Genomic DNA, 72089 nt, shown 5'->3' on the forward strand with positions numbered 1-72089 from the left:
TGATACTTGCAGAGACAATCGTGCACTATTTCTGAGACCCCTAATTTTCCTAATCCTGAGGGAGGGCTTGCAGTACTGCTCTCTGCCTCTAGACCCGATGAAATCCAGCGCAGCATCATATAGAGCAACACATGGGCCCGACCCTCAGAGAACCTCATTCTGTCTGTGGGCTGGAACTGAAATACCCAGTACTGTCCAATGCGCCCACTTCGTGTCCTTAAGTACTTTATGTTGTCTGGGTTCGGTGCCACACAAGACGCAGGCATGGACTTTGGAGTGGAACACTCATTGGACTTTACAAAGTGCAAACCGGCTGTGTGTGTGCACTGCACCGGGCAAGCTTGGAGGGCTTCCTAGAGACAACGGCCAGGGCTCGCAGGCGGGGCAGTTGTGCCCCAGATGCCTGAGTACGGGAGGCGGGGCCATCCTGCGTGACAGCCACTACCTCTTCATCCATTGGCCGTGGACCCACAGTAGATGGCTGGGCGTGGCTGGGTGCCTTGGCGCCATGAAGCCGGCAGAGCGGGCCAAAGTCCTGCGCATGCGCAGAATGCCGTGACCAACCGCGAGGCTCCCGGAAGTTCTCAGAGCCGGAAGCTGCCTGCGGCTCGGCTTCTCTAGCTGCTGCTGGGGGTGTGCAGCTCAAGGCTTTCGACCTTGCGTACCCGGCGCAGCTGAGCCTGCTGAGGACCAGGGCAGCATGGCGAGTGAGGCGGGCTCCCGGGAGGAAGGGGCTTCCGCCGAACCCTGGATAAAGGTAGGTGTGGGAAAGGGCCCTGGGGAGGGAGGGGCCGGTAGGCCTCTTGGGGAGCAGCCGCCAGAGGCCAGTAATGGCGTGGGGTGTGCGACCCTGGCAGAGTTGGGTGGGACGCCCGAGGAGGCCTCCGGGACCGGGGTTGAAGCTGTGCAGGAAAGCGAGGCCTTGGCAGAGAGGGAGGCGGCGGCGACCGGGCAGGAGGTGGCGCCAGTTTTGTTTGAGGCAGTGGAGGTGGTGGAGGTCGCTGTGGAGGAGGAAAGAGGAGAAACCGGAAGAGGCTTGTGAGGAAGGAAAAGTCGACGACCAGGAGGATAAAGAGCAGGAAGACGTGGTGCTGTGCTTGTGGATGTAATGGCGGTGGCGGAGGTCGTTGAGTGGCAGGAGGAGCAGGAAGAGAAGGGGAAATCCGAAGAGGGACAAGGGGAGAGAGAAGTCGAGGAGCAGGAGGATGTGGTGCTTGTGTTGGTGGATGTTATTCAGGAGGTGGAGGGAGTTGAGTAGGACGAGGAGAAGGAGGAGCAGGAGCAGTGGAAGGGGGAGTGGGCGCAGCACGTGATGGACGGTGAGAGGGTGGTGTAGGAGCCTGACAGGGAAGAGGAGGAGGAGGAATTTGAGGAATAAGTTCAGGAAGAAGACCTGGGGGAGGAAACTCTGATGCAACTTGTAGAGCCTGAGGAGAAGCTTGAATAGAAGACCCCGACACAGACTCTGTGGAGCCCCATGTTGTCCTTATCCCCTCTGTAGTCACTGGAGGCCCTTCAGTTAGAGTTGGAGCCCGTGAACAACCAAGCCAGGAGGGCCTTTGCTCGTTTGAGGCAGAACCTGGTGCAGAGACGCAGGACTCATCTCGGTCACCGAAGGGCCATCATCCAGGGCATCCCTGGCTTCTGGGCCAAAGCCGTATCCTTTTGAATCTCGCTTTGTACTGACCAGTAGGAGCATGGGCAAGGGTAATAGCAATCGATCCACGGGACAGCTCAACATGAGAATATACAGGCTTTTCTGGCCGGTTGCTCAGTTGTTTAGAGAATGGAACTGATAGCACCAAGGACCAGTGTTCCATTCCTGTACTGGAAAACATCTACTTGGGGGTTGTGGGGGAAGGTACAGACTGAGGGAAGACGGAGCTGCAGCCACACTCGTGCAAATACAAATACTTATGGCACAGAGACACTAACTGGGGCGGAGAATTAGAAGTCATTCTGGATCAGTGTCGTGAATAGCACAAAGGAGTTCTCATGTAGAAAAGGTGTTTGAAGGACAGGCTTTGCTGACAATAATGCTGTAGGAAAGTGTATGAATTCCCACCCTAGTCAGTAAGAGCTGATAAAGTGCATACTTAGATACAAGCAGATTCACTTTTGCCCCTAGTACATCAGGGACACATAGAGCTCAGCATCCCTCAGAAAGGAGCCCCTCCCTGTGTCAACGTGGACAGTCTCCCATTTAAGGCCATGCAAGGCACCCATTGCCTTGAGTGTGTCTCATGAAAGGCAGGGAGGGCACGGTGCATAAGGTGTGGGAGACACAATGTGTGAGGTGTGGGAGACCCCTGCGCAACACACTCTCCTAGCTGTTTATACATGCTCAGTTGCTTCTAGCGCCTACTTCCGTAGCATGGAAAGGCTCCTTGACCTGAGGCAGATTGTGAACCACCCCGAGATGTTGGCCATGATCAGCGATGAAGATGAAGACTTGCTTAGCTACATGATCGACTTGGAGGTCAGAACTAGTGAGACTGAGGCTGGAAGGTTGAGCGGGGAAGGATAAGAGAAGCAATACTTTCAGGCAAACAGAAAAGGGTAGGTGACCTGAAGAGAAATTTTAACCTTCTCCACTTTGTCATGACAGGTGGAGGAAATCAGGCATCCCATTCACTGCTGCAAGATCATGTTGTTCTTTCGGAACAACCCGTACTTCCGGAATAAAGTGATTATTAAGGAATATCTCATTAATGTCACCGGTAGGAGGTGGATCCCAGGATGGGTAGTGAAGGTGTTGGGTTTATCATCGTCAGCATGCTCCAACCCCTTCCTGTATACTTTTCTTCCCTGCAGGATACAGGGCATCTCATTCCACTCCAGTTCAGTGGTATCAGGATTATGAACATGAGGCTTATAGCCGCAGGCACCACAACAGCAGTGTTAACTTCTTCAACTGGTTTTCTGACCACAACTTTGCAGGATCTAACAGGATCGCTGAGGTAGGGCCTCACTGCGAAAATTCAGAAATGACCAGGGAGGGTTCCCAGCCTTCTTGGGAATGGTGTCTGAACCCTGAGCGGTCCTGTCCTGGTTCCCCTAACAGATCATCTGTAAAGACCTATGGCTCAATCCCCTGCGGTACCACATGAGGATGCAGGTGCCTGGACAGGGAACCGAGAGGGCAGGTGAGCAGCTCAGGAAGTAGGGGCTGAAATGCATGTTTTTAGGTACCTGGACACTCATTTCACAAGTGTAGAAATTGAAAGACAGGGAATGACACAAACCAGGTCACCCAGGGCATCAAGATGAAACAGGAACGTTGGAGAAACTGCACTGCAAAACAAGTTATAGCTGGGGAAGCTTAAGCCCACTGCACTATAGTCAGTGTCCGGAGTCGTTTGGACAGAAGCAAAGCTCAATCCTTTACTTCTCTGAACTTAATTCCATGACAGCCAACCCCACCCTCAGTCATTTCTCCACCCCCTTAAATTTTGGCTCATCAAATGTTCCTCCTTTCACCCTTTCCACAAAAGGCTATGAATATTTGTACAGTCTCTCATTCCTTTCTCTCATCAATTTTCCATTTTGGTAATCAGTGTCTTTTAATTTTCTTGTTTATCTCCTTAGCTTATTCTACCCATACAGAGAACACTGGCAGTGGGGCAGATGTTACGGAGAGCAATTTCTAACACATGGTAAGGGGAAATTGAAGAGGTCACAAACGGAGAAGGGCTAGTTTTTCCTGGGCAGGACCTTGCATAATTAAAGCAATTTTTAACATTTTTCAGAGAAAATGAGTTTTTATGTGTGTTTGTGTGTTTTAGAGTATTCCAAGTTTTTGAGTTGAATATCTCGGAGCATCAGACTTTACCTAAAAAAGCAGAACTTCTAAAAAGTGACTTCAGATACAGTGTTCTCATGCTCAGGATTGAAAGAAAAGCCGGTCAGGTGATGAAAAATGCAGACAGCAAGACACTTGGATAAAATCGGATTGGTGTGAAGGAGAAATAAACACCATCAAACATATGTGTCTCTGTGTGTGTGCTTGTGTACCGGATTGGGGTGAGATTCTACATAGGTCAAATCCATGTGGGATTTTTAATTCTTTGTCCTGGAACTGTCAGTCTGTGGAGGATCTGGGCTTATAAAGTTGTAGAGAGCAGATACACCAAGGTTTGGGATTCCGTCTGAGGACTTTTTTTATTCCTTCCCCACAGAGCAGGGGGTTGTGGAGAAAGAAGAAAGGAAAGAGAAACAGTTTAGTTTGACACTTCTTGTTTTTCCCAGGAATGTGAGGGTAGTTCAAGGAAAGGACCTAGTGATTACAGAAGTAAGATAATCAGGGTGAAATTTTCTTGCACAGGGCTCCTCCAAATATCCTCTCTTGTGCGTTAAGAGAATTCAAGGTGGAAATATTAAAGTTCGTTTCTCTTCTGAACCAAATGTCATCCTTAGGTAGATGAATGCACAGTGCTTTGCTGGGACAATCAACCTGTCAGGGCCAGGCTTCCCAGCAACATTTTAAGAAATGGGAATATATGGTATATGAAGGGACTGTGGGAAAGGACACAAAGGGATGAGGGAAGGCAGTGAAGGTGTGGCTTTGTTTCTGGCAAAGGTGACTAAGTGAAAAGATAAACTTTTGGGAAAAAGCGGGTCTCCTTGTAGTTGTATGTGAGTCCCGTTGTTTTTCCAGGTGACTGAGTTTGGGCAAAAAATATAAACAGAGCAGGGAGGTGGAGTGGTTAAATATACAACTGCTAGACTTTCACCCATGTGCTGTCTGTTCCTAGATGATCCTAGATGTAGACATTATTCTTAATATTCCTATTTTCAGATGGTCTAAGCTTTTACCCAAGACCCTGTGTATTAGGTGAAGATACCAAAATGTAAATAGGTAAGCCATTATGAGTACATTCCTTTCTTGGTATACTCCAGTGAGAATGTTGTCTTAGTAAATGATACCCCACACCGTATTAGGAACCCAGAAACCTTTCATTTTCTGTGGTGTTTTCAGCATGTTGTGCATAAGGTTAACATAAAAGGAAAGAATGGGACAGGCTTTCTAAGCAACTTGGTCCATCTTGATCGAAACAGCAGGAACCTTTTCCGGTGCCATGTGCTGCTACCTATCTTCCATTGTGCTTGTAAAAGAGAGCAGTTCCAGAAGCCCTGCATGAGAGCAGGTCAGCAGATTTCTGTGTGCCCTTTTCTGACTATTTAGCTGCAAGTTTAGGGGTCTTACTTAGCGTTTAATGAATGGAGAAAAGGTTAGGAAAGGGTTCTCCAAATACTTATCTCCCGCTAGGCCTTGGTTGCCAGTTTTAACTGTAGCTGCTCTTGGAGTGAAATGTGAGGAGAACTTCCATGGAGGGTCTAGCAAAACCGTAGCTGTCTACTGTTGACTAAACTGCTATTGCCTAGTGGCTTGGTCATGTCCACCCAAGAGAATGCAGCTTCCTGAGTTTCGTCCTTGACTCATAGGTGTAATTCAGTCATATTACTGCTTTCACATGGTCCCGCTGTTTTGGGGTTACCAAAAGAAGTGTGAAATTGTACATTTTCCCTAATGCTTCCTTCCATGGAGTATCAGTGCATGTGGGCCTCATAATCACATGATTAATTTGTGAGCATTCTGACTTGATATCTCTGAACCACATTTGTTTTTCCTGATGTCAGTGTCTTGGTATTCTCTGTTTAAAATTCAAATTGAGTGTCTACATTTCCCCAGGTTTCTTTCTCATTCTGTGTGTGAGTGTGTGTCTCTTCCTCTGACTCTGCCTATACTTTTATCATCTGATATCATTTATCCTTGCTGATGTAAACTGAACACTCACATCTCTACAGTGGTTTCAATATTTTCATCTCTTTGCTTTGCTGTCTGCCACTGTTACCGTTTGTTCATTCATTCATATATAGTTTGTGTCTGAGTCTGTCTCCAAGTGAATTTGGCTGTTTTCTCCATTTCTCTGATTCTGCCTATACTTTTATCATCTGATATCATTTATCCTTGCTGATGTAAACTGAACACTCACATCTCTACAGTGGTTTCAATATTTTCATCTCTTTGCTTTGCTGTCTGCCACTGTTACCGTTTGGTCATTCATTCATATATAGTTTGTGTCTGAGTCTGTCTCCATGTGAATTTGGCTGTTTTCTCCATTTCTGCATCAAATCCGTCTATCTCCTTTAACTGAGATTATCTGTGAGTTATTTTTGTGAGTCACGGAAATGCTTTACTTATAGGCATAACTAACCTTGTTACATATTTAGAAACAGGGATAGCTTGTGCACTCACTGAAGTTAACGAGGAGCATAAATCCCACTTGGATCACATAAGAGAGGCTTTCGGAAAAGTCAGTAACAACTACGCCTCCTAGTTCTGCCCCCTTTACCCCTCGCCCCCAGAAGAGAATGAACGCTTTGAAGGGAATGTGTCAGGTCGTTTTCAAGGGCGGGGGTTCATCTTGGGTTTACTTGTCAGGTTTACTTGTAAGTGTTCTGTAAACACAGTGCAGTGGTGAATGGAGTTGATGGTCACAGCCCCTCCAGTTTTTAACTGGATTATTCCTTTAATAAACTTAATCTATGCACAATTTCTTCATGATTTGTTTGTTCTAAGCTATTTATGTATGGGTTTGTCATTGCATGAGAAGGTGTCAAAAAATCTCTTTTCTCGTTGACCTCCTGCAGAGAAGTGAGAGGGGGACATAAACTAAACAGGGCATTCTGAAAGGGCAGGTAACAGTGTGAGCCTATTCTACCTACAGGGTCTGGGTGTTGAAGAAATGTGAGGGCTTCAGGAAGAGATAATTTGGTCTAAAGGCTTCTAAGCCAAAGAACATTCTATCTGAACTTTCATGTCTTCTCAAGAATTCTGGGAGTTCGGGCAATTATTCTTCGAAATGTGGTTTTTTTTTGTTGTTGTTTTTGTGTGTGTGTTTGTTTTCCTGCCCTTTTCTCTTTAGCCTCTCTTCTGGGACTGTCATTCTGGGCTTCGACTGTTCCTCAAAACTCACTGGGGCTTGACCTCCATTGTAACAGTGCTAAGAGAGTGGGAAGTACTATTATAATATTTGCAAGATAGGGTCTTTGAGGAGGGATTGGATTGTGAGTACTATGCCCTTGTCCGTGAAGTAATGAGTTATCATGGGTGTGGTTCTGACAACTTTAGAAGGAAAGCAAGTGAGCAGGTTAGCTCTCTTGCTCACCCATTCTCTCCCTGTGACAGCCTGCATTGCTGTGGAGTCACCACCAAGAAGAGGCCTTCACCGGATATGTTTCCTGGACCTTGGACTTCCCAGCCTCCAGAACTGTAAGAAACATGTTTTGTTTCTTTATAAATCACTCAGTTTCAGGTTTTCTATTATCGGCAACAGAAGTGGATTAATACAATTGGCTTGCTTTATGGGGATCACACAGTCTCCTAGGCTGTGTTTATTTTTTTCTTTCTTCTCTCTTTCTGCTCGTCATACAGGATCATTTCAAGTGAACTAACTAAGTTTTCTGATTTTTTCTTCTGCATGCTCAAACCTTCATTTGAAACCTCTAGTGAAGGTGTCAATTCACATGTTATGGTTTTCGAGCTGTTGATTTCTATCTCCTTATTGAGAATCTCTATTTGGTTAGACATTGTTCCCTTGGTTTCTTTTATTTCTTTGTGCATCATTCACTTTACCTCTTGGACATATGTATGACAGTTGTTTTGGGTGATTTAAAGACTGTCTAATAAGTTCATTGGCTGGGAGTCCCCACCCACCATTTTTAAAATTATCATCATCATCATCATCATCATCATCATCATCATCATCATCATCATCATCACTATTTTCCCGTGAATGGGAAGTGCTTTCATGTTTCTTTGCATGCTTTGAAAAGTTTTCCCGTTTGTTAGGTTTTTGTTTTGTTTTGTTTTTGAAACCTGGAATTTATGATTATTGCAATGTAGTAATTTTGGAGAACACGTTATTCTCCCTCACCATGGTTTATTTCTGATCATTATAGTCGATTTTTTAAACTTACTTTTCAAAACTGTTTTGAGTAGACCATACTTGTCGTGTGCAATCACTGATGTCTCTGTTCCATTAAGCAGTAATTTGGGAGACATTTTTTTATGTGCCCAGAACAAAATGTAAGACAGGACAAATAAAAAAAGCTGTCTTGTTCTTTTCAGATTGGCTCAGAATTTTGGTACACCGTCAAAACTATACGAGCAGTTTACATCTGCTCAAGTCTTCTCTTGTGGATTACCTGAAGCCTAAAGATGAGCCTGAGAGAAAAGCTTGCTGTATTAGTCTGTTTTTGTTGCTTATAAAAAAATACCTGAACTGGGTGATTTATAAAGAAAATGAAATTTATTGCGAAAGTTTCTGAGGCTGGGAAGTCCAAAGTCCATCTGGTGGTGGCAACAGTGACCCAGGGGTCTCACGCTGCAAGATGGTGGAAGCTGAGAGAGAGAGAGAGCAGAGAGACAGACTCTCCTCTTCTTTTAAAGTCCTCAGAACCACGTCACTCACCACCATTTTTAAACCATTCACTACTGCATGGCGCTATAATCCAATCACCCCTTCAGGGATCCACCCAGAGCGGCCAGTCCCTGAGGTTTGGGGCGGATTGTCCACAAGGCGGGAAAGACCAGGTCCCCCCTTACCACCCGAGCCTAGGACTGAGGGGAGCCTGTGACTGACAGGCTTGGCTCCTCCCTACTCTCCGCCCCTTTATGTCCTTCTGATCGCTCATTGGAGGGAGCGTTTGGGTCACAACTCTGATAGGTGGTTTGGTGGTACCGGTGGCTGCGTGGCCGTTTCAACCAGAGAGGATCCCAGCGGGCGCCAGTCAGGGTGGGCAGCGGGGCAGGAGAAAGCCAGGGAGACTGACAGGAACTCGGGAAGTCTTTGCCGTGCAGTAAGAAACCCTTGTAAACCTTTAGCCCGAGACCTTCAAATTTCATCCTGGGAAACCCCAGATCCCCTGATCCCCAAGAGACCTCGAATCCGCTAACCTGGACCGACCTCAAACCCCCTCGGCCTGAGACCCCGACGCACCTCAGCTTCAGACACCTCAAATCTACCGTTCACCCACAGGAACGCCAAATCCTCTAATGCTTAGAGCCCAAACACCCTAAGCCTGAGGAATCACAATTCCCCTCAGCCTGGGAAACGCTAAATACCGCAGCCACAGAGAGACTGAATTTCCCCGAGCTCAGAGATCCTACTCAGCCTGGAAACGTCCTTCTGCTTCAAAGACCCCCAAATAACGTCAGTGTCAGAGAGCCTAATGCCCCCTAATGAGAGACCCCAAATCTCCTTAGCCTGAGAGACCCCGAGTTTCCTCAGCCTCAAAAATGCAAAATCCTCTCATCCTCAGGGACCCCAAACTCCCTTTACCTGATGAATCCCAAAGCCTCTCGACCTGAGTATCCCAAATCTCTTCAGCACGAAAGACCCAAAATCTTGTCCTGAAAAACCCCAAATACTATCAGCCTGAGATACCCCAAATCCCCTCAACCCCAAAACCCCCAGAACCTCAGCCTGAGAGACCCCAAATCTCATTGGCCTTGGAGACCCGCAATCTCCTCAGCCTGTGGGATTGCTGCTCCTTCGAGATCCAGACTGCTTTACTCCCACAGTTTTCCAGAATCTCCAGTTGAAGATCCCAGAAGCTTCCTATGAGAAATGTTCATTTCCTCTCAGTGGAGCTGGTGAGTCTGACCAGAGTCCCATCAGTCAGGGGGCCTCAAAGTCTCCATGGGCCTCCCCCAGCCCTCACATCTCAGGACTCCCCTCGAAGATACCTGAGCCTTGACCCTCAGGCACCTTTGCCACCCTTCCTCAGAAGCGTCAAGATGCAGGGGAACTGAAACAGTACAGCTTATGTTAGGTGGTCTGTCATGGCCAGCAGAGACCCTCCCCCTATCCCATCGATAGCCCTCAGACCTCCCCAACATCCTCCAGTTCTTGCAAGGTCTCCACATCTTCCTGGTCTGGACAACATGGCCAAGTGGAGAAGACAGAGCCTGGCTGTGCATAATGGTCTGGGCTGTGGCCTCCTCTCAGCACCATCTCTTTCCACAGGAATGTTGGCCTTGTAGCTGGGAGACTCAAGGGTTCTTCCCAACCTTGGAGTTGGAGCAGGTAGTTGCCAGCCTGTCCCAGCACCGAGAGCCCCAACAGGTCCCGGGAGGAGACCCCTGAGGGAGATGAAGGGAGTACAGGGCAGAAGCCCAAGGTGAGAGGTGGGGGAAGTCAAGCTGGGCTCCAAGCAGGATCTGTAAGAAGGATGGAGAGGGGAACCGAGTGACAGGAGCTGGTGTCTGGGGGGCCACAGACCCATGGCCTGCAACTCTGTGTGACCCTGGCTGTGAATGTGCGTGGAGTGGGGACAATTTGTCCCGTCTGGGACATGGGAGAGAAGAGGACACTGGAATCAAACTCTCTGTGTTGGGGAGAGCTAGAAAAATGCTGTGTCCTCTCAAACAGGACACAATCTGGGGAGGGCGGGAACAAATGTCTTTATCCATGTTTCACAGAGACCACCCCAAGGCCCCAGGCTGTGTTCTGCTTGTTATGATTACAAGGTAGAAGAAAAGGCCCCACTCGGTGTTGTGATGTATACAGTAAATCACTGATGAACTATGTTATTTTCTCTAGGCTAAAGATGCGTTCAAAGGCATTTCGATATACTTCTCCAAGGAAGAAGGGGCAGAGATGGGAGAATCGAAGAAAATTTGCTATAGGAATGTGAAAAGGAACTATAATGAACTGATTAACATAGGTTACTCCAAGTGCTGGCTGCAGACCAGCCTGGGAAATAGAAAACAGGTCTTCTGTCCCTGTATTATTATGGCTCTCTCTTAGGTGGCTGCATCTGCCCACAGTTCCCTTCTGTATGGAGACAAATCTGGAGGGGAAATTTTGTTCTTTTTATTTGTCAGGGTATGGCTGAGTGTCGGCACTAGTCATGCAGAGCTCACATCTTGACCTTGTTCAAGACTCTCCCAGCCCATGCTGAGCCACACTGGCTTTGTGGTGCTTTCCATTGCCACCACCCTTTGTTCCTCCTCCCACCTCTTCCCTTTTAGGACAAAGATTTGGCTTCTTTCTAGAGCCCCTCGAACAGCTTTCATGTGTCACTGGAGGCAGGCCAAACTCCATGTGGATGACACTGAGGATTCCGATGAAGAATGGATACCTAGGCAGAAAGGTGAGGGGCCAGGAGGAATTAGAAGTGACCTCCTGAAACCAGCCTGGGTTGATGTCTCGGCTTTATCTTAGGAGTTAACAAAGGAGAACATGTTCTCTCAAAAACAAATGTTCAACAAACAAGCAAGATGCGAAAGAGTATATACAGTAAGAGGCTGTTCATATAAAGGTTTTAAACGTGTAAAATGATTACATATTTTATTTACAGATACAGTAATAAGTGCTAAAAGTATAAAAACCTGAATGTGAGTAAGAAATACCAAACTCTTAGAAGTTATCATCACAAGAGAAGGAGGAAGGGCTGGCAGGTGGCTTCACTATGTCATAGTTACCTTTTTTGTTTGTTTTATTTTTACTTTTGAATTTTGAAATAAAAAGTAGAAATAAAAACATCTCAAGCAGCTGTGGCAGAATGTTGAAATGGGACTGCATGGTGGTGGATTTATGTTTTCCAGCATTATTCTCTGTACTTTTCTATACGTTTAAAGTTTACCATTCTTTAAAGTCATAAAGAAAGACTGGTTTTGCTAAACATTGTTAATTAATTAGTGGGCAATTTAACTAAACCTTAATTGAACTGTAAATCCACCAAAGAGCTTTCTAACCCTAATCTCATAATAGTGCAGTCATTGGATCAAGTGTCTTAGAAGAAGAAATGACTAACCCCACGGTTTGTCACACATCATTATCTGGATTCAGTTAAATCCCCATCTTAGTCAATTTATTGTTTCTTATTGTGGTAAGAAATCACATAACATAAACTCACCCTCCTAACAGCTTTTGAGTGTTTCATATTATTAGCTATATACACACTGATGTGCAAGAAACTGCTAGAACTTTTTCATCTTGCATGACTATAAAACTATACCCATTGAACAACAACACCCCATTTCCTCCTGCCCCAGCTCTTGGCAACAATTCTACTTTGTTTCTATGAATTTGATTACTTTAGATACCTCAAATAATGAACCATGCCATATTTGGCTTATTGTGACTAGCTTATTTAACTTAGTAAAATGTCTTCAGGATTTATCCATGTGGCAGCATATGGCAGGGTTTCTTTATTTTTTAAGGCTAAATAATATTCCATTGTATTTCTATACCACATTTTCCTTATCCATTCATTTTTTAATGGATATTTAGGTTTCTTCCACCTCTTGGGGGGAATCTCTCTCTTCCTCTTCTTATAAAAAGCACTAATCCCATCATGAGGACCCCACCCTCATGAACTCATCTAGCCCTAGTTACTTCCTGAAAGCTCCATCTCCAAATATTATCACACCAGGAAGTAGGGTTTCAAAATATGAATTTTGGAGGAAAAAAACCCAGTCATAGCACCCACTCTTTTAACTGAGTTTTTTTCTTGCTGAGTTGTAGGAATTCTTTATATATTCTAGATATTAACCCCTCATCAGATATATGGTTTGTAAATATTTTCTTCCAGTCTGTAGGTTGCCTTTTCACTCCTTGATTGTTTCCTTTGGTGCTCAGAAGTTTTTAAGTTTTACATACTTCTCTTTGTCTATTTTTGCTTTTGTCACTTATGCTTTGGTGTCATTTCCAAGAAATCGTGGCCAAACTCAATTTCTTGAAGCTTTCCCCCATGTCTCCTTCTTGAAGTTTTATACTTTTGGGTGTCACATGAAGGCCTTTAATCTATTTTGATGTAATTTTTGTATGTAGTGTAACATAGGGTCAATCTTCATTCTTTTGCATATGGTGATCGAGTTTTCCCAATACCATCTCTTGAAGAGACTGTCCTTTCCTCCATTGTGTGGTTTTGTTCAGCGTTTTTTCATGAAAATCAAGCCAATATATATATATATTTTTTTAAATAAATGTAATAGAAACCTTGTCAACACAAGATGAAGCAGAGATGAGGTTTTGTTTTGTTTTGTTTGTTTTTTGGTGGGTGACCAGTTACTTCAGTTGGTTAGAGTGTGGTGTTAACACCAAGATCCAGAGCTCTATTTTTAAAAAACATTTTAAGAAAATTAGCAGTGCCTCCAATAGAAGCAAAGGTCTTCATGGTACTTCAGAAACCATTTTCAAATCACCCTTGGATAATACTTGGAATTGTCACTCTCTAGTTCAGAATTCTCTGTCCCTAATGAGAATCTTCTGAGCTTGGAAATATTTACCCATCAAAACACTGATTTCTCATCACCTTTTGGTCAATCCTCCTTGGGTGGTCTTCAGAGTGGAACAGAGTAAACACCAGAAGGTGAATACCTGAAAAATCCTATTGACACAACAATCTTCCTCATGTAAGATCCAAACACAGGTAAGAGAAGGAGAATGTGCACAGTATCGTAGGACTGCTGCCTCCCTTTTCTGATCTCTTTAGCACAATGTCGGACATCATCCTTTTAAGAGTTAATAAGAAGAGCAATGATAATCACTACTGCTTGTTTTATTTTTGCAATATTTCAGACTTTATTTTAAGCATTGTACGTGAATAAACTCACTCAAACCTTACAACAACCCTATGAAGTTGGTACTATAAGCATAACCATTTTGTGGATGAGAAAACTGAAGTACAGAAATGTTAGATTATGCCTGACATCACAGTCAGTAGTGGTTCAGTCTAATCCAATACTCCTTCTTTCCCTAAAGTACTTAAGAGCTGATTAAAACTTTCTTCTTTTGTAAAGTTCATGCTGCCTTACTCATACACCTTTACATTATTCATCTGACTGATTATTTCAACCTGATTCTTCTCTGATGTGCTAAGTGAGAGATACGCTAAGACAGTCTGAGGGGAGCTTGGCAATATACAGTCAATTTACATTGTGCCTGGTCCCAGATGAAGACGGAGATAGTTCCTACTCTCTCATAAGGGACCCATTCGGATGTGAGAAGACTGCTCCTAGCCCTGAGAAGTTTGAAGTTTGATTGAGAAACAACAGATAGGAGAATGACTTAGCACTTCATGTATATTACACTATTCAGTAGAAATGTATCCTGGTACTGATTTTAAATGCTCATCCCTGTAGGAAGAAGTTAACTGCTCCTTCCTCTGGGCCCGAACTAGGCAAATCTCATGCTGTTTGTAATCATTTGTATAGCCTGCCACCTCTGTATTACGAGCTCTTTGAGAGCCTGGTCCATAACTGATTATTCTCAGGAGTCCCAGGCCCAACTCAGAGCCCTTGATGACCCCCTCAGTGTTTTCTGAATAATTCCAAATTTTTCAAATTAGAATAGAGGTAACAGGGTCAGAGAGTGCTGAAGATAATATCTTTGAATTAGATTTTGGCTGTAGAGATGGTTGAGGAGGAAAATTGATGTCAGGACTATAAGAGAAATTATTAATCTCAAAACACTTTGGTGAGCGTTATTACATTTCATGTTCACTGTACCATTAAGAATTAGCATGTATGCCAATTTACGGATCGGGAAAGTGAATAGAATTAGCTGGTAGTACACCATTACTTAGGCAGAATTGGTACAGGAACTAGTTAATTCAATTTCAAAGTTAAATATCCCTTCCAGGATATGGCAGTTTGCAGCTCTTAGCATCACTCTCTTAGTTGTCTAGATAACCTTTATGCCAACTGTTTCTTCTCTTCCCAACCTCACTGTTCATTCTCCAGATGTGTTTTGTACCCTCTGTGCTTTCCTACCTTTCTCCTTCTGTCAAATGTCTCCTAGTTCATAGAAGATCCCCTCTTTTTCCCTATAAGCCCCTACCTCCTTCTTTCACAGACCTTGTTGAGTCTCCAGGTAGTCTTCCAGATTATTCTCCCTCCCTCGCTCTCATGTATATATAGAAAGTTGAATCAAAAGAGCCTTAAGACTGTCCTGCCCACACAGGCCTTTCCCTTTCTCTCTGGTATTCAGTCACTCCAAGTTTTTCCAGGGATTGTTGAACCATTAACTAAAGTCATGCATGTGAAAACAGGTTGCAAGCCCTAAGGAATGAAAGAAATGTATGTTGTCTTTTAATATGTGATTCTCACATTAAAGGGAATATCCAGATCACTGTTAAATAATGAATCTATTTTGAAGAAATTGTCAGGAACAACAGATTTACTGAACACAAGGGACTCAGAGAAGGCCCGGAAACGAGTGTCCCCTCCTGCAGAAGCAAGTACCTCCGTACAGCATTCTAGAGAAAAATTGGGTAAGAGAAAATAATTTGGGGACTTTATTCCCTCTAGGTCCTTTAGAAAGGTTGATGAGTATGGTCTAGATATGTGGCATAGACTTTCGATAGACCTGTGCTTAAGCTGGACTAAGCTGAGACCAGAAGTTAGATGCTGTATTGAATAACATGTAAGAACAAACACTAACTCTGAAGTCACACACTTGTTATAATCCACGTAGAATAATTTGGACCTTGGGAAGACATTATAAATTCTCTGAGCTCATTAATGCTAATCTGTAAAATGAAGATAAGGACCAATGGCTCATATATTGTTTAAAAGCACTAAAATAAATATACATTCAAGGTGTCCAATAAATCCATCTGTGATAATAGAGACCACATTTTCTTACTGTATATCCCTGCCCTTGTTCAATGCCTAATATGTAATGCAACTTCAACAAATATTTTATGGATAAATACATGCATGAATTAACGGTTTGTGACTAGAAAGTTTCGGAAGTTAATCCTGATCCTGGGAATCCAGAAACTAAAATTGAATTATGCATCTGTAGTCAGTGTGGGTGTAGAGTCTTAGTCTCTCTGAAATAATAGTTAAGAGGTAGTGAAGGGGTGGCGAGCCAGAGTATGTAGAAGGATAGACAATAATTTGATGGTAGGAGATTTCACATATTATGACGATACAGGGACAAACACTCCAGACTCCTAACTTCACTCACTTACTCTTCTCCAATGTAGAACTCAAGAGAAAGGAGATTGAAATGAAGATGTGTAGCCTGCGAGAAAGGGTCATGCATACAAAGAGGTCTGTGAACCTCAGGATGATGACTACCTGTGTAAGTGACCCTTTTGGCCCACTCATGGAGAAGGCTATGTCCCGGTACAATAATTTTATCTTGTTGTTTGAACCCAAATCATTCCTTTATTCTGGTGGCTTGGAGTACAGGATTGAGGCTGAATTATGTAAATGCTGGGCTCTTTCTGAAGCTCTTTATATCCAGGAACACGCACTATACTTTTCCTAATCCCTGCTGCTCTTGCCTTCAGATTGTGAGCAATGCCAGGACTACTTCATCGACAGCTGACTGGCATATAGACACCCTACATTTGAAAAGGACAGTGCAGTGGACAAGGGGCATCCCAACCACTCAGCCCTCACTTTGCCCCCTGGGCTGAGAATTGGGCCGTCGGGCATCCCTGAGGCCGGGCTTGGAGTATGGAATGAGGCATCCGATCTGCAGTTGGGTCAGCACTTTGGCCCCTATGAGGGCCAGATCACAGAAGATGAAGAGGCAGCCAACAGTGGCTACTCCTGGATGGTGAGAAGGGCCTACCTTAACCCCGTCTTCTGGCTTCCTATATCCCTTCTGTGCCTTTGGTGGGACATCACCTTCTACATGCTAGAACATGGATAGTGACAACATGGTTAGATCTGTGTACTTAGTGGTCTTTGCATGAACCTGGAACTCCTATTTAAAGGTCAGTGGGTGAGTGGGAGAAAAGGGGCACAGAGACAGAAAAAGTGCATTCTCCCTATGGTGCCTCAGCTCTGACGGGACAAATCAACTCAGATGTGTAGATGATGCTGAGGAGTACACAGCATGTGTCACCATTGGCGGCTGAATCCATGCAGGCTCAAATGCATGGATGACAGTAGAATAAAATAATTCTGATTATTACCTGCCCATCAAACCCAAAAATGACTAACTTATTTTTCTGAAACTCAGATCACCAAGGGGAGAAACTGCTATGAGTATGTGGATGGAAAGGACAAATCTCGGGCCAACTGGATGAGGTAAGGCCAATAGGTTTCGGGTTCCAGCAGGGACACTCATCTCTCTCAAGCTCGGCTTCTTTCCTCCTCAGCATGCCTCCCTCGATGGTTTTTACACTCTCTGCTCCCCTTACAATGTTCTTTCTTATTATGAACATCCAGGAAAAAAGAGGTAAAATAAAAACACTACCATTTTTTAATCAAAAAACTAAATCTCTATGATAGACAAAATTGGGGCACCAGGATAAACCCTGAGGAGCCTAGATTCATTGGGGATGCTGGATTCACACTTTAATTTATCTAATCAGCATTTATTAAGCATTTACTGTACTCTAGTTTAGAAAATGGAGTACATCTCATGAATAGATCACACAACCCATGCCCTTGTGAAGGACTATTGCAAGCATAAATGAAACATTTGATTATAGGAGAAGTACACAAGGCCAAGACAATGTAAAACAAGGGACCTTTAATCTGTGAGGACAGGAATTCTTCCCAGCTTCAGTGAAATTAAAACCTGAAGCCTGAGAAGTGAGCTGCAGGGTGGTCATGGACCTCTGTGCTGCATGGACCAGCCCCTTTCCATGAAAGTTCTTGTTTTATTAGAGGATAAGAATAGGGATATGCTGTTATTATTGTGTATTATCGTGCTAGGCCAAAGGAACATCTAAGTTTCTATGGGAACCCAGGGAGGCAGATGAATGGCACCTGGGTAAACTATGGGAGATTAGAAAAAGGTCTTTCAAAAGTAGATAGACTTGGGGTGATTATAGAATGATGTGAGCTAATCTAGAAGCAGAGTACATGATTGATTAAACACCAAATTCTGTGGTATAAGTAGAAATCGATTGAGAGTTTAGAAAAGTGAGAAGTCAGTGTTTTATGGCCAATCATGGTGAAGGTAAGTCTGTAATTGGGCTTTGAAGAATGGTTAAGTAGGCAAGGGGGGAAAAGCATTCCAGGCAGAATGAGCACCATAAGCAGGACTTGGAGAAAGAGGCTTAGGTATGAACAGCAGGTTCCTGGAGGAGGGTAACGGCATGGCCAGTCACAGCATGGGGGCCTTGACCATCTGGTGACAAGCCCAACATGGCCCTGGCAGGTAGTGGAGACTCACTGCCTGTTATTTTCTGTCCCTTTGTCTGCCTCAACCCCAGGTATGTGAACTGTGCCCGGGATGATGAGGAGCAGAACCTGGTGGCCTTTCAATACCATGGGCAGATCTTCTATCGAACTTGCCAGGTCATCAGGCCGGGCTGTGAACTGCTGGTCTGGTACGGGGATGAATATGGCCAGGAGCTGGGTATCAAGTGGGACAGCAAGTGGAAGAAAGAGCTCACGGCAGGGAGAGGTAGGCACCACATTATTCTTTAAAAAGTACAGAAAAGAAAGAATTCTCCTTGGGAATTTTCATGGTACAACTGTTAAGTAGAGTAAAATGCAGTCTGAAGTCAGAAAAATTTCAAATCAGGTGTTTCTGAAATTAAGGCTTTGTTTTATATGCATTTGACTTTTAGGGACAATTTATATTTTAAAATTTTTGTTCTCATTTTATTTTTTTAACTACTTTATATGCAAAATATATAACAACATATAGTCCTGACAGGCTTAGAGACAAAGAACAAGTTCTCAAGCACCTACCGGCTGTTTCAACAAGGCAGTTTCTTCTGGCTCTTTTAATTATTTCTTAATTTCTTCCGTATTTCTAAATAACATACATATGTTGTTTTTCATTCATTCATTATTTAAGTTAGTTGTCATGTGAATTCTTACTCTGTGCCAGACAATGTTCGAGGAATAGGAAATATGGATAGAACAAGATGATCAGAATAAGTGCTATTGAGCAGCTGACATGTGAGTTAGGGAAACACGCAGACACACACAGGCATGTGCATAAAATGAGATAGTCATTCATGCTTTCAAGAAAACTAAGCCAGTAAAGTGCCTAGAGATCATCATGAGTGGAGGGAGGGTATGGCAGGGAACATGAGGGAAGGTTCCTCTCAGGACATAACATTTGAGAGGTGCAGAGTTGTGCTCAAATGTCTCCAGGCAGAAGGAGCAGCTCGTGCAACAGCTCTGAGGCAGGAGAGAGTGAGGGTGTTTGAGGAATGGCTGAGACCACCCAGGTGAAGGAAGCAGAGAAGAGAGCAGAGGTCAGAGAGATACACAGAAGCCTGGACATATAGTGCCCATGATTCCTGCCAAGACACTGGGGATTTTCCTGAGATGGAAACAATTGTGGAATTTGAGTTAATTTTCAGAAAATAATCTGCAGTGTGTAATCCCCTCAGAGGCCACATCAGTCTCCAGGTAAGAGAGGATGGTGGGTTGGATAAAGATGGGAGTCAGGAGGAAAGAAGTCTGATTAGGGATACAATTAAAACAGAACTTCCTATTAAATTTGAAATGTGTTAAGACTGAATGAAATACCTCAAGTAGGAATACTTGATGTGTCACCCAAGGAAGAACATATTTTTATTTTATGATTTGTGGACACTGAGATGGAAGCAATCCATAATCTAGTTTAGGCAGCAGGAACCAGAGTCCTTTACTCAAGGGGGCCTGGACCACTCTGAATCCCACTTCCTGATGGAGAACCCGGTACACAAGAGTCCTCAATTAAATGTCTTTGACTGGGGAGACTCAAACTCAGGTGTACTTACACATGCTCTTTAACTCTACACTGCCTTCTACATTTGTGCATCTCCAAACGAAGTGGTTCCTGACTTACTAGATCCTTTTCCCCTCATAAGAAAAGTCACTAAGGATGAGTCCATCCATAATAGCCCCTTTTCGTGTTGCTATAACACAATACCTGAGACTGGATAATTTATAAAGAACAGAGGTTTATTTAGCTTATGATTCTGGGATAGCTGCACCTGGCATGAGCCTCAGGCTGCTTCTACTCATGGTGGAAAGTGGTAGGCAGCTGGCGGGTACAAGCAGCAAGAGGAAGCAAGAGAAAGAGATGGGGGAGGTGCTAGGGTCTTTTAAACAACCAGCCCTCATGGGAACTAATAGAGTGAGAACTCACTCACTACTGCCACCTTCCGGGGAGAACAGAAATTCATTCATGAGGGATCTGCCCCCATGATTCAAACAGCTCCCAACACTGCCATATTGGGGATCAGATTTTCACATGAGTTTTGAGGGGACAACACATCCAAACTCTATCACCATCTATGTAATCCAGAGTTATTATTTCTCAGTAGAATAAAATAGCTGCAGATGCTCTATCAGGAAAAGTACCCAGAGATTAGGGAGAGAAGAGGATATGATATGACCTAGAAGATAATTGTAGTGTGTGTGGGGGGGAAGTCACTGCAGTTCCTTCTGTATAAAGACTGAAGCTGCCTCTGATGCTATTGAAGGTCCCTGGTTTGGCTGATCCATAGACAAGGCCCTTGATGTGGGCTTTCTAGATTTCTGAGGAAGATGTAGTAAACAAAAACAGAATGAAAAATAGACTGTAAAGGAATGCTCGGTGGGAGACAGCTTGTATTAACACATGAGGAATGATTAGTGGAGCAGGCCTTACCATACAACAAAGCAGATGGCCCAGTTGTCTACACCTCCCCTGACCAAAACCTTCTGCTTTCAGCGGAACCAAAGCCAGAGATCCACCCTTGTTCTTCATGCCCTCTGGCCTTCTCCAGTCAGAAATTCCTCAGGCAACATGTGGAACACAATCACTCCTCTCCAACCTTCCCAGAGACATCTGCAAGAGAACATCTCCAGCCAGGAGATCTCTGTGCAGTGGGTCAGAATCAGGAGCAGCAACATCCTGATCCACACAGCTGGAATGATGAGGCCGAAGGTCAAGAGGCCAAAGAAAGTTCCAACCCTTATATAAGAGGACAAGGCACAGGAGGATTTCAAGCACATTTTCCAGCCCGCCCAAAGGCCAAATGGGGAGTTCTAGGGAGAGTGAGATGGAAGAAGAGTCCAGAACAGGCCTGAAGGTGAATCCAGAGAACACAGGCAAGTTATCTGTGGGGGTAAGAATCTCAAGAATTGCAAAAGTCAAGTGTGGAGAGTGTGGGAGAGGCTTCAGTAACAAGTCAGGCCTCATCTGACACCAGAGGACACACACAGGGGAGAAGCCCTATGTTTGCCGGGAGTGTGGGAGAGGCTTTGGCTGTAAGTCACACCTCATGCGACACCAGAGGACACACACAGGGGAGAAGCCCTATGTTTGCAGGAAGGGCAAGTGAGTCAGCAGTAAAACCACATCTCAACAGAGAGTGTGTGGCCACCACACACCTCCACAACCCAGCACTGAGGGAACTTCAGAGAACTTCTCTTGACCTCTCATATTCCCCAGGAGTGTAGAGACAGATGTGACCGATCAAACACACCCTCCATTTTCATGACCAGAGATGAGGCAGAAAATATGGGAGGCAGGGGTTCCTTAAGGGTTCATGGTCTGTGGACGGGTGCGGATCCCCTCCATGTCCCACTTGGCTCCCCTCCATGTCCTTCTGGCCTCCTGTTCCAATAAACATCATCCCCAGACAAAGCTACAGTGCAGGCTGTGTACCTTGTTCTCAGTCCCAAAGGTGGGAGAGTCCAGGAGGCCACGGAGAACTTGGACTCTCAGCTGGGTCTCATGGGAACCAAGCCCTGCTTAAATCACCTCCTGGGCCCAGGGAGAGAACCAGGGGAGGACATGGAGACTGAGATGGGCCAGGAGGGGCCCGCCTCCTCCAGCACCCCTGTGGCCTTCCCTGTTTCCTCTGATCTCTGTAGCCTTAGAGGAAGAAGCCAGGCAGGGACATGAGTGGGAACTCAAGAGACAAGGAAAAGGAGTCAGGAAACCAGTTCGCCGAGCCCCCAACCCCTTCTCTATGGGTCCAGTCTTAGGCTGGGTATCAGGCATCATAGCAGAGGGGGCAATTGCAGCCCCAGGATCTGGGGCATGTTTACAGAGCAGGGCTTCGGTGGTGGGGTGGGCCCAAACCCTGTAATCACAGAGCCCTCCCCAGCTGTGGGCTCTTGGTCCCTGATCCTCCAGCTCCTGGAAACAGCTTGAGGGTCGTGGGAGGAGACCACTGCGGTCTTGGTCTGAGGCTGCCCGACATATAATTTGCATATGTTCCTAGGTAGGTCATCTCCCCCAGACCCAAACGTTCCACCTGTAAAATGAAGTCTCTGGAATTGGGGAGAGGGAGGTGGGGCCTGGAGAAGGGAAGGAGTCATGGGACAAATCTGCCTGGGCAGGTACCCAGGAGGAGAATGCTCTAGGAGGTGGTAGATGGATGGAGTCATGGGAGTAACATTTTGGGGACTCCACTGTGACCTGTCTGAAGCTGGGGAGCTTGGGATGGGGTATAAAAGGCTGGTGTCCAGGGCCAGGGTTCCACAGAGGAGCAGGGGGGAGAAGGGGATGGTGCCCCCTCCACTGCTCCTCCTTCTGCCCCTGGTCCCTTCTGGGAGTGAATCCTCACACAGAGAAGAAAACCATGTCTCTGCACAGACTGAGTGTGTCTTCAGTGAGAGGCCGGTGGGCACTGGGGAGAAAGCTACTGATCCTGTGCCGGGTGGGCTCTGAGCATTGGGGGCACTGCCCAACATGGAGGCCCCATAGGTCTCAAGGCCCTGTCCAGGCACAGCTCCAGGGAGCTAGGTGGACAGCCCACAGGTTCAGACTTGAAGACCTCTTTCCCTCAGGGCTGTGACTGGCATACAGCATTCGACGTGGGAGCCAACTTCTGATCAGATTCTGCTGTTGAGAGAGAGAGAGGTGGTGAGTTCACAGAAAAACAACAAGCTGACCTGGAGTTGGCAAGTGCATCACAAGCAATGAAGTTGTGATGAAACCCAGAGTCTCAAAAACAGCATTTAAGTCCTCTAAGAAAAGTGCTAAAAGTAATCCCTGCAGATGTGTCGTGGCTGTCCTGATGTGCTCAGAATGCTGAGGAAGGAAATCAAAGGTTGACGAAACATCCACCTGCCTGTTGAGGGTTACAGGATTGAAACAAAGTGCTGGAGACTGACTGCACTGGACATATTACAAGGTAATATGGGGAATTTTAAACAAGTGCTGGAGCAAATTGGGATCCTAGAAAAATGCAACTGAGTACAGGAAACACTGTCCTCAGCCCTTTCAAGTTAAGGAAGGGTTTTAGGTTACCTGAGAACCAACCCTGACCACAACCATGATATCCAGCCCTAAACCTCGAGGCATAATCCTAACATTAACCCGTGCAATACTGGCGTCTCTGTCCCTACAGTTCCCATCAACAGAACGAACCCACCCCCATGGGTTCACAGAGCCCTGGGGTGTTGGGGTGGGGATGGGGGGCCACACAGCTCTGGACCTGGAACCATTTCTCAAAACTTCTGTCTGCATCTTGCTTTCCAACATGGAATTAAACCCTGTCTACATTGCTTGTTTCCTTTCAGTAGATGAGAGTGGAAGCCAGACTGAGAAGGGGCCTCCACCTGGATCACAGGTAGCCCTGAACCCTATGACGACCACATAAGAATTTCAAATCAACTAGCCAGAATGAAAAAGAAGCATCCCGAGAGTGTCTGCAGTGCAGCCAGGGATGGCAGTCACTGGACCATGCCAGGTGTTGGGATTGAGGTGTCTGGGAACCCAGATTGCCCTGGGTGGGTCTTGTCACCACAATCTACCCATTGTCCAGTCTGACCCTCAGCAATGTACCCGTGGTGCCTGGAGATGGGCAGGAATGGTCAGCACATCTCAGAAGTCACCCAAGTGTCCCCCAGCTGATGACCTGCAGAGAGCTGACACTGAGGACATCGGCCTGACATTGTCCTAAACACCATGTGTGTCTACCCAATTAAGGTCCGAAGCAGCCAGTGACTGCTGCTTCTTGTAGCCAGTGACATCGATAATATTGTGATAGATGGAAAAGAACATGAGAGAAGAGAGTTCGATTGTGTGTATAATGAGAGATATACAGTGAGAGATGTAAAGTGAGATATGCTGAGATATTTATATAGTGAGATATATAGTGAGATATTTTTATAGTGAGATGTTTATATAGTGAGATATGCGTATAATGAGAGGATTATACAGTGAGAGATACATAATGAAATAAATAAATAGTAAGGTTTTTATATAATGAGAGATACACAGTGAGAGATATATAGTGAGATATTTATACGGTGAGAGAGATATATAGAGGTGTATATGTATTTGTACATAAGCACACTTACATAAAAGTCTCCATTTCTTGGCAAATTATCCAAGAACTCAGCCAGTCTGTGGCAAAATTTAGTCACAGACCCTGGTGTATTAGCCCATTTTTGTGTTGCTGTAACAGAATACCTGAGACTGGGTAATTTATAATGGAAAGAGTTTTATTTGGCTTAGGATTCTGGGACAGCTGCATCTGGCGCAGGCCTCCGGCTGCTTCTACTCATGGAGGAAAAGCAGCAGCAGCTGGCAGGTACCAGCAGATCACATGGTGGGAGGAAGCAAGACAGAGAGAGAGAGAGAGAGTCAGGCTCTCCTCTTCTTTTAAAGCCCTCAGAAACACGCCCCTGAGCACCATTTTTAATCCATTTACTACTGCATGGTCCTACAATCCAGTCACCTCTTTAAGGCTCCACCTTTCAATTACCATAATAGGATTTCCCACCCTCTTAACAGTCAGAGTGGGGGCTAAGTTTATTTATTTATTTATTTATTTTGTTAATTTTATTTTGTCAATATACAATGTTGTTGATTATTGTGGCCCATTACTGAAAACTCCCTCCCTCCTCTCTCTCCCCTCTCCCTCCCAACAATGTCCTTTCTGTTTGCTCATCGTATCAACTTCAAGGAATTATAGCTATTATATCTCCCCCCCACACACCGTTTTTTTTTTTTTTTTGCGTGTGTGTGTGTGAATTTATTTATCTATTTTTAGCTCCCACCAATAAGTGAGAACATGTGGTATTTCTCTTTCTGTGCCTGACTTGTTTCACTTAATATAATTCTCTCAAGGTCCTTCCATGTTGTTCCAAATGGCACTATTTCATTCCTTTTTATAGCAGAGTAGTATTCCATTGTGTGGATATACTGCATTTTCCGTATCCACTCATCCGATGATGGACATTTGGGCTGGTTCCAACTCTTGGCTATTGTAAAGAGTGCTGCAATGAACATTGGGGAACAGGTATACCTTCGACTTGATGATTTCCATCCCTCTGGGTATATTCCCAGCAGTGGGATAGCTGGGTCATATGGAAGATCTATCTGGAATCGTTTGAGGAACCTCCATACCATTTTCCATAGAGGCTGCACCATTTTGCAGTCCCACCAAAAATGTATGAGAGTTCCTTTTTCTCCGCAACCTCGCCAGCATTTATTGTTCAGAGTCTTTTGGATTTTAGCCATCCTAACTGGTGTGAGATGGTATCTCAGTGTAGTTTTGATTTGCATTTCCCGGATGCTGAGTGATGTTGAGCATTTTTTTATATGTCTGTTGGCCATTTGTATATCTTCCGTAGAGAAATGCCTACTTAGCTCTTTTGCCCATTTTTTAATTGGGTTGCTTGTTTTTTTCTTGTAAAGTTGTTTGAGTTCCTTGTATATTCTGGATATTAATCCTTTGTCAGATGTATATTTTGCAAATATTTTCTCCCACTCTGTTGGTTGTCTTTTAACTCTGTTAATTGTTTCGTTTGCTGTGCAGAAGCTCTTTAGTTTGATATAATCCCATTTGTTTATTTTTCCTTTGGTTGCCCGTGCTTTGGGGGTCGTATTCATGAAGTCTGTGTCCAGTCCTATTTCCTGAAGTGTCTCTCCTATGTTTTCTTTAAGAAGTTTTATTGTTTCAGGGTGTGTATTTAATTCTTTAATGAATTCTGAGTTGACTTTAGTGTATGGTGAAAGCTGTGGGTCTAGTTTCATTCTCCTGCATATTGATATCGAGTTCTCCCAGCACCATTTGCTAAAGAGGCAGTCTCTTCCCCAGAGTATAGGCTCGGTGCCTGTGTCAAAGATCAGATAGCTGTAGGTGTGTGGGTTGATTTCTGGATTCTCAATTCTAATCCATTGATCAGTGTGTCTGTTTTTATGCCAGTGCCTTACTGTTTTGGTTATTATAGCTTTGTAGTATAGTTTAAAGTCAGGTGGTGTTATGCCTCCAGCTTTATTTTTTTTTTGCTTAGCTTTGCTTTGGCTATGCGTGGTCTTTTGTTATTCCACGTAAATTTCTGGATAGTTCTTTCCATTTCTGAGAAAAATGTCATTGGACTTTTGATGGGGACTGCATTAAATTTGTATATCATTTTGGGTAGTATGGACATTTTCACTATGTTGATTCTTCCAATCCAAGAGCATGGGATATCTTTCCATCTTCTTGTATCCTCTCTAATTTCTCTCAGCAGTGGTTTGTAGTTCTCATTATAGAGATTTTTCACATCCTTGGTTAACTCAATTCCTAAGTATTTTATTTTTTTTGGTGGCTGTTGTAAATGGGCAGGGTTTCTTGATTTCTCTTTCTGCATGTTCACTATTGGAGAATAGAAATGCTCCTAATTTTTGTGTGTTGATTTTGTATCCTGCTACTGTGCTGAAGTAATTTATCACCTCCAAGAGTTTTTTTTTTTTTTTTTTTTTTTTTTTTTTTTTTTTTTTTTATTGTAGAGGCTTTAGGCTGTTCAATATATAGGGTCATGTCATCTGCAAACAGGGACAGTTTGACTTCACCTTTTCCAATCTGGATGCCCTTTATTTCCTTCTCTTCTCTGATTGCTCTGGCTAGTACTTCCAACACTATGTTGAATAGGAGTGGTGAGAGTGGGCATCCTTGTCTAGTTCCTGTTCTTAAAGGAACAGCTTTCAGCTTTTCCCTATTCAGGATGATATTGGCAGTGGGTTTATTATATATGGCTTTAATTATTTTGAGATGCTTTCCCTCTATACCTAACTTATAGAGGGTCTTTGTCATGAATGAGTGTTGAATTTTATCAAATGTTTTTTCAGCATCTACAGAGATGATCATATGGTCCTTGTGTTTGATTTTATTAATATGGTGTATCACATTTATTGATTTGCATAAGTTGAACAAACCTTACATCCCTGGATGAATCCCACTTGATTGTAGTTAATAATTTTACATATGTGTTGCTGTATTCTGTTTGCTAGTATTTTAGTGAGGATTTTTGCATCTATATTCATCAAGGATATCGGCCTGTTGTTTTCTTTTCTGGTTATGTCTTTACCTGGTTTTGGTATCAGGATGATGTTTGCTTCATAGAAAGAGTTAGGGAGACTTGCGTCTGTTTCAATCTTTTGGAATAGTCTGTAAAGAATTGGTGTCAATTCCTCTTTGAATGTTTGGTAAAATTCTGCTGTGAATCCATCTGGTCCTGGGCTTTTCTTTGTTGGGAGCTTTCTGCTAACAGCTTCAATCTCCTTTATTGTTATTGGTCTGTTCAGATTTTCTGTATCTTCATGGCTCAGATTTGGGAGCTGGTGTGTGTTCAGAAATTTATCCATTTCCTCCAGATTTTCAAACTTGTTGGTGTATAGTTGTTTATAGTAGTCTTGAATGATTCCTTGTATTTCAGATGAATCAGTTGTAATATCACCTTTTTCATTTCTAATTTTTGTTATCTGAATCTTCTCTCTTCCTTTTTTTTTTTTTTTTTTTTTTTTAGCCATGCTAATGGTTTGTCAATTTTATTTATCTTTTCAAAAAACCAACTTTTTGATTCATTGATCTGTTGTATTGTTTTTTGGGTTTCAATTTCATTAAGTTCTGCTCTGATCTTAATGATTTCTTTCCGTCTGCGAACTTTAGGTTTGGATTGTTCTTGTTTTTCTAGATCTTTAAGGTGAAGTGTAAGGTTGTTCACTTGCCATCTTTCCATTCTTCTGAGGTGAGCATTTAATGCAATAAATTTCCCCCTTAATACCGCTTTTGCCGTATCCCACAGGTTTTGGGATAATAATAATGATGTATCATTATTTTCATTAGTTTCAATAAATGTTTTGATTTCCTGCTTGATTTCTTCTTGGACCCATATGTCATTAAGTAGAATACGGTTTAATTTCCATGTGTTTGTGTAGTTTCCAGAATTTCGTTTGTTATTGATTTCTAGTTTTAATCCATTATGGTCTGAGAAAATACATGGGATAATTCCAATTTTTTTGAATTTGTTGAGACTTGATTTATGACCTAATATGTGATCTATCCTGGAGAATGATCCATGTGCTGATGAGAAGAATGAATATTCTGAGGTTGTTGGGTGGAATGTTCTGTAGATATCTGCCAAGTCCAACTGGTCTAGAGTATTTTTTAGATCTTGTGCTTCTCTGCTGATTCTTTGCCTAGATGGTCTGTCCTATATTGACAGTGGGGTGTTCAGGTCCCCTGCTATTATGGTAGTAGTGTCTATTTCCTTCTTTAGGTCTAATAGAGTTTGTTTTATAAATCTGGCTGCTCCAACATTGGGTCCATACATATTTATGATTGTTATGTCTTCTTGATGGATCAGTCCTTTTATCATTATATAGTTCCCTCGTCGTCTCTTTTTATGGTTTTTAGTTTAAAGTCTACTTTGTCAGATATAAGAATAGCTACTCCAGCTCGTTTTTTCTTTTCTGTTTGCATGGTAAATCTTTTCCCATCCTTTCACTCTTAGTCTATGTGAGTCTTTATAGGTGAGGTGGGTGTCTTGAAGGCATCGTATAGTTGGGTCCTCCTTTTTAATCCAGTCAGCAAGTCTGTGTCTTTTGATTGGGGAATTTAAGCCTTTTACATTATGAGTTGTTATTGAATAGTGTTGGTTTATTCCTAGCATTTTGTTGATTGTTGTTTGGTTGGCTTCAGTGTCTTTTGTTCCTTGCTTTCTGATTTACTGTTTGTTTTCTGTGTTTCTTGGTTCGTTAGGTTGTAGATAGCCTTTTTGTTTGTTTGTTTTCTCTTCATGAATGCCATTTGTATTATACTAGTGGCTTTAGATTTTTCTTGGGTTTTTATGGCAGTGGTAGTTATTTTTCAGGAACCAAACTCAGTACTCCCTTGAGGATTTCTTGTAAGGGTGGTCGTGTGGTGGTGAACTCCCGCAGTTTATGTTTATCTGAGAAATATATTATTTGCCCTTTATTTCGGAAGGATAGCCTTGCAGGGTAGAGTATTCTTGGCTGGCAATCTCTCTTTTAGTGTTTTGAATATATCATCCCTTTCCCTTCTGGCTTTTAGGGTTTGTGATGAAAAGTCTGATGTTAGTCTGATTGGGGCTCCCTTATAGATGATTTGATGCTTCTCTCTTGCAGCTTTTAAGATTCTCTCTATGTCTTTGAGTTTTGCCAATTTGACTATAACGTGTCTTGGAGAAGGCCTTTTTGAGTTGAATACATTTGGAGATCGTTGAGCTTCCTGGATCTGAAGATCTGTGATTTTTCCTATACCTGGGAAGTTTTCTGCCACTATTTTGTTGAATATGTTTTCAATGCAATTTCCTTTTTCCTCCCCTTCTGGAATACCCATGAGTCGGATATTTGAGCGCTTAAGTTTATCTGATATCTCTCTCAGATTTTCTTCAATGCCTTTGATTCTTTTTTCTTTCTTTCTTTCTTTCTTTCTTTTTTTTTTTTTTTTTGTCTGCTTGTGTTATTTCAAACAGCCCATCTTCAAGTTCAGAGGTTCTCTCTTCAAGTTCCACAAGCCTGTTGGTTAAGCTCTCCATTGTGTTTTTTATTTCCCTGAATAACTTCTTCAGTTCGGCAAGTTCTGCTACATATTTTTTCAGGGCATTGATTTCCTTGTACATTTCCTCTTTCAGGTCCTGTATACTTTTCCTCATTTCATCATGATGTCTACCTGAGTTTTCTTGTATCTCATTCAGTTTCCTCAGAATTATCACTTGAAATTCCTTGTCAGTCACTTCAAGGGCTTCTTGTTCTATAGGATCTAGAGCTTGAGATTTATTATCTTTTGGTGGTGTACTTTCTTGATTTTTTGTATTTCTATCTTTTCTTTGTTGTTTATTCATTGTGGCAGGGGGTTTCACAGTCCACAGGTTTGGCACTATTGACTGACTAAGATGTTGCTGTGGTTGCCAATTTGGTATCGCTACCTCAGTGACTCCCTGTTCCTGTGTGCTCTGTTCCGGGCTGCTGGGATGCACCGAGGCACCGCAGAGCGTGTGGTCTCTGCAGAGCTTCCCCTTCCCCTGCAGGATGTCTCCCTGCCCTGTGTGCGCTAGGCCGGGCTTGGGATGGAGCCGGGCGGCGGTGATGAAGCCTACCTGCTGCTGGATTGTGCAGCAGCAGCGTGGACCCTGTGGAGTTCCCGCCTCCCCTGCCGGACGTCTCCCCGCTCTGTGTGCACTGAGCTGGGCTGGGAATGAAGCTGGGTGGCAGCAGTGAAGCCTACCTGTTGGATCACGCAGTGGCGGCCCTGCAGGGCATGTGGTCTCCATGGAACTTCTGCCTATCCCACTGGACGTCTCCCTTTCTCGGCCGCCAGTTGAATTGCTTCCAGCTCCAGGGACGGGCAGGTGGAGGCGGGGGGTGGGGGTCAGAAGCTGTGGTCACCGCTGCAGCCTGGGGTGACACACGCTGTTCATGCCTCCATGTTTCCACTTCTGCGGCTGCGGCTGAGACGCGGGCTGCGGCGAACCGGGGGGTCCCTTACTTGCGTTGGGGGAAGATTCCCGGTCCTCGGCAGGGTAAAGACACCCTTTCGAAGCCGTTCCTTTGCGCTGACTCTGCTACAGCTGCATCCGGCGCGGGCCTCAGGCTGCTTCTACTGGTGGCGGAAAAGCGGCAGGCACCTCTCCTCTTCCGCCATCTTGACCTCCCTAAGTTTCTAATTCATAAAACTTGGGGGACACAATTCAAGCTGCAATGAGTTGGCGGGGGGCATGATTCGATCCACTACACCTGGCGTCGTGGCTCAAGCTCTGCTGAGGTAGCCCCTGTCCGGTGATGGCAGATCCCCTGGACTGCTGACGCCCTGCACGCTCGGCTTCCCACCTGCTGACAGGCTCCGTCTGGCTCGCGGAGAGGGTGAAGGATGCAGTCAGAAGGTGGACACTCGGGAACCACCTAAAGTAGGGGCAAACCTCCCGTCTGCCAGCTGCCCACTTTCTACACCTGCACCCCAGCTGTCACTCTGCTGCACCAACACCTGCCCCTCAGCTGTCGCTCTGCAGGACCTACACCTGCACCCCACCCTCAGGCTGCCATCTGAGCCGAATGCTGGCGGATGGGACCAAGCGGAGCTGGACGGTGGCGAGTGAAGTCGAGCGGTGGCGGGTGGAGCCAAGCGGTGGCGGATGGGACCGAGTGGAGCCGAGCGGTGACGGGTGTGGCGGGTGGGCGGGGTGGCGCCGGCAGAGAGCGGGGCGTTGGACGGGGGTAGCCGCGCGGCTGCTGGGCCCCGGGGAGCAGGTGGCCCGGGGCGCGCGGCGGTGCCCGGGCGCTGGGAGGCTCACGGCGGCCGTCGCGCAGTCTCTGGCAGAGCATGGCCCTGGGCGGCGCCCCGGTTGCCCCTGTCGCTCCTTGGCTCCCTCCCCGTCCTGACTCCCGCCCCCGACCGCGCCTGGCACACGTCCCCGGGGCTCACTATGCGGTGCGGCTGCGGCCCGGGGTCCCGGGCTCCCGGGCTCCAGGCTTCGCCACCCCACAGCTGTGTGGACCCGGCCCGCAGGGTCCAGAGACGGGCCGCACGCACCGCGACCCGGGGTCCGCCGCTCCGCCCGCGGGTCAAGAGGGCTCTCGCGGACACCTGCTCTCTGCCGTTTGGCCACCCGTGTATGGATGGACACGACGCCCTCACAGCCGCGCTCCTTCTGGGACCATTAGTCCTACTCGCTGCTGCAGCCCGAGGGTCAACTGGCCCTGGACAGCCCCGGGATGATCCCTCGCCAGGACGCCTTTCTGCTGCCTGCGCCATCCTGGGCTGGGGACTGACCTCCCTGCCATGCCACGGACGCCTGCGAGCGCCCAGCCACGGCGCCACGCAAGCTGCATGGCTTAAGGTTGGGGCCCAACCCAAGTGGGCCCCATCTAAGCCCATCTCTCAGTGCACCCGTCAGTATCTCTCTCTAAGGAATAATCTTTATTGTGGTGAAACATTCGTAACATAGAACTGACCATCTTGACCATCTAAGTGTCCAGGTCAGGGGTATTGAGCACGTTCACACTGCTGTGCAAACATCACCACTGTCCCTCTCCAGAACTCTCTCATCTCCGAGACTGAGACTCTGCACCCACTAAACACCAACTCCCGCAGTGCTGGGCTGGCGGCAGCCAGTGGACATCTGCCACTTGGGAATCTGACCACCCTGGATCCCAGTCTCTCCGCAGCTGGACTTGTGGTGAGGCTGTCGCACAGAAAAGGAACCAGAACGTCCAACTGAGAATTGTAAAAGGGGGTCTTTACCGGCAACTGTCTCTCCAGATATTCTGGTATGAGAAGAGCCCTGAGTTTAAATTGAAAGGGTCTTTTAAAGGCACATTGTCACACAGGCAAGAAAATCATATAGTCACACACTTAAAGTTATCATATAGTCACACACGTTTCCTCCTAGTTTGAGGAGGGAGGGGGTTTTTTGAGGCCTCCTGCAAGCTGGCTACAGAAGCCAAGACAAGCCAGTTAATCACTTAGGGACAGCAAAAACTTCCACAGAGCGGTTTCCTCCTCAGGTTGTCTAGATACATCCAGAAACAGCTCTTGGTTTTATTAGTCAGGGACAGCATAGGCGGGAAACAGCAAAGGCAGGCAGAATTTAAAATTTGTGTAAGAACAGGACAATTTTTAAACTTCAATTTTCACCATAGGTGTTGGGGGGTGGGTTCAAACAAGGACACTTTTTGAACAGTAAAAATGGCATTAGCTAAATCAATCTACCTCGTCACAGACTGTGAGGTGTGGCACATGCTCTGTGATGGGAGAAGAGCCAGTTCTTCCTCCGAGGGTGCAGCGGGGAGAGGAGACAAAGCCCAGTGCATCCAGTCCGCACCCAGCTATCTCTGCGGCCAGGTCTGTCTCTCGCTCCTGAGCTTGGTCCTTCATTCCTTCCCCAACATATCCAATACTCCTCCGCCTTGTGCCCATTTGCTTAAGATGGTTGAAACGGGTTTTATCTCCAAACTCACGCTCCTGCACACTGAGGGTGCACTGAGGAATCACATTTTTCCAGGGAGTCTAAGGAAGCGCAGCACAGCACCCCAGAGTGTGTGTGCTGCAGAGAGAGGCCTCGTTTCTGTCGGGTCCTGACCACGTGAGCTAAGTCAGTAAACCTCTCTTGAAACAGAGTAAGGCTAAGCCTGCAACCAAACTGACTCCATTTTCCCTGCAGAAGACACTTCGTTACTTTTCCACTCCTCAGTCATGAGACCCCTCCGGGCAAATGATTACCCCATGGGCTGCCCTGACAAAACAGACTGACATAAGACAGGAAACAGATATTTCCTGAGTGGAAAAAACCCTTCCCAAGGCTTGTTTACTATAATTGTAAAAGTTACAGATTAACCTAAGACCGCTTTAGGAATTCTCACCTGTGCACAAAGTATCAAGGTGACTGCTACAATGACCCTCCTGGGGTGACAATGATGAACAGCACTGCCTACTGAGCATGCACTCATGACACAACCAGGAAGAACAGAACGGACCACCTCCAGTGATGCTGCCTGCCACCCCTTAACTCCTTTCCTATAAAAAGACCCTGAGCAGCTCCCCTGGGGGGGCTAAATTACTGTTGCTACCCCCCTCATGAATAAGTCCATCTCCTCTTTTCATAAAGCGCTGCTTGCTTTACTGCTGGGTACATGATTCATTTCTATGACTTTGGAATCCGATTTCCTAATTTAATCACTGGCAAAAATTGGGAGGGCATCGGAGAGGACTCCAGCTGCAAGAGGCAAGTGGCCACTGGGACTATTTTGCTCCCATGTCTCTGCTGCTGGCAGATCTCTCCTGGAGTCCCTGTCCTAAGTTCTGACAAGGCAATGCTTTATTCTCTTTACCTTTCTCTGACTTTCCGAGACCTGTTCTGTTTGCTTGGATTGTATCCACGTCTGTGCAGGTGCACCGTGGAGGGCTCCTGGCTATGCTTTGTTTTTTTGATTTAAATCTAGTTGGTACTTTTCTTCTTTATGCTGAAAACAAGGGGGAGAACTTCTTTTATCAATTCTTGTTAATGGGGTAGGTTGGCCCTGCCGATTGGGTCTAGGCTGAACTGGTTCCACTGCTCCTCTTTTCTCTTTGTTTGTTTGCTTGGTTAGACATTTAGTTGAGTACGTGTAATCTGAATAAACCTTCCAATCCGTGCATCAGCTTTTGGACTTCGAGGTCATTTGTTTAATGCGAGAGGGCAGGGCAAGCCTGGCCGGTTGGTAACACTCTGTGCCTCAGTTTCTTTGTCAGAAGAACAGAGAGAGTATATGTTCCTGCCTGTACGAGTTTGTCAGGGCTGCCATAACAAAATACCAAGAACAGGGCTTCAGCAGCAGAGCTCTATCCTCTCAGAGTCCTGGCCAAGATCGAGGTGTGGCAGGGCCAGTTTCTCGTGAGGCCCTCTTCTCCCTGTGTCCTCGCGTGGTCTTTTCACTGTGTACAAGCATCCTTTCTTTGTGCCCAAATTCCCTCTTCTTATAAGAACAGGACATTGAATTAGGGCCAGGCCTAACAACCTCATTTTATCACCGTGAGACCACATATAGTCACATTCTGAGCTACTGGGGGTTAGGGCTTCAACTTATGAATTGGGGTGGGGGAGCCCAATTCAGCCCATAGTGCTACCTCACAGAGCTGTTGCAGGGCTAATGAATGTGTATAACACACTTAGCACCATGTCTGGCACATGGTAAGTACTCAATAAAAGTTAGCTCTCCATATTATTATGTATGTCGTTGATTGCTTGTATATCTTTCAAAGCAGACTGGTATGGCTTGAATTGTGTTTCCCCAAAAAGTTGTAATCCCCAGTACCTGTGAATAGGGTCTTTACAAACGATCAGGGTAAGATGAGGTCATTGTCGTGGGCCTATAAGCCAGGACGACTGGGGTCCTTTTTGAAAGAGGAAATCTGGGTATAGGAAAGACATGGATGGGGGAAGCTGGCTCTCTACGATAGAGGGAAGCTGGCTGTCTACAAACCAAGGCCGCTGTGGCCGTTGGAAGCTGGGAGAGAAGCATGGGGCAGGTTCTTCCCCACAGCCTCAGAAGGAGCCAGTCCTGCCGACACTCGATCTTGGGCTTGTGCCCCAGAACAGTGAGAGGGGACACCTTGCTGTTCAAGCTTCAGCTGTTCGTGCTGCCCTGCCTGTGGTCCTCTGTTGTGGCAGCCCCGGGAACCTAATGCACAGACTGCCCTTTTCACTCCTAAACACCCAGAGCCCAGTCTAGCCCTGGCGATGCCGCAAGCGTGCTGTAAGTAGGTTCTGAGTCTGCTATGATGTTTCACCGTCCCTCTGCGTTGAAATCATGTGTCCTCATCAAGCACTTACTGCTGGTTCACAAAAGTTCCTTCACGATATTTAAGGTGCTGGAATCATGAAATAATTCTTCCGTCTTTTTTGAAGGTATGATTTTTTGGACTTTTGTCCCCTAAGTTTCCCCAAGAGATCCTCCAAAAAAAACCCAAATAAAACCCCGAAGTCTCTTTTATTCTGCAGGTGTCTGGGAGATGGAGAAGGAGTGGGAGAGAATCTGTCCCAGTGTTCCTGTCCCTGGGGGCCATGATTCCCCTCAAGCCTGTGGAAGTCCTGTTGCAGCTGGGAACAGGTAAAAACTTGCTATTTAGTTTTTGGACAGTCAGATGAACAGGCCATTTGCAGCAGCAACAGTTTGGGCTCAGGGCTGAGAAGAAGGCAGGGATCCAATTGCTTCCCTTGATAGCCGAAGCAGCAGCTTCTCCACCCCATGTCTGTCATCCAAACATGCCATGGACACCTTGGGGGTGGGCAGGGTGACTTACTCGATGCACAGTGCCATGCAGATTGGGAACCATGGAAACCACAGCACAGATGGAAAGTCCCATAGCCAGGAGGCAGTGCTGACAACGCTAGACCCTCCCCGGGGCAGAGGGTCTCTGCTGCCCGACACCCCAGTGATGCCCAGCAGGCAGCCCTGTGAGCCACCAGCCTGCGCCATGGCAACTTCACAGCAGCTGGATTTAGAGGTGTGACGCATCTGAACTGAGAGGCTCAAGCCATCGAGGCCGCTGCCTTGTGTGGCTCAGAACCTGCCTCAGCCAAGATGGCCCCTGACCACCATTGGGGTCTGCTGGTGACAGACTTCCCCTTGCCCCTTCCTTGTCATCGCTATGCTGATGACACCAGCAGTGCCGCCTCCAACTGGGCTCCTCTCCCCAGCTCCAGCTGCATCTATGCAGCCACCAAGTGACCACCTCCCCTGGGGTCTAAGAGGCATCCAGTCAGCAGAGATGGGGTTTGCTGTGCCCACCCCGGGGGTTTGCTCTGAGCCAGACACAGGGGCTGTCCCCTATCCCCCACTCCCCTTCACGCCCTAGCTCTGCACCTTAGTGCTCCTAAAGGTTCCTCCTCCAGAACCTAATCCCACCACTCATGCCACCTGCAGCCACAGCCCCGTCAAGCCCCCACCTGCGTCACCACCTAATGCACTCCTTGCCCCCAGCATCACACACCCAGACCCATGAGGCTTCCGGAACCAAACGTCAGACCCGGGCACCCCCACTCCCAACTCCTGAAGGTCTCCATGTTTGCTGAGCATCTGTCAGGGGAGACATCACACAGCCCCGAAGTCCTCTCCAGGATGCCCCTTAGCTTCCTGACACCAAGCACTCCTGGATGGGTTACATGGGTGCCCCAGAAGGTCGAGGTGACACAGCCTGATGGAAGACACCCCAGAACCGCTCAACTCAGGAGGGGATTGGACCCCTCACCATGGGATTAAAAGTGCCAGTGGATTTCCCAGCTGGGACTCCAACCCCTGTTCATAGAGTGTCCCCCAAGCCACCACATCACCCCATGGGACTTGAGGCGAGAGGGACTAGAACACATTTTAGCCCTAAGTAGGGTGCATGGGCTATGCCAAGTCCCCTTAAAGCTCATGTGTTGGAGCCCTGACCCCAGGACCTCAGAATGTGACTGTGTTTGGAGACAGGGTCTTTAAAGAGGTGATTAAGATAAAATGAGGTCACTAGGGTGAGCCCTGATCCAAGAGGACTGGTGTACTTATAAGAAAAGAAGATTAGGACACAGACACACACAGAGGGATGTCCATGTGAGGTCAGAGGAAGAAGATGGTGTCTACAAGGAGAGAGGCCTCAGGAAAAACCAGCCCTGCCACGTCCTGATCTCAGACTTCCAGCCTCCAGGACTGGGAGAAATAAATGTCTGTTGTTTAAGCTGCCCAGGCTGTAGGACTTTGTTATGGTGGCCCTGGCAGGCTCACACAGAGTAAAATCAGATCCCAGACTCAAGGAGCCCACGCACCCCCCTTGTATGTTCGCTGTAACTTTACAGGGTCCCCAGGGACCTGGGGGTGTCCTGAGGAGAGGGCTGTGCCTTGGTGTACATAACCTTCAGGAAGCAGCCTCTTGCTCCCTCTGTCAGTCTGGCTGGTCTGGCTGCGACGTGTGCTAGATGCGTGAGTGCTTTCGAGTATTCGACACTGTGCATAATTGACTATGCTGAGCATCACAGCCATGCTTAGACTGGGACTCTTCTAACCCTAACTGGCAGCCTCGAGGCTGCGATGCTGAGCAGTTAGGGGCTGCCCTGGGCGCATGGATAGCAGAGTCTGCTGTCCCAGGGTGCACGCTGTCAATGTTGAAACTCCATGCAACTCTGCCTCCAGCTCCATGCTCCCTGCACCTCCAAGCAACATCTCCCACGTGACGAAGGGATTTCAGCCTTGGAGCAGGGACGCTGCTGTTCTGCAGGGGCAGATGGTTCACTGGGGAGGGATGCTGGGCTCACAAAGTGTCTGATGTGAGGAGAACCAGGGTAGAAACCATTGTGCCCATGCCTCAGCCTTGACCTGGTCTCTCGCCCAACTCACCACACAAACATGGGACTCCAGGTGTCCTCACCTGAGTGTGCTCAGGCCACACCAGGCTCTTCTGGACAGTTGCATCTGTTCTACTAATTTTGACCATCATTCCAAACTCATTTGTGGCCTCCTGAATCCAGGAGTGGTCCCCACTTGGGACCTCTAGGTGTGTCCCTTGGGTTCCAAAGATTAGTGTGTTCTGTGGCCAAGGAGGCCACTGTCTGCTAAGATGGGTGTTCTGTGTCGGGCCCTGACCAGGAGTTTACCTGTCATGCGATGAAGTGGTGCCTGGGGTCTGCTGGCATCTTTGGGCCTCAGTGACCTCCCTGGGCAGTGGAAACAGAAGCAGTTCTGCAGATCTCATCAGAGCTACCAGGCACCTCTAGTTGGCCTTCTGCACACACATGGTATCCTTTTGTGAAAGGGTGTGTCACACGTGTGGCCCCAGTCCTAAGCTGCCCCGTGAACACAAGGTGAGACCCTAATGCTATGTGGGGTGCTGAGAGCACTTAATGCCTCTCAATTGAGAGTGCTGGATATTTTCTCGGCAACAGAGACTTATGGCACCTGGGAATTTTAACTATGCAGGTTGATGTCAGACAAGCTATTGGCCATTCTCTACCAAGTGTCTGCAATTACAGCGAATTTGCTAGTTTGTGTTGTTAAACAAAGCGGGCTTCCTGTAAGTACAGCTGTCCCACTTGCAGGCTCTCTGGGAGGCTGGGCTGGAATCAGCTGAGTGACAGGTTAATTGCCACTTTCCCTCATAAACCCTGAAAATGTTTCCATTACAAGCATGTTCACCCGAGTGCTCACTACAAAGCAGCGACATACCACGAGTGCCCCAACACACCAAGAAAGAGAATGGCAACATCCCTGTGGGCCTGGCCCCTGACTGCGTGCTGACCAGCCAGTTGCTGCAGCACGGTGGCCCACAGCCATCTGCATGGACTTAGCTGGATTATTCAACAGGATAGACAAGGGTGTATAATGTGCAGACAAATAGAGGAAGCAATAGGAGAAATTTTGTGCATAACATGACTGCATCCGTGTTGAACACAGCTACACACACTCTCAGAAGGCGAGTTTATTCCTGCGATTTTCTCCAGGAACTCCACTCCCATGCCTGATGCAGAACTGCAGTTGTTTGGCATGATCACCGCCACTGTTAGCGTCAGGCTGGCAGCTACCACACGCCCCTCTTACAGGATTCCCACAGCCACACTGCATCGGGGGTCTGGTCTGCACTGACCTGCACCTCAGGCATCACTGTGCCCAGAGTCCAGCTCACCCCACAGTGTTGGAGCTACCCAGCACCCACCACAGTCTGCTTTCCTTTGTCCTGAGATTGTGTCCAGACAACATCTCCCACCTGCCCCACCCTGCAGCTCAGGCGCAATGACCCTAAGTTTCCAGTGGGAAGTGGGTGGAGGTGAGGTGTACCCCAGCTGGCCTGATGTGAGGAGGAAGGAAGGACGCTGTGCCCCGTGGTCACCCCGCACAACCACCCACCTGTCCTGCTGCTGATCCTCCACCCAGGAGGAAGGTGACAAGCCAGGAGGACACAGGCTGGGCTTGAGTCACCACAGCAGCAGAGCTGTCCACCTGCATCCCTAAATGCTGACGTGAGGAAACGGATGCCTCCTCCTTCCAGCCCCTGGTGTGTCGGGACTCTTCATAACCTCAACTTTTTCCTAAACACAAAAGTGCTTTGCAAACCCCTCCCCAGCTGTGACAGAAAATGAGACTTAATGTAGCTCACACTTCCTCAACCACAGCCCACGCTGCAGAGATGTGTCTCAAGACCATTACTCACGCGACGGTGCTTAAATGTATGCCCTCGGGAAGAACCCTGGGGTCCAGCCTCCCCCAACTCTGCTGTCTGCATTCAGGAGAGGCTTCCCTGAAATCGTGAAGCCTGCTCAGTTTCCTCGACAGCCACACTTTGCAACTGCCCGAGCTTTCCTTGTTTTAAACATCCATTTCATTCCTGTTGAGCCTAAGACAGCAGTGCCATCATGTGTCTTGTGAACGATTTCTTCTAACCCTGTAATTATTGGTTACAAGATGGTCTTAATGATGAATTCCAGAAGAACCAGCTTTCCAAGGTAACTCATTCTGGGTCTGGTACTGGCACAACCTCGCTGCAGACAGGCTCATACTCTGACAGGCCGGGCCATGGACCTTCCACCAGAAGGGCCTTTGGCACCCTTGTTCAGCCCAGACCCTGCCCAGTGCTATTTGTAACAGTCTGCTCCAGACCTCGGTCACCTCCCACACAAAAGGTTATTTTATTACACACTGTAGTGGGTTGGATAGTGCCCCCGATAGATTTATCCCCAGTACCCGTTCAGGGGACTTTATTTGGAAAAAGAGTGCTTGCAGATGTAATTAATAATTTTGAGATGACATGATCTAGGATTAGAGTGGGCCCTAAATCCAATGACAGGTGTCCTCATAAGACATGGAAGAGGAAACAGACACAGAGGAGAAGCCATGTGAAGATGGAAGCAGAGACCAGAATGATGTGCCCACGAGCCCAGGGACTCCTGGAGCCACCAGGAGCTGGAAGAGTTGGGAAGGATCCTCCCCTGGAGCCTCCGGAGGGAGCGTGGCCCTGCCTTCTGTGGATCTCAGACTTCTGCCTCCATAGCTGGGGGAGAATCAATTCCTGTTGTGTTAAGTCCCCAGTTTGTGGTCCTTTGCTATGGCTGCCCCAGGACACTCCTGCAGTCCCCATTGTGTAGGCTCCTGGGAGTGTGGGTCTCCTTAAAGGGTTGTAGAGGCTGGATCACACACCCCTTAGAGTCATCCTCGGGGTCACCGGGAGTCATAGCACAGTGTCTGGTCACAGGCTGCTGGAGTGCACGCCTTGGACCCATCCCAGAGGCTGCAGCAAATGACCAGACCCCCCACTATACTCAAGCCACAGTAGGAGGGGCAGGCGCATCTCAGTCAACCTCTGATTGTGGAGACTCCAGCATCACCATTCACACTGGTGATTAGGAAGCCACCAGCCACATCTGTGAAAACCCACTCCTGACATTTGCATTGCAAATGAACAGGATTCTGAAGTTGAGACCAAGTCCCCAGGGAGACGGGGACTTTCTCACAGTCACCAGTGGTCAGTCCTCATGAAAAAGCTTGCAGGCCCCCAGAGCCAGCCTCTTATGAATGTGAGCTGTCCCTGTGCTGGCTGCTCCTGTGGTGGCTCACCCATCCCTCACAGGGAACACCAGGCCAGATGTGTGCAAAGATTTTAGACACCAAGGAGCAGACACTGGATGGGAGCCAGGTGAGAGGCACACAGTGCTGGAGTTGAGTCACGCCTCCTGGTTTCTGGCCCCAGGTGCTCTTTTTATCTGGGTGGATTAACCTAGGCTATGCCTCCTTAGGACTTTTTTCTTGCTTCCGATGTCTGCCTGCTGTAGGAGAACTTCAGATGGCAATTGTGGGAGCCGCACCAACCTTAGCAGCAGCTCGCTGTCCAGCTCTGCCTGCGGTGGGCCCAGCAGGCCACTTGAGCTGGATGCTGCATGGCCCCGGAGTCCTCACACCCCTCCTGGCCTGCAGCCCTGCAGCACTGATGGGAGGCAGGAAGTGCAGCCTCAGGTGCACTGTGGCTGCAGGGAAGGCGATTTATTAAGACCTCTGGGTCTGTGGGGTCTGGCCCTCCTGGGCCTGCCTGCCTTGGGTTGGCCTTGGCAGGGTGGGGCTGGCTGCCCAGATGGGCTGATGGTGGCCCATCAGAGCAGCACTGGGAACTGTAGTTGAAGAAAACAACCTTGCTGTATCCCAGCCCATTCCCAGGAACAGGTCCTGGGTCAGCAGGTGTCAGTATGGGCCTGGGGCTGCTGCTCTGGTTTGGCTTTTTATTATTATTATTTGTTTGTTTGTTTGTTTTGAATTTAATTGAATTTAATTTTACTTCTCAAAATACGTTGTACTTGATTTTCATGCCCCTTTATCTGTTCCTCTTTACCCTTTCTCCTCCCCCACCCCCACATCATATCTGTGCAGTTGGCCTAAATACTTCAAGGAATTTTTGTGCTTATTCTGTCTTCTTCCCCCCAACCGTTATTTGTTTGTGTATTTATTCATTTGTTCATATTTAGCTCCCACAAATAAGTGAGAAAATGTGGTATTTCTCTCTGTCCCTGACTTGTTTCACTTAATATAATTTTCTCTAAGTCCATCCATGTTGTTGTGAATGGTAGTATATCTTTCTCTTTTATCGCAGAGTAGAATTCCATTGTGTAGATGTACCACAGTTTCCTTATCCACTCATCAGATGATGAACATTTCAGCTGGTTCCAGCTCTTGGCTATTGTATACAGAGCTGCAATAAACATTGGAGTGCATGTATCCCTTTGGCATGATGATTTCCATTAATCTGGGTCTATTCCCAGCAGTGGGATCTCTGGGTCTTATGGTAGATCACTCTGTAATTCTTTCAGGAAGCTCCATATCGTTTTCCATAAAGGCCGTACCATTTTGCAGCCCCACAAACAGTGGATGAGAGTTCCTTTTTCTCCACTACCTCTCCAGCACTTATCATTGTCAGTGTTTCGGATGTTAACCATCCTAACTGGGGTGAGATAGTATCTCAGTGTGGTTTTGATTTGCATTTCCCAGATGTAGGAGTGATATTGGACACTTTTTCACATGTCTGTTGGCCATTCGTATATCTTCCTTTGAGAAATGTCTGTTCAGCTGCTTTGCCCATTTTTTAATAGGTTTATTTGTTATTTTCTTGTAAATTTGTTTGGGTTCCTTGTATATTATGGATAGTAAACCTTTGTCAGATGTATATGTTGCAAATATTTTCTCCTACTCTGTTGGTTGTTTTTTTACTCTGTTGATTGTTTCTTTTGCTGTGCAGAAGCTTTTTAGTTTGATATAATCCCATTTGTTTATTTTACCTTTAGTTGCCTGTGCTTTGGGGGTCCTATTCATGAATTCTGTACCCACTCCTATTTCCTGGAGCGTTTCCCCTATGTTTTCTTTTTCTTTTTTTTTCTTTTTTTTTTTTTGTCCTTTTCGTGACCGGTAAGGGGATCGCAACGCTTGACTTGCTGTCGCCTGCACTGCGCTCAGCCAGTGAGCACACCGGCCATCCCTATGTAGGATCCGAACCTGCACAGCGGGAGCACTGCTCTCTCCCAAGTGCGCCATGCGGTCAGCCCTCCCCTATGTTTTCTTTAAGGAGTTTTATTTTCCAGGATGTATATTTAATTCTTTAATCCATTTTGAGTTGTTTCTGGTATATGGTGACAGATATGGGTCTAGTTTCATTCTCCTACATATGATTATCCAGTTTTCCCAGCACATTTGTTGAAAAGGCAGTCTCTTCCCAAGTATGTAGACTTGCTGCCTTTGTCAAAGATCAGATGTTGAAGGCATATGGCTTAATTTCTGGGTTCTCTATTCTGTTCCATTGGTCCATGTTTCTGTTTTTACACCAGTACCATACTGTTTTGGTTATTATAGCTTTGTAATATAATTTAAAGTCAGGGAGTGTTATGCCTCCAGCTTTATTTTTCTTTGTTCAGGATTGCTTTGGCTATGCATGGTCTTTTGTTGTTCCATATAAATGTCTGGATTTGAAAATCTGGAGGAAATGGATAAATCTCTGGATGCATACAAGTTACCAAAACTGAAGAAAGAAGATATACAAAATCTGAACAGACCAATAACAATAAAAGAGATTGAAGCTGTTATCAGAAGGCTCCCAACAAAGAAAAGCCCAGAACTGGATGGGTTCACTGCAAGTTCTACCAAATCTTCAGAGAGGAACTGATACCAATTCTCTACAAACTGTTCCGAAAGATTGAAACAGAGGCCATTTTTTCCAAACTCATTCTGTGAGGCAACTATCACCAATTCCAAAACCAAATATGAATCAAAAACAGAAAATTATAGGCCAACATCCTTGATTAATAGAGATGTAAGAATCCTCAATCAAATACCAGCTAACAGAATACAGCAACACATACAGAAAATTATACACCATGATCAAGTGGGATTCATCCCAGGGATGCAAGGTTGGTTCATCATATGCAAATCAATAAATGTGATACACCACATTAATAAAAGCAAAGACAAAAACCATATGATCATCTCTATTGATGCTGAAAAAGCATTTGACAAAATTCAACATCCTTTCATGATAAAGACTCTCTACAAGTTAGGCATAGATGGAAAGTATCTCAACATAATTAAAGCCATATATGATAAACCCACTGCCAACATCATCCTGAATGGGGAAAAGCTGAAAGCTTTTCCTTTAAGAATAGGAACTAGACAAGGATGCCCACTCTCACCACTGGTATTCAACATAGTGTCGGAAGTACTGGCCAGAGCAATCAGAGAAGAGAAGGAAATAAAGGGCACCCAGACTGGAAAGGATGAAGTCAAACTGTCCCTGTGTGCAGATGACATGATCCTACATATCAAACACAGTAAAGCCTCTACAGAAAAATTCTTGGAGTTGATAAATGATATCAGCAAATTTGCAGGATACAAAATGAACACACAAAAATCAGTACCATTTTTATACTTCCCCCGTGAACATGCAGAAAAAGAAATCAAGAAAGCTAACCCATGTACAAGAGCCACAAAAAAAGAAAAAATAAATAAATAAAATTAAAAAATTTAGGAATAAAGCTGACCAAGGATGTGAAAATTCTCTGCAAAGAGAAATACAAGCCACTGTTGAGAGCAAATAAAGAGGACACGAGAAGATGGAACAGTATCCCATGCTCTTGGATTGGAAGAATGAACATTGTGAAAATGTCCATATTACCCAAAGTGATCTACAAATTCAATGGAACGCCCCCCAAAATTCCAATGACGTTTTTCTCTGAGATGGCTTGGCCTTTTATAATCATTTTCACCATTCAAACGTGAACGACTCACTGGTTTTTAATACATCACGGTGCTGTTAACCCGGGATATTCTCATCACCCCAAAAGGAGACCCCGTCCCCATCAGCAGTCACCCCAGTCCCCACCCCGGCTAGCATTGATCTGCTTTCTGTCCCTGTGGACTCGCCTGTTCTGTACACACGTGTGAAAAACCTCACATGTTCTGTGCCGTGTGTGTCTGGCGTCCTCCCCTCCGCTCCTTGTGTGAGGCTCACCCGCATCAGCATGTCACAGCTTCAGGCCTCGGGTGAACCATCTCCATGGTGTGGACAGACCATGTGTATCCACCTATCCATGCACAAGGGATGCCTGGGCTGTCCTTGCTCTGTTTCAACGCAAAGTTGGGGAGGACGGCCACCCACTGTCACCACAGAGTGTCTCTGAGGGCCTGGGATGTGCAGTGCAGGGCCACCACTGAATACTCCCCTCTCGTTTGGGCTCATTTGGGGGGGGGGCTGCTTCTTCCCAGGCCCCTCAGCTGGGTTGGCTCCCTGGCAGGTCAGAGCTCAGCTCTGAGGCAGGTGCTGTGAGCAGAGATGGGGAGGGGAGGGGCAGCCGCATCCCCGCATGGCACTGTTCCTTCCGTGTGACCCTGCCCCTGACTTCCTGCCAGCCCTGCCAGGTCTCCAGGACACAGGGGTCTGAGCAGTTCCCACCACAAGGCAGCTGCTCCTTATGCCCCAAAGCTCTCCTGGAACCAGTCAGGGTACTCGTGTCATTCCCTCTTAGCAAGGGTCACCTGGAGATGTGCCTGCAGCTGGGGCTCTTGTGCTAGAATTCCACCTCTTGTATGTGAGACTTTGTGGTCAGCTGAATGCTGTCCCCAAAGATGCCCACGTCCCCATCCCAGAACCTGTGAGTCGGCCCCTAACATGGCAAAGTGACCTGGCAGATGTGATTTGGTTAAGGATCCTGAGATGCAGAGATTGCTCCAGATTGTGTGAGTGGGTTCAGTGTCATCACAAGGCCCTTATTATTAGATACAGTGAGACACAGAATAGGGAAAGAGAGAGAGACCGAGCCAGGCACTATTTCAGCCAAAAACCTTTATTCCAGTAACATGGAAGGGAGACTGAGCCAGGTTAGTTTCCACCAACAAAGGAAAGCAGGAGGATTATAAGGCTTTGCGGGTTCTGGCAGAGTAAGGGGCAGTTTTGAAATCAGTGGTATGCAAGTGAAACCACCCTTGTGGTCTGATAACATCTGGTTGGTTAAGGCACAGGCTCCCAATGAGCCACTGTCTTGGTTCAAAGCAATCCAGCCTGAAGCCTGCGGACACAATGCACAAGACTTTCCCTTGATGATGAAGGTAATGTTTACCCCTTGCCAGGAGGGGAACAGTGGAAAAGCCACTTAACATAGCTGTGCTGAGCTAAGCCAGCCCCGATACACAATACTTAAAAGAGGCAGAAGGAGATAAGACACAGACACAGAGGAGAAGCCACATGAAGATGGAGGGAGAGACTGGAGTGATGTGGCCACAAGGGTCTCGCCATGCGTGTGGGCAAACGAGGGTGTGCAGTTGGTTCTGCCTGCTGCACCATCCAGTGTCTCAGATGTGGAGGCCCATGGCTCGTGTTTTCAAAGTGCTGACTTGTCCTCCTGTGAAGGAACAGGGTGCTGGAACTGGTCTCCAAGTCCTGGTCTGGAGCGAGGAAGACAGTCCACAGGGACTAGGCCACCTTCATTAACGTGGGAGGACATGAGGCCCACTGGAAGGTGCTCCTGACCTGGGGGATGGGCAGCGGGTCCCAGGGGACAGGGGAGGGGACCTCAGCCCAGGTACAGACTCTCACATCAGGGATCCGGGAGCTGGGCAAGGCCAATGTGAACCTAGTCATCTGGGAGTGGACCCGGCTGAGCACGACTGGTGAGGATGGTGAACACTTGCAATAACAGGAACAATGGGAATACTGGGAATACTGGGAACACTGGGAACACAGGGAACACTAGGACACTGGGAAATCTAGGAACACTGGGAACATTGGGAATACTGAGGATATGGGGAACACTGGGAACACCAGGAACATGGGGAACGCTGGAAATACTAGGAACACCAGCAAATCTGGGAATGTTTGGAACACGGGGAACACCAGGAACACTGGGAACACGGGGAACACCGGGAACACATGGAACACGAGAACACCCAGTATACTGGGAACACGGGGAACACTGGGAATACTAGGAACACCAGGAAATCTGGGAACACTTGGAACATTGGGAATACTGGGGATACCGGGAACAGTGGGAACACTGGGAAGGGAGGTACAAGTGCACTCTTTTCTCCTGCCGGTAATCACTTGCTTTTGCTGATGGTGTGTCCAGCATGTGCATGGAAGATCCCTTGGAGAGGGTGGAAATGTACATGGTGGTATTAGAAATGCCCCTGACACTGGGGGTGGAATTCAAAGGTCCTGAGGGGGTTTTGCATCCTCCTCCTGCCTCGACCACAGCAGTCTTCCATCCCTGCCATTCCTGCTGGGGCAGACAGTAAACCAGGAGAGCATTCCATATGGGGCAACAAACACCCACTGTTATGAGAACCTCAGATTCACCACCTGCCTCATGGCCAGAGAGCCACAAGTCACCCACCTGACCTGCTGGGGCAGAGCCACAGGTGGGTCTGCAGGTGCCTGGAGCCCACCACGACTTCACCACAAAATGCCCTCTAGTTCCCACCGCTGACACCTCAGCAAGGGTCGCAGGGGTGGGCTTGTGTCTGATTCCTGCACAATGCCTGCCCAGCCCAGCAGCCCCAGGTGTCCAGTACAGTGAAGAAACAAAAACCTCCTCACCATCCTCTGAGAGCCAGCTCCGACTTCCTGCAGCCTCCTCGTGTGCACGCGTTGTGGAAACATTTCAAACGTGCTCCAAAAACATGGCTTTCTGGGCTGCACAGTATTTCACCACCTGAATGTACAATCGAACTGGCAGGTGTTTCATTTATTTCATGTTTTTCTACAGTAAATAACACCGGGATGAGCACCTCCATTCTCACATTTCTTCAGGACCTTTTGGTTCCTCCCTGGGGCAGATTCTCAAAGGGGAGTCTCCTCAGCCACATATACTGGGAAGACTTTTCCCCTTCGACTAGGTTGTTTGACCCAATACTTGCATTTTGAAATTCTTCTAATACACGGAAAAATGGAAAGAAGAGCAAAATGAACACTTAGAGATGCTTGCTAGTGACTCACGACTTGCTGAGGTTTTGCCATGTGTGCGTGGTGTATCTCTGCACCTGCTGTATTTCTGCTGAACTTTTGAAAGGTTGCAGCCCTGTGACCAGGGATGGGTGTGTTAGGTCAGCGAGACCAAGAGACTTAAGGACTCCAAGCCAAATGTTATCAAATAAGACAGTTTATCTCCAGTGAACCTCGAGGGGAGACTGAAAGGTCAGTGTCTGCCTCCGTACAGTCTAGTGAAGCTTCATAGGGTTTGAACTTAGGAAGGAGGGTGTTGGGGGAAGAGCCTAAGTTCTGAGAAGCGGATGGGCAGCTATCCTGACACTAACGGCTTCGTTGTTTCCCCTAAGATCCCGTTTTGTGCCAGAGGTTTTCAGAATGCACCGGCCTTGAAGGAATTAGAGGGGATAGGGGACAGGGTAAGGGAGGGTGACCGTGTCTGTGCTTATGCTGAGCTGACTGTGAGGACTAATGGGGGATGTCTTTGATACCAGACGGCATCATTTTCAGAGCTTGGTCTGTTGGATGGAAGCTGGTACAGCCCTCAGGGGTGGACAGACCTTCTGGGGAGATTAAACTCCCCATGGCTCTTTAAGGAATCGGCAGGAAACAAGGTACGATTGTTAGTTTAGGCAGACAGTAGTAGGTTACAGAAATTTTTCAAAAAAAAAAAAAAAGAAAGAAAGAAAGAAAGAAAAGAAAGACTGGAATGTGTAATGGTGTGGTGGTTTTGGAAGATGACTGGCAGTTTCTTAACAGCACTAAACACTCTGTTGCGACGCAGCAATCATGCTTCCTGACATTTAGCAACCGAGCAGAAAAGCTATGTCCACACAAAAATGTGCCCAGACGTGTTTATAGGAGCTTTGTTCATAATTGCCAAAGCTTGGAAGCAAGCAGGAAATCCTCCAGTAGGTGAGCAGAAAACAAACTCTGCTACAACTACACCATGGAGCATTACTCAGCAATAAAAAACAAATAAGCTATTGAGTTATGTAAAGACACAGATGAACATGAAAATCATGTTGCTGAGTGAGAGGAGCCATCTAAAAAGGTGCATCCTGTATGATTCCATCCACATGACACCTGTAAAATGCAAAAAACCATGGAGACAGTAAATAGATCTGGTTGGCAGGGGTCAGGGGAGGGAGGGATGGACCAGTGGAGCACAGAGGATGTTCAGGGCAGTGAAACTACAACTTTAATGGGGATACATGACCTTATGCATTTTGTTGCTTTCCCTCACATGGATTTGTCACCGTTCTTCCCCTGGTTGATGGAGCCACAAAAAAGGATTACTTAAAGCCCATTTCTCCTGAGCAGTGAGAGACCCGAAGGGGTTAATTTCCTGGAACCCTCAAGACAGAAGCATTCCTTCCTATGGGAAATTAACTACACACTGGGGTTCTCTGCCCACATTTATTCTCCAGACCAGGAAGTTACAGGAAGGGAACATAGGTGTACTTATGATCAATTGTAGTTTAACAGTAGAGGCTGGTAAAATTCAGCAACGTGAAACAGCAACGTGACATTCCATAATGCAATGTGCAAAAGGTTAAGTCGGTCCACCAACAAAAGTTTGATCTTAGAAAACACTGTTTTTCCCTGCAGCAATTTCCCAGTATCTTTACGCATCAATCAGTAACTTGTCTGTCCTTGAGCCAGCAACCTTGCTTTGCCACAACTCTCCATCCACATCAGAGACCCTAGCCTGAAGAAAGTTTCCTGTCTTTTTCAAGGTTAACATTTCTATATGTAATTTTAAAAGGTTAGGCTAAACCTGAAGCCACACGGCCCTGGAAAACAGGCCCTGTGAAATACATTTGCTCCATAAATGTTAGTGCTCTCTACACATTTGCCCAACCCCACAAAATGAACAACACTGAGAGTGAGCCCCCAGTGTGTGTTAGTTAACAATAATGTGTCAATACTGATTCATGGACTGTAACAAAGCACACTTCAAGGCTGATGTTAGGGGCTGATGTCAGGCTGGTTCTTAAAGGCTCTGGGCTTCTTTTTGCTTGTTAATGCCCTAGGGGCAGGCTGGCCAGCTGGTCAGAGGTCAGAAACACCAGAGGTCAGTAATCCTACAGGCCAGTGGCCCTAGAGGCCATCACACTGTCTCACTGGGTGCTGAGTCGTCATTGTCCTTAGACTTGGTACCACAATCCTAACCTGAATGAGAGGTTTTGTCCTAATCCTCTGAAAAGCAGGTGGTGTTGGCTCCCATGAGGGTTTCCTAGGAATCACAGACTTGAATCTTTATTCTGAGAGGACACACACTTGCGCCTTCCAGGTCCTCTCTGAGTAGTCACGGTCCTGTGCTTGGACTTCTCTGCCAGGTGGCCCAAAGCTTTCCGCACTGAGGTCTTCACAGGCCATGCCCATCATGCTGCCTGGGTTGGATGGCATTTGCCACCTCCTGGACCAGCCTTTTTGACACTCCGTCAGGATCACTCAGCCAAGCTCTCTGCCTCAGCACATGTCCTGCCAGCACTGAGAAATTGTCCCAGGTCTCCCAGCCATGGCTGCTTGCAGAGCCACTCCCTCCATCCCCACTGGATGGCCTTCCTCTCCTACTGCAGAAGTGTCCACGCAGCCAACTGCTTGGATGGGTCCAAGCCACTCTCCTGGATTTTCCCTTCGAGTTTGGTCCCTGTTGGAGGAATGGGAGGGTTTTCCCCACTGCAGAGGCTCAGGGTTTGGGGCCATGTTGGGGTTCCACCTTTTCACCATCTCCCCCAGGGGTGTCTCCTATCAGCTACTGTGTCAGGCCTGCTGCTCCTGGGGCTCTGATACATCTTGCACCTTGGATCCGGAGGTAGTTGCATGGATATCAGCATCCCCTCCCACCAGCCTCCCCACAAGGGGGCCTCTTGCCTGCCCATGGGGCAGTCACTCAGTGAGGTCGCTGCCTGAGTTAGTAGAGATCTTCCTCTTTCCTTCAGCTGACCAGGTCCTGGTCCTTTGCTGGCTGCAAAGCCCACGATGACCACACGGCCATCTCTGCCCTTCAGAGGACAGCAGTGTCCACATCCAGGACAGACCTCTGTGCTCCCCACATCCCTGGGTGACAGAGCAGAGCAGGGTTTCAGGCAGAGCCAAAAGAGGGGTTCCTCCTGGGGGATGGGGACTTGGGGTCAAGCAGGCAGTGGACGGAATAATCAGGAGATGAGACAGAAGACCAAGTACACAGAGTAGAGAGCATTTAGGACAGCGTGTCCAGAGAACAATGTACACAGAGGCCGCACAAATAGGGGACAAAGTGTCCAGGGAACCAAGTGTTCAGTGGACAGAGCTTCCAGGGAATAGAGCATCCAGGGGATAGACCATCGCGGACAGAGTGTCCAGAGGACAGAGCATTTAGGAGACAGAACATGTGCATCTGCTGGCTTCGCTGGACCCTCTACAGGTTGAGAACATCAGTTTGTGTTTTCTCCAGTCCTGGCTCTTCTCCTGGTGGGGAGGGTTAGAATTAGGTCGCAGGGATGCCCTCCTCTCCCAGCCCTGGGACCCGTTGGCTCTGTCTCTGTGCAGGTGGTTATTGCTGTCACCGATGATGATCTCTGTCCACCTTTTTGGAGTTTGCTATCTCCATGGGGAAGACTCGATGTGGGGGGAGACCGGGCTTCCGCTCAGGGGCTGGGTCCGGGGCCTGCCGGTCATACACAGACACCGTGAGGTCAGCTGCCTGCCCATCCAGAGCCTGCTCCATCCTGGGTGTTGAGTGTTCTCAGAGGACAGTGCTGGGGCTGCCATGCACTTGGCACAGTATCTTCTCAGCGTCCGAGACCAGTGTCTGCTGATCTGCCCTGCTGCTGTTGGCAGTTTCACACCTCTGACTTTACTGCTTCTGTGGCTCTCTTCTTATGTTGCCACAAACAGAGCTAAACATCTGGTCGTGTGAAAGATGCTTTATAAAACTGGATTTATTAGTCTTCCTGGGTCTCGGCTAGTCTTATTTGTTGAAGAAAAAATGTGGAGACCAGAGATGGACCTCATAATAAAACCTGCAGTGGGGGGAGCGGGACACCCCCAAATTAATGTCCACCCAGAACCTTGAAGAGGATTTTATGTGGACACAGGGTCTTTGCAGATGTGATTAGCTAGGGACCTTGAGATGAGGTCATTCTGGATCAGGGTGGTCCTAAATCCAATGACAGCTGTCCTTATAAGGGGCAGAAGAGACACAGACACAGAGAAGAAGCCATGCGAAGACAGAGGCAGAGACTGGAGTGATGTGGCCACAAGCCCAGGGATGCCTGGAGCCACTGAATCTGAGAAACAAAAATAAATAGATTATGTAGAGGATGGATAACAGATAGACAAAGAATGAGAAAGGCCTGTAAACATTATGGAAAACTATAACCAAGCAAATAAATTACAAAGGAAACAAACCAAATATGGCCTAGAAACATATTTTAGAATAATGGCTGAAAGTTCTCTACACTTGAAGAAAGACAACAGCACTCAGGTACATGGATCTCAGAATTTACTAGTCATATTCAACCCAAATGGGATTACCATATTTCTTAGGCACAAAATAATCAAATTATCAAAATCAGTGATAAAGAAGCATGCTAAAAGCAGCAAAAAGAAATACGTCACATTTCAAGGACCCTCAATACAATTTTCAGTGGATTTATCAGAAGAAATCTCACAAGCTAGGAGAGATTGAGATAATATGTTTAGAGTGCTGATAAATGAAAGGAAAGAAAGACACTGCCAATCAAAACTATTGTTCAGCAAAGCTATCATTTTAGCAAGAAGAGAGTTTTGACAAGAAAAACCTGAAGAAATTTATCAACACCAGGCCCATCCTAAAAGAAATGCTACAGAAAATTCTTCAGTCTGAAAAAAGAAGATATTAATTTGTAACAACAAAATATAGACAGTATACAACTGTTTGGTAATATAAATATACAGACAAGTTTAAAATATTCTAATATTGTAAATGTGGAGAGTAAATAACATATCTTTAATAGAGACTAAAAAGAAAATGTTGAAAGTAATAACTATGAGGACTGGTTAAGAGACAGAATGAAATATGTAAACAGAGACATTAAAAATTCAGAAGGTAAAAAGTAATAAAGTTAAAGTTTAGAGTATGCTTTTGCTTCATCCTTTTGTTTCTAATAAAAGTTATGTTGTTATCAGTTTTAAATAACCTATTATATCTGTAAGACGTTTATCGTTAGTATTATGGTGTGGCACTCTTAATCCTGCCAACTACACCAATTGTGGAACCACAGCTAAGGTCTGGAATCCTATCAACATCACCAATTGTAAAGGTAGGCAACCATACCAGTTGTCGGGCTCTTTTACCTGCCGGTAATCCTGCTGACTGGGCCAACTGTTGCACTAGGGCTGGGTCTGAAGCTCCCAGGCCCCTCAAGCCCATTCACAGACTGGCTCACAAACTCTTCAGATGCCAGTCTGGGTCACCAGACCCCACACACGCCAGGCTGGGTCACCAGACTCCTTCACATAAGTCTATAAGCTGGGTAACCAGCCAAAAGGTCATGGAGCAAAAGGTGGGAAAACATGGCTGCACAGGGCAGATGCCTGAGGCAGATGTCCACCTGTCTCATTCACTAAAACTGCTCTCTCTCTCTCTCTCTCTCTCTCTCTCTCTCTCTCTCTCTCTCTCTCTCTCTGTCTGTCTGAAGAACACAAGAATAGCAACAACATTAAAAGATACATCGGTGTGCATTTGTACTAACTACACACACACACACACACACACACACACACACACACACACACACACACACGCTTACAAAGATGTGCTAAAACCACACCCAACTGGGCCTGAGGTGAGGGCCCTGCCCAAACTATTCTATTTTCCCAACACATGGTAAACATAAAATAACCTTATAATATATATACTGAAAATAAATAGCATAGAATTAAAATATGCCACCAGAGATAATCACTTAAATACCAAGAAGGACAGTAAGAGAAGAAAAAAAAAGTTAAAAGAGACTACAAAAGCAAAAAATATGAACAAAAAAACAAGTGATGAAATAGCTGTAGTGACTACTAATGTAACAATAATTCTAAATGTAAATACAGTACAGTTTTTAATTAAAGGATTAGAGTAGGTTAATAAAATTTAACAAATAAACCTAACCACATGCTGCCTCCGCAAAACAAACTTCATCTAAAAAGACACACACAGGCTGAAAGTGAAGAAATGGGGAAAAAATAATCCATTTGTTACCAAAACCCCAAATGTCTGTTTGCTCACTACTCCAGAGACAATAATTAAGAGAATCATGTGAACCAAAATCATTGTATTCTAATGTCGAGCTGCACGCTATGCCGTTCAGGTTGCAAGAGTAAGAAAAATACCTTTTAATTTAGAAGTTGAACAAAATGGAGTCACTATGAATAGAAATAAAGACCAATAAAAGTAGCTATATTTATATCAGATAAATACAATTCACTAATAATGTGTCAAAAGAAAAAACAGAAATAATGGCATTACATAGTGATAAAGAAGCCAAAACACCAGAAGCATATAATAATTTTAAATATAAATGCACCAAACACCAGAGCATGCAAACATAAAAGGCAAATATTTATAAACCTAAAGAATGATATTGACTCAATACAATAAAGGAGAGTTAAACACCCCACTTTTAGCAATAAAGAGATTATATGCACAAATGATCAGCAAAGAAACATCAAAGTTCTAGATTAAAACGGCCAAATACACAAAACATGTAGAAAACTTTTTATCTAACATCTAAACAATACACATTCTTATAAACAGCACACAAAACATTCTCTAAAGTAGGCCCTATGTAGGGTGACAAAATAAGCCTTAAAATTTAAGAAAAATATTGAAATCATAGAACGTATCTTTGCTTACCACAATGAAATTAAACTAGAAATCAGTAGTAAAAGGAACATTAAAAACTCTTCACATACATAGAAATTAAACAATTTGCTTCTGAATCAATGGGATTTTAACAAAATTAGAAAACTGAAAAATTTCTGAGACAAATTAAAATGAAAACTCAACACAACATGTCTATACAATACAACATTCACAGTTCAAGAAGAGAATTTATAGCAAAGAGTGTCTACAGTAAGAAGAAAGGTGTAAAATTAACAACCTAATTTTACAATTTAAGAAACTAAAAAAAAAAAAAAAAAAATTTATAAACCCAGAATTAGTAGAAGAAAAAGCAACAAAGATTAGAAAAGATATAGATTTAAAAATTTAAAAAGTCGATAAAACAAGCAGTGTTTTTTGAAAAGATAAACAAAGTTGACAAAACTTTAGACTACCTTTAAAAATAAAGAGAAAACTCACATGAATAAAAAGAAGACATGGCAATTGAAATCACAGAAATAAAAAGGATAATAAAATAGCATTTTGTACAACTACATTTCAACAAACAGGAAAAACTAGAAAAAATACCTAAATTTCTGTACAATTACAATGTATGAAGACCAAGTCATGAGGAAATGGAAAACACGAGGAGACCAATAATGAGCAATAAGGTTGAATCAGTAATAAGGCCATCTGTCAAATGGAAGTTCAGGGTCTGGTGACTTCACTGTTAAATTCTACCAAACACTAAAAACAAAACAAAAGCAACAAACAATTTTTTTTTTCTTTAATGCCATCAAAAAATTGAAAGGAAGAGAACACTTCTAAACTTATTATGAGTCTAGCATTATACTGGTATCAAAAAGAAAAGACATAAAAATAAATAAATAAATATAAAGACCAATTGCTGATAAACCTAAATGCAAAAATTCTCAGCAAATACTAGCAAACAAAATCCAATATCACATTTAAAAGATTATTCACCATGACAAAGTAAGATTTGTTCCAGTAATATAAGGATGATTCAACATATGCAAATTAATAAAAGTGATAAATCATAATAACAGAACCAAGAAATATGCACAAAAGCACTTTACAAGATTCTATATCGTTTTATAATAAAATTTTTTTGTAAAAGGAAGCAGAGAAAAACATTGTCAAACACAATAAGAGTGATATATGACAAAACCACATCATACTGAAAGAGGGAAGTTAAAAGATTTTTTTCTCTAAGAACTTGAAGAAGGAAAAGTTGCCAACTTATGCTGCTTTTTTTAAACAAAGTCCTGGACGTACTATCCAAAAATATCAGACAACAGAATAAAGACATACAATTTGTAAAGTAGGAAGTCAGATATCTGTTTGCAAGCAATGTGACTACATACATAAACTTTATTACATATATAAACTTTAAAGACTTTACAAAAACTGTTATAACTAATGAATGTAGTATACTTTCAGGATTAAAAAAACACACACACACACACAAATTTAATGTTTCTAAACACCAACAGCAAACTATCTAAAAATACTGAGAAAGTAATTGCATTTACAACAACTACAATAAAATAAATAACTAGTGATAAATTTAAACGACGTTAAAAGTCTCTGTGATAGAAACTATAAAACATTTACAAAAGAAATTGAAATAGGCAATTAATTAGAATGATAACTTGTGTTCATAAACTAAAAAAATATTTAAATTAAAATATTTACACTACCCAAAGTACTCTATATATCTAGCACACTCCCTACAAAAATACCAATGATAATCTTACACAAATAGAAAAAAATAAATAATTTGTGGAAAACCATGAAAGACTCCAAATAGCCAAAGCAATCCTGAGCAAAAAGTATAAATCTGTAGGCATCGCAGTACCTGACATCAAAATTTCTACAAAAATATAGTAACCAAAGTAGCATAATACTGGCATAAAAACGTACAGAGAACAATGAAAGAGAATAGAGAGAACATAAATAAATTTACATATAGTATATTCTCTCAGTTGTGACAACATAAATAAATCTGGAGAATAATATGTTAAGTGAGATAAACCAAGTACAGAAAAACAAATGATGCGTAATCTCACTCATATTGGAATCTTAGCACATTATTTCTATATAAGTAGAAAGTAAAATAGTGGTTATGAGAGGCTGGGAAGAGCAGGGTGAGGGAAAATAAAGAGAAAGTGGTCAATGGGTACAAAATTAAAATTAGATAGAAGACATAAGTTGCAGTATTTTCTTTCATTGTAGGGTAAATGCAAATAGCAATAACCAATTGCATATGGGTTAGTCAACTGATACAAAGTAAAAGATAGAAAAGGTAAGTTCTGGTTTTCTATTACATGGTAGGGTGACTTCAGATAAATATACTGCATTGTTCATTTTACACTACCTAGAAAACAGAATCTTGAATGTTATCGCCACAAATAAATTGTTTAAGTGATAAATATGCTAACTATTCTCATTTGATCATTAGAAAAATGTACACATGCATTTAAATATTATGCTGTATCTCCATAAACGTGTTGTTATTATGTGCCAATTATAAAGAAAATTTTTTTAGAAAGAAAAGAAAACTAGCATGGAACACCATAAAAAAATATCTCAACCATGTAAAATGATGCAGAGAAGTCAGAGAAGCAAGAATTTTAGTAACCAAAATTGTAGTAAACAAAAGATGATCTTAGCTGAAGATTTTTTAATAGTTGGGGACTCCAAAGTCAGAGTGCAAAAGATGCTTGCATGAGTGATATTAATGGAAGAAGACAAGAATGTAAAGATTTCAAGTGCAGAAATGAGGCGTTGGGCTATAAATTGGACATAAGAAACTGAATGTTCCCTGGGGGCAGATGTGGGACAAATAAATATTCTTAAGATGTGAAAAACACATGCATGTTTAAATTTGAATGGAAAGAATCTGGAGAAGAATAAAAATTAAAGATTGCTAACAATAAGAGAACATTTATATCACGTTTACTTATACACAGCTCTCTTTTAAGTAATGTACTTATAGTTAAAAAAATAATACTAGGGTAAATTATTATCCTTATTTAATAAACGAGAAAACATAGGCACAGATATTATTAAATACTGTTCACAAAGTTACACAGGTAGTCAGCAATAGAGTCAAAATTCAAAACCAAAAAATTTGGTATCAGAATCTGTTGCCCCTATGAAGGCACAGTTTAAATAGCTTCAAATTACAACCTGGTCTAGAATGATGGGCACAGTTGAGATTGGAGATGATGAATTTAAAGTTAAATAATCTGAAAAATTTACCACTATTCTTAGAGAAAAATCATGTGGCTCCCAGAGATAAACTAAATGAGTCTGGTATTGAATGATTCAGGCAGAAAAGCAAGTTTATAAATAATTTTGGAGAGAAGCCAGACCAGAAAAGAGATAAGCAAAGTTTTTTCATAATAATGTCTTTTTTTTTTTTTTTTTTTTTTTTTTTTACTATTACAAAAGCAGCAGATACAAAATGATGGTAATAAGCAGAATTTTGTTTGTACAATCAACTTGGCATTCTTTTGTTTGTTTGTTTGTTTTTAGAGCTTCCTCCTTTGGTGGGAAGTTATAAATATTTTTGAGGTATGTTAGAAGAAAACTTGACCACAGTATTGATGCAGGAAATAAGCAAACTACCATCCCATCTGCACATATACACAAAAAAGTAATATCATTCACCTCATTTAAACTCCCAGAAGTTAATGCATGTTAAGGTTCCACTGGGGAACATCTTAGGCCCAAAGTGGTGAAGATTGCAAAGACACACACAGAATGAAAGTGAAGGGAAGGAAAAAGATATTTTCTGCAAATGGAAATCAAAAGTGAAAAGTAGCTATACTTACATCAGATAAAACACACTTTAAATCAAAATGTATTCTAAAAGATGAAGATGGGCATTATATAATGATAAAGGAATCAATAAAATGAGAGAATAAGTTATATATGCACCCAACATCAGAGCACCCAGGTATATAAAGTTGATATTCTTAGATCTGAACAGAGAGATAGTTGTCAACAGAATAATAGGGACTTCAAAGACCACTCACATCATTGGACAGATCATTAGAACAAAAACATAATGAAATTTTTTTTTTTAAAAGAACATGCTGTTTAAATGGTTTCATGGACAAGACAGACCTGATATATTTACATAACATTTTATACAACAGCTGTAGAGTACACATTTTTTTTTCAACACATAGGGCATAGTCCAGGATTGACCACGTTAGATAACAAAATAAATTTCAACAAGGTCAAAAAAATAAAAATCATGCCAAGTATTTTTCTGACCATAATGGAATAAACTAGATATTAATAATAAGAGAAACTTTCAAAGTGACACAAATACTTTAAAATCAAACAACATGTTCTTAAACAAACAATGGAACAAATAGATTAAGAAGGAAATAATTTTTAAAAACTTGGATCAAATGAATCCAGATATGCAGCATAACGATACTTAGCTGACACAGCCAAGGAAAGAAAAAAGTCTATTGAAATAAATGCCTATATCAAAAAAATCTAAAGCTATCAAATAAAAAAACCTAGCAATGCACCTCAAGGCACTAGAAAAGAAAGAACAAACTAACCCCCTAACAAGGAAAAGAATAGAAATAATAAGAATCCGAGTAGACACAAATAAAATTGAAATTAAAAATGCAATATAAAAGACCAATAAATGAAGAGTAGGTCTTTAAGAACATAAGCAAAATTGACAAATCATTAGCCAGACTAACAAAGAAATAAAGAAAAAAGACCCAAGTAAACAAAATGATATATGCAAATAGAGTCATTACAAATGATACCACTAAAAAATAAAAGATCAACAGAGACCATTATGAATAACTATATGCCAGTAAATTCAAAATTTTTATTTCTCTATCCTAGACAAAATAGAGGAATTCCTAAACATATATGACATGCCAAGTCTGAACCAAGAAGAGATAGAAAAACTAAATACACCAATAACAGAGAACAAGATTGAATTATATTTTTATGTTTTTACTAAGTCTCTCAACAAAGAAAAGTGCAAGGCCAGATGGCTTTACTGCTGAATTCTACCAATCATTTAAAGAAGAACTAATAATAATACAACATTCAAATATTTCAAAAAATCAGAGTGAACTGAATTCTTCCAAAGTCATACAACTAGGCCAGCATTAGCCTGACACCAAAACCAGGCAAGGACACAAAAAAAATAGAAAACTATTGTCCAATATTTTTCATAATCATAGATACAAAAAATCTCAATAAAATAGTAGAAAACTGAATCCAAAAACACATCAAAAACATTATGTACCATAATGAACTGGGATTTATCCCAGGGAAGCAAAGATGGTTCTATACATGAAAATCAAGAAATGTAACACACCAAATCATCAAAATAATATATAGATCTTGATGCAGAAAAAAATTTGATAATATTCAACATCACTTCATTATAAAGACTCTCAACAAATTCGGTATAGAAATAATCTCATACAATAAAAGCCATATATAAGCCCACACATAAAAGCATACTGAATGGGGAACTGGAACAAGACAAGGATGCCAACTCTCTCCACTCTTATTTAACATAGAACTGGAAGTTCTGACCAGAGCAATATTGTGCAATGTATATTTTCTTTATCCAATTATCTACTGATGGACATTTAGGTTGGTTCCAAATCTTAGCAATTGTGAATAAAGCCAGAGAAAGAGATAAAGGGCATCCAAGTTGGAAAGGAGAAAGTCAATTTGTCCCTCTGTGCAGATAACATGGTTAAATATATAGAAAGAACGGAACCATAACACTAACCTAACAATAATCCGAACCCGAAAGAAAACCCTCCCCCTAACCCTAACCCTAACCTAAACCCTAAACCTAACACTACCTCTAAGCCTAACCATAAGGCAAACCTGAAGGATAACACGAACCCTAATCCTAAACACAATCCCTAAACCTAAAAATAAGCCTAACCCGAACCCGAACCCGAACCCAAAACAGAACCCGAACCCTAAAACAAACCCTATCCAGACCCCAAACCAAAATCGGAACCCTCAAACTACCATAACCCTAACCCGAACTGGAAAGAAAACCCAAACCCTAACACTAACCCGATCCCGAAGCAGAACCAAAACCCAAAACTGCCCCTGAAACCAACCCTTACACTCACCCTAACACCTAACCTAACCTGAGACCTATCCCGAACCATAATCTTAACCTGAACAATAACCCTTATCCTAAACCTTACCCTAACACTCACCCTAGCCATAACACAAACACGAACACTAACCTGAACCCTAAACCTTACCCAAGCCCTAACCTTAACCCTAACCTTAACCTGAACAAAAACCGGACCTGGAACCCTGCCATAAGCCAAATTTGAACTCGAAACCAAACCAGAACACAAACCCTAAAACTAACCCGTACTCTAAACCAAACCTAACCCCAACACTGACCCTATCCCTAAGTCTAACCCGAACTCGAACCAGACGCCTAACGCTAACCGTAACCCTTCATGAAACCCAAACCCGACCTGAACCCGGATCATAACCATAGCCTTAAACCTAACCCTAAGCCGAACCCTAACCTTAACCCTAACGATAAATCTGAAGCTAACTGGAAACCAAACCCTAAACCCAACCCTAACCGTAAACCTAAATGTAACCCTATGCCGATCTCTAATCCTAACCCGAACCCGAAACATAACCCAAACCCGAACCAAAACCGGAACCCGAAACCTACCCTAATCAGAACCCTAAACCAAACCCGAACACTAACCATAACACTAACCCGAACCCGAACCTAAACCCGAACACACAGGCGAACACGAACCCTACCATTAAACCTATCCATATCCCTAAGCCTAACACTAACGCGAAAGTTAACCCTAAACATTATCTTACCCCGAACCATAACCCTAACATTAACCCTAACAATAATACTTAACCTAACACTTACACTAACCCTATACCTAACCAAACCGTGAACCGAAACCCCAACCCTAACCCTAACCAGTAAACTAACCTGAACCTGAACCGTAACCATAACCACAACCAGAATGCTAACCCTAAACTTAACCATAAATCTAAACCTTAAACAAACCAGAACCCTAGTCCGAGCCCTAACCCTAACCCTAACCTAACTCTGTCCTGGATCCTAACCTGAACCCTACCCTAACCCTAGCCCAAAACCCAAAACTAACCCCAACTCTAACCAGAAACCTAACCTGAAGAAGAACCATAACACTAAACATAATCCTAACCCTATCCGTAATCCTAACCCTAAAGCTACCCTTAACCCTAAAATGAACCATAAATCTAACCCTAACCTGAAATGTAATCCTAAACCTAGAGAGAACCATAAAACTAACCTGTTCCCTGAAACGAAAACTAACCCTTACCCTAACCCAAACCCTAACCCAAAATCTAACCCTAAACCGAACACTAACCATAACCCTACACCTTAATGTAACCCAAACCCTAAACATATCCCTAAGCCGAAGACGAAACCTACCCCAATCCCGAACCCTAAACCTAACCCTAAGTCAAAGTCTAACCCTAACAATAACACTAACCCTAAACTGACCCTGAACCCTAACCTGAACCCTAACCCTAGCGCAACCCTTAACCCGAAGCCAAACACTAACCCTAACCTGGACCCTAACCCGAACTCTAACACTAATCGTTACACTAACCCTAAAACTAACACTAACCCGAATCCTAAACCTATCCCTACCTAGAACCCAAACCCTAAACTTAAACCGAACCCTAACTCAAACTCTAACCCTAATGCGTCACCTAACCTTATTTCTAATCCGAACCTGAATCCTAAACATTACCCTAACCCGAACCATAAACTGAAACCATACCGGAATCCAAACCTGAACCATAACCTGAAACCTCACCCGAATACGAACATGAAACCGAACCATAACCCTAAACCTAACATTAAGCAAATATCTAATTCTAACCCTAAAACGAACACTAAACCTCACGCTAACCCTAACCCTAACAAGAACACTAACGCGAATTTGAAGCCTAACCCTAAACTTAACCCTAACACTAAAATTAACCCTAACCCCTAACCCCTAACCCTTACACTAGCCCTAACCCTAACCCTAACACTAACCCTAAAAATAACCCCTAACCCTAATCCTAACCCTACCCTAACCACAAATCTAACCCGAACCCAATCCTAACTCTAACCCTAAACCGAAACCTAACCCTAAACATAACCATAACACAAAACCGAACACTAAACCAATCCCTAACCCTAACTCAACCAATAAACCTAAACATTACCCATACCCTAACCTGAACCCAAACCGGCACCCAATCACTAACCCTAACCCTAACCTGAACCCTAACCATAACCTGAAACCGAACCCTAAACCCAAACTTAACACTAACCCGAGCCCGAGCCATAACTCTGTCACTAACCCTAATCCTAACTAGAACCCCAACAATAACCCTCAACTTAAACCTAACCATAACCCTAATCCAAAACAAAACATTACAAGATACCAAATCCAACCCCTTACCCTAACCATCAACCTAACCCTAACCCAAACCCGAACCTAACCGAAACCTGAACCCTAACCAGAATCCAAAACCTAACCCAGAATCGAAGCCTATCCTTAATCGTAACATTAACTCTAACGCTGTACGTAACCGTTACTCTAACCATAAGCCTAACCTGAACTTAAACCGTAACCCTAACTGTAACCTGAACCCTTAATTTAACGATAACACTCATGCTACCCCTAACCCTAAACCTAACACGAACTATAATCCGAACCCTAACAGGACACTAATGTTAACCCTAACCCTAACCCTAAGCCTAACACTAACCCCAACCTAAACCCAAACCATTACCATAACCCGAACCCTAACACTAACACTAACCTTGACCTGACCCGAAACTGAACCTGAACTAAAAGCCGAAACCTAGCACTAACTCTAACCGTAACCAGAGCCCTAACACTAACCCTCACCATAAGCCTAACCAGGACCCTGACCACAACCCTAAGCCTAATTGTAACTCTAATTGGAAACTGAATGCTAATCCTAAACCTAGCCCTGTCCCTGACCCAGACCCAAACCTGACCCCGAACCCAATCCCTAACCCTACACCCAACCTGAACCCTAACCAAAACCCTAACACTAACCCTAACCCTAAGCCTAACTGAAACCCTAATCCGAACCCAAACCCTAACCAAAACCATAACCCTAACCCTAACCGTTACCCGAATCTGACCCCGAACTCGAAACCCAACCCTAACCCTAATGCTAACCAGAACCCAAAACCGAACCTGAACCCCAACCCTAAACCGAACCCAACTCGAACCCGAATCTGAACCATAACACTAGGCCTAACCCTAACAGAAACCCGAACTGAAAACCTGATCCTAACCGTATCCCTAAACATAAACAGAACCCGATCCCTAACCCTAAACCTAAACCTAACCAGAAGCCGAACACAAAGGGTAACCCTAACCTGAACCCTAACCATAAACCTAACCCGAACCCGAATCGTATCCCCAAACGGAACCTTAACCCTAACCCTAAATCGAAGCCTAATGGTACCCCTACCCCTAACCCTAACCCGAATGCGAACCCGACCACTAACCCTTACCCCGAACCCAAACACGAATTAGAACCTGAACCTGGACCATAAACCTAACCATAAACAGAACCCTAACCCGTAACCTAAACCTAACCATAACCCTAATGCTAAACCTAACCAGAATCCGAACATTAACCCTTAACCTAAATGTAACCAAAACCCGATACCTAACCCTAACCCATACCCTACCCCTAACCCTAAAACTAACCCTAACACTAACCCACATCTGGACCAGAATCCTAACCCTAACCATTACCTGAACCCTAACCTGAACCTGAACCCTAACCCTAACCTTCAACCTAAGTCTAAACCGAACTGTAACCCTAATCCTAGCCCTAAACCTAACCCTAATCCTAACCCTGAACTGATCCCGAACCTGAACCTGTACACTAACTCTGACCCTACAAAGGAACCGATACCTAATCCTAATGGAATACTAAACTTAATACTAACCCTAACCCAAACCCGAACCCTAAACTGAACCCTAACCAAAACCCTGACCCGAATTAGAACTCGAACCAGAAACCTAAACCTAACCCAAACTCCAGGCATAACCCTAACCCTAACCCTAACCAGAAACCTAACCTGGACCAGAACCCTAAACCTAAACATAAACCTAACCTGCACCCTAACACTAACCAAAGCTCTAACCTTAACCTGGGCCCTAACCCTAACACGAACCCTAACCCTCATCTTAACTCTAACCATAAACTGAAACCTACCCCTACCCCTACCCCTATCACTAACCTGAACCATAACACAAAACCAAAAAGTAACTCAAGCCCTAATCCTATCCAGAACCCTAAACATAACCCTAACCTTAAACCAAATCCAAAGCCTTAGCTGAATCCTAAAACTAACCCTTACCATAACATGAACCCGAATCCGAACCAGAACCCAAACCCTACTATCACCCTAACCCGAACCCTAAAAGGAACCCTAACACAAAAATGAACACAAACTACAAGCCTAACTTTAACCGTAAACCTAACACAAATCCCAACCCTAACCTGAACCTGAACCTGACCCTAACCCGAACCCAAACTCTCACACTAACCCAAACCCAACACCTAAACCTCACCCTAACCCTGACCCTAACCCTAACACTTAACTGAAACCGAACACTAAAATGAATACTAACCCTAACCCCAAAACGAACGGAAAACCTAACCTGAATCGGATCCCAAACCCTAACCCTCACCCGAAGAATAACCCGAAAACTAACACTAACCCAACGCTATCCCTACCCAAACCCCTAACCCGAACACAATCCTAACCCTAAGCCTAACCATAACCCTGTCCCTAACACTATCCCGAACCCGAACACTAACCCGAACCCTAACACTAACCCAACAACTTACCCTAACACTAACCCTAAACCTAAACGAAACACAAACCAGAACACTAACACGAACCCTAACCCTAACCCTATCAATAACCATAACCCTAATTCTAATCCTAATCCTAACCCAAACCAGAACTTTAATCCTAAACCATACTGTAACCAGTACCTGAACCAAAACCGGAACTGTAACACTAACCTAACCATAATCCGAACCCGAAAGAAAACCCTCCCCCTAACCCTAACCCTAACCTAAACCCTAAACCTAACACTACACCTAAGCCTATCCGTAAGGCAAACCTGAACGATAACACGAACCCTAACCCTAAACACAATCCCTAAACCTAACAATAACCCTAACCCGAACCCGAACCCGAACCCGAACCCAAAACAGAACCCGAACCCTAAACCAAACCCTATCCAGTCCCCAAAGCAAAACCGGAACCCTCAAACTACCGTAACCCTAACCCGAACTGGAAAGAAAACCCAAACCCTAACACTAACCCGAACCCGAAGCAGAACCAAAACCCGAAACTGCCCCCGAAACCAACCCTTACACTCACCCTAACACCTAACCTAACCTGAGACCTATCCCGAACCATAATCCTAACCTGAACAATAACCCTTATTTATAAAAGCAATACACAGCAGAGAAATAAGAAATGAAACATATCCCAAATCTCACCCACCCCGAGGTGCCCATTAAACAGGTTCATGTATATCTTCTAGGCATGTAAACACATCTGTATAGAAACACAAAATATAATCACCTTATAGACGTAATGGAATATATCTCCATCTGTGACCTGCTTGGATCAGCATATTGTACGAATCCTTTTTCCTGGAAATAAATAACTTTCCCACAAGTAATTTTTAATGCTTCCAATCTATCCTATTGAAAGGATGAATCATAATTTAAACAGTTTCCCTACTGTGGACTGGTTTATTAACTCTTTGCTATTACTGAGAATATTGTGATGTATATGCTTGTTAAAACCTTAATCTTTTCAGCAGATGGTTAGATCCATAGGAAACATTTGAAGTCTTGAAATTACTAATTCATCAGGCACTTGCATTCCTCAGGCTTCCTATATGTAAAGCTAAACTGTGTTCTGGACATGTAACACCAAATTTATGTCCTATTAGAATGAACATTTACTGTTGGTTTTGACCTTTGCTACATTTCTAAAAGGTGAAGAATCACATATATCCTGTTTTCCTTCGTATTTCTTTAATTACTTAAGGTTGACATTTCTCATGTATGCAAGAGTTTACAGCCTCCAAGGTGGTCCCCAATGGTTCCCAACTCCTGCTATCCACACTCTGTGTAATTCCCGCCCACATTCTTTCAGGCCTGATCTGCATGACCGGTAGAATATAGACAAGTGGTCATCTGTCACTTCTGACTGACACTTAGGTTCCAAAAGACATTTTTTATTTTGTATGATTCATATGTTCATTGTAGCTTAACACGTGCTCAGTTTTGGGAAAGGTCTGTGAATGCCTCTGCCTCTCTCTTGGATCGCTTCTTACTGTGCTATGCCTCAGTCTTAGATTGCTTGCACAAGAGGGATTTGCGGCCACATTGTGGTGAGCTAACAGGCCAGCCCAAGGAGAGTCACTTTTAAGGTTCAATCTCATTGTCCAACTGGACAGAACAAGCCAAACAGCAGGGATGTAGAGGAAGGAATACTGTCCACCATGCATTGCAAAGTGGGCCCCTCATTGCCCCTCCTCTCTATCCAAGAGCATTCTCTCACCAACTGGATCAGCCTCAGAGGGCTTTGTAAGCAAGTCCCAGCACGAGGCCGTGGAAGGATTGAAATCGACTTTGTTTGCTCTGCCACTTGCCAGTACAATCCCTTCTGTAGCCTGAAAAAAGCAGTGCTTTTCCTCTCAATTAGTAGTCACACTATATATGTTTTAATTTTGCACACTACAGAAGCATGTGGCATTTTTACCCTTGTGGACGGAGCCCTGGGTTTAAAAGTTTGGACAATCCCACTCTAGAACATATTCTCTAAGACATTCCAAGGAGGAGAAATCACATGCATGGAAGACCAAAGCAAATGCTGTGTGTGCCTGAAGGACTTAGAGCTCAAAGTGCAAAATTCTGCTGGCTAGAGAGGGTCAAAGATGGACTGAGAGGCAAAGCTAGGGGAAAGATCACTTTAAATGCCTGGAAAACTCACAGGAAAGAGAAAGTACATGATAGTCTCTGGACTCAAAATGTACAAACCTTACAGGAAAAAAGAGGGGCACTGAATCACTCAAGGCTCAGATCACTCAAGTTAACACCTCATTCCAGCCAGCTCACTAGCAAACCTAGAGCCTCAGTCTGGGCCCCAGTGTTGCCAGTGGAAGCTGGGCCACTTGTAGGCACAGGGACAAGAGCCAGAATCACAGGGAGGCAGCTCCTAGGTCCCAATGGTAAAAGACCGGCCAGAGTTGCCAGGCAGACGTACAGACTCACAAAGGATTTAGTATCTGGGGGTACTGGCAATTTGTAGCACACTCGCAAATTCAGTAATATTTGAAGTAACAAAGCTTTGGAGCACAGTGTCATAGCCCTGCATGAGGTCTTTTCAGGATACCAGGAGGATGAGACATAGCCCTCCATCCATTGATCAGCAATGCTGGAAACCTGGGCGAGGAAAGCCTGGAGCTATAACGCTGCAGAGCATGGTGGAGATACAGGGGAGTCACTGGTTAAACGCAGGGGTGGCTTGTTTTGTTTTGCTAGGAGTGGGTCAGGGAAAGGAAGGTGGGTAAAGAGAAAAAAAACAGGGGAGAAGGGAAAGGTAAGGTCTACTGTAAAGGGCCTGTGCTTGTATCCTCTAAAAACGCAGAAGAGAGGAAGCCTTGCAACCTAATTTATGGATGGTTTTGTAAAGAATTACAGGGCTGTATGCAACTGAGTGCAGAATTAATGACATCTACCACGTTTGTTCCGTCCCGTCAATATAAACTACCTATTTTACACATCCGTTATTACCGGGAGATGAGGGAGGGACGGGGTGGGTTGGGGAGGAGCGAGTGGACAGGGAAGTGAGAAGGGAACGGGGCAGGAGAGCACAGACACAGACGCCTTCTTGCATGCAGGTGTGCTCCCATCTAGTGAGACTTTGGTTTATTGCAAAGTCAGTTCGATTTGGGTAACGGGAGGCAGCAGGGCTGATGATATTGCATCTGATGAGAGCCAAGCCCTCACGCTCCTGATCCCGCTGCCTGTTTGGGTGACTGAGGGAGGGTGGAAGGGAAGCAATCGCCAGGCCAGGTGGAAAGGCACCCACCTGCTCGGGTAACCAGGGCTAAGCCTGCAAACCGGCAACGTCGCCATAAACAGTGGGCAGAACCAAGTCAGGAGGAGTGGTCACTTTGAGAACCCTTGCTGCCCGATCAGCAGACAATAGAAACGGAGTGAGAGGCCCTGCCCCACCTCTGGCCGGGGAGCCGAGCATGGAGGTCCAGGTTACTCGGATGCCCCTACAGCATTCACCTCCCTGGGTTTACGAGCCCTCGAGCACCCCAGGGCCGCCTGTGGTCCACACGGGGCGATCAAGCCCCACCGACTGGGCTGCCTGTTTTACCTGTAGCTGCACAGATCCCCCCACCGACAGCAGGGGGCCACTTTCCTTTCCTTGAGGAGGGGGTGTTGCAGCTTCCCCACTGCCCTCAGACCCCTACGTGGACCCCCAGCACCTCCTTCCATGCCTCATGCCACTGCCTTCTTTTCGAAACGCCGCTGTCATCCACACGCAGTAGCCATCCTGGCTCTCCTGAACTTTTCCTTAAAAACCTTCATCCAAAATTCCTTTGAGTTGCCAAGCAGCTTCCCACACAGGCAGTAACGGAGACACATTGGGGGAGGAAGGGGACACAGAGAGGCTGCGGCACTGAGCTCCCGCAAAGAATATGTGAACCGATGGGTCGGGGGACGCCCAGAGTTGGATTTCTGCAAGAGACAGCCATCCAGGGCACGTGGGGCAGCCTCCACTCTGTTCCCTTTTGCTTCTTAATAGCACTGAAAGGGTCCTCCCATGAAGGAACCTCATCCCTTCCCCAGTCTTCCTTGATCTCACACTCGTCTCTCTCCCCCTGCCCTTTCCTGCCTGCCTGACCCCACATCGGAAGCTGCAGTCCTGCAGCAGTGTCCACCCCGTTAATGAAGCGTGGTTGAAATCCGCGCTGCCCCCTTCAGAGCTTGCTGGCTCTGCCCGCTCTTCCTGCTCTGGTCTCACCTGCCTGGCCTCCCTCTCGCGGCAGGTTTTTCCCACTCAGCCTTCACGTTTGGGATCGAGAGCCACATCAGCCAGTCCAACATCAACGGGACGCTGGTGCCGCCCGCCGCCCTCATCTCCATCTTGCAGGAGGGGCTGCAGTACGTGGAGGCTGAGATCAGCATCAACGAGGTACGTGATGTTTGAGGGGCTGGGCTTCCCAGCAGCGGGGGGCTCGGGACCCCGGTCCAAAGCCCGCGTGTGCTTCCTGCAGGCATCTGAGAGCAAGCTGGGGTTGCTTGTTTGTTTTTTGTTACACTTTGAGCATCCCAAATCCGAAGTCCTAAATGTTCCAAAATCTGAAGTTTTTGAGCATCAATGTGATCCTCAGAAGAAATGCTCACTTGAGCATTTCAGATTTTGGATTTCAGATTTGGGGTGCATAACCAGTAAGTATAATGCAAGTATTCCAAACTCAGAAAAAATTTCACACTGTGAAACGCTTCTGGTTCCAAGCATTCCTGGGAGCCTGACAGAGGGCATAACCAGAGGGACAGTCAGGGACAGAGAGATGATGGCCCTGTGTTAAAGTGACTTCAGGTGCTGGTTTCACGACTGTGCTCTTTGTGGAGCTGATCCGGGGAAGAATGGAACAAAAACCATCAATTAAAATCACACAGATTCTCTTGTATCCCCTGCCACCTTCTAGATTGGGGCTGTGCCTATTTGATAGAAATTTTGAAAGTCAGTTATTTGGGATTTAAACAGATCCCTTCTCTTCCCTGGCCCCTTCATCTGTGCTCTCGGGATTCAGCTGAGTCCCACACGGATGAGTCCACGTGTCCCAGTTCTATCCTGCCTTCCTCAAGTTCAGAGCACACAAAAATGTGTTTGTCCGTCCACCAGGCAGCACCTGGAGCACTGCGGGTTTCATGTGATTCGAGTATTTAGAAAGCACGTCTTACTTTTAAGTGTGTACAGAAATTTTTTTGATAGTACCAGAGAATCGAAGGATGTTCAGACAAAAATGTGAATCAGAGGCACAGACTGGAGCTCCCTCAGTACAGCGTGGTGTTGACAACACCAAGTCAAGGGTGATCCCCTTACCGGTCATCTTTAAAAAAAAAAAAAAAAAATATGAATCAGAAGTAAACGAGGTCATTGTCGGTTGTATCGTGGCTGTATTCGGTTTAAACCCTGAACCCAGGGCATCGTTTCAAGTAGCTGCAAGTGATTATTTTATTAGATCAGATGGGCACGTGCACCAGGAAGGAAATCCTGAATGCTGCAGGCATCTCTAAATCGGGGACAATGATTCCAAAGACTTACTCCTCCCACAAAAGTGGGCACTAAGAGATTCCACACTTGCCGTGGCACCAGACGGGGTTTCTCTTGTTCAGCACTATGTACATATGTGGCTGGACCCTGCTCTGTAGTGGGGATTGTCCTGTGCACTGGAGGATGTGGAGCAGCATCCCTGGTCTCCACCCACCAGCTGTCAGTAGACTCCCTGCCAAGTGGTGACAATTAAATATGTCTCCAGTCATTCCCTGATGTCCCCCAAGGAGACAAAATTACTCCCCCCATACACACACACCTGCCCCTGTTGAGAATCCTTCCATCAGGGATATAGCACTTTTGTCTAGGAATAAAGGAGACACGTTCACATGTCCTTAATGCCCCAGTTCAGGTTGACACTTACCAAATATCAGGTCTCCCTCGAGACAGCCACCATACCTAGTTCTTCATCGATGGATCCCCTTGTCCACCTCCCTGTCCTTGGCCCACCAGGGAGTCCCTCTGCCGTGCCCCTACAGTCCGGGCACCTGCTTGATGCCGCCGACCCCCGACCCCAGCCCCTGAGCTCCCAGGCGTCTCTGTTTCTGGGCCACCTTCCTGCACCTCTCCCACCTGGAAGGCAGAGTCTGGTCCTTGAGGTCCTCT

At 45.0% G+C, this 72089-nt stretch overlaps 1 pseudogene; it reads left to right on the forward strand.

Annotated features, from left to right (window-relative positions):
• Positions 1 to 508: 508 nt before the first annotated feature.
• On the forward strand, positions 509 to 21261 carry LOC134369018 (histone-lysine N-methyltransferase PRDM9-like; annotated as a pseudogene).
• The last annotated feature ends 50828 nt before the right edge of the window (positions 21262 to 72089 follow it).

This window comes from Cynocephalus volans, unplaced genomic scaffold, assembly GCF_027409185.1.
Source record: "Cynocephalus volans isolate mCynVol1 unplaced genomic scaffold, mCynVol1.pri scaffold_35, whole genome shotgun sequence".
Lineage (NCBI taxonomy): Eukaryota > Metazoa > Chordata > Mammalia > Dermoptera > Cynocephalidae > Cynocephalus > Cynocephalus volans.